Here is a 70,894-nt window from a genome sequence, read left to right as displayed (position 1 = left end):
ACATGGGGAAATCATGATCAGCACAGAAAATCGGCACAGAAAATCATGACCAGCTATCCTGTCAACCAAGCTGATGTTTTGCAACAGTCCCCAGCCTGAATAACCCAGAAAACCATGTCGTCACTAGTTGAGGTTGTTCTGGACTTTTCAGAGTTTGGGTTTAAGTTCTCTGTCTACACCCCAGATGCACAACCTGGGTGGTGATGAAGAATTCTCTTCCTCCCACTGCCATGAGTATTTTCCCTTTCCCCCTGCTTATGGAGAGAGAGTTAAGCCCTGATGTGAGCATGTTAAGATCAGGGACTGTCTTAAAAGTCCTCAAGCAGCCTGGCACAAGCCGCTCCGAGGCGTGGGCTAGCACAGGAGTTGAAGCAGCAGCAAACCAAATCCAAAGCCATCAGTGTGCGGCTTGCTGAAAACGGGAGTTTGTGAGCCCAGAGACACTCACATCAGTGTACTAGCAAACCGAGCAGCACCAAACTGATCCTACCACATAGTTATTGTCAGAGGAAGTCCATCAAATCTCCCCATTTTAAGAAATGGATGGATTGTCAAGGACTTTTCCACTCAAGGAGCGCAGATGGCAGGAACCTGGTGCAGAGCTGACAACCAGCTCGCCACAGCGCACAGCAACCTGCAGACACGATGCTAATAGCTGCTTATTGCGTCCTTCTCCAGGCTGGATGCAGAGACAGAGCCTCTTTCCCAGGAAAATGATCCACAGCACAGAGCATGCCAGGTTGTACTAACGGAAGAGCTGTAGCCTCCTTAATTCTCTCTAAGCATCTCTCCTTTCCCCCAGGAGAAATCCACCACCATTCCCTTCTGAAGATGGACAGAAGCGTGTTCCCTTCCATAGCAGCAACTAAAAATAACTAGCAAACGCGGTTGCTCCCCAGATGACCAGATTACCTGATAGTAATTACTGTCCTTGCACTGATGGAGCTTTTTAATCCCAGCAATGCTTCCTGCTCTCTGCACAGCCTTTTCCAGAGAAGCTTCCTGAGAAGGCTGCAGAGGGGGGTCCAGAGGCTGCAGTCCATGTTTGCTGCCCAGTGAGTAGGTGTCCTTGGAAAGCCTTTGCAATGGAGCGTATTTCATGCCCACTGGATGACAGCGGGTTGACCTTTCCTTTTAACACGGTGTGCACAGGCCACCATGGGCTGTCTGCGCCTCCCTGCAGAGCCCTGTTATCGTGTAGAGCTTCTGTGCCCTTGGTGGCCAAGCCATGACCAGGATGTCCCAGCACTTCACCCACATTACACGCTGCCGGAGGCCACTAATGCCCCCTGCCCTCTGCCACCCTTGGGGCTGGGGACTCCCTCTGAAGGACTGTGCTTTGTCCACCTGGGTGTTCTTGGCCTGAGAGAGATCTGGGGGAGGACACACTCAACCTGCATGATTTACAGCCAGCTTGGAACAAACCACTTTAAATGGAGAAGTTATTTGGTCAAAGAGAGTCTGGGGGCAGTGCTGGGTGACGTGGGATGGTATGGCTTGCTTCAGCAGGTTAAGGAAAGGAACTGGAGCAAAAGTTGTCTGGAGATCCAGGTTTCTGATTTACCTGCATCTGGGGACATGAGCAGCTCCTGCCACACCAGAGAGCCCTGGTGGCACAGGGGACAGTCAACTTACCAAGACAGAGGGCTCAGAGGCAGTCATGGGCTGTCAGCTTCCACAATTTACTTGTCATGTGTGCCTTGAGCTCACGGGGAGGGCTGGAGCATTAACTTATAGCGGCCCACAGTGAGGAGAGGAAAGGTACACACAGAGAGCTGACCTAGAAACCTGCTCAGCAACTTTGTCTCACGTCTTGTGTCTTCAAAATAGCTTTTAGCTGGAGACCAGGGGGCAAGCTGTTATGAATGCATTAGTGTGCCACTGTGGTGTTTGAACTGCGCATTTTAATACATACAACAGCTGTGGAGTCTATATGAGGGACACAACTACATGTACACGGAGAGTCTCAGATGTCAGGAGCAGCCACTGACTCTTCTGCCCGTGTGTGGGCTCTTCCCTGGGCTCCAGGGTAGTGATGGAGGCACACCGACACCCTAGCAGCATCATCAGTCCAGATGTTCATGATACCAAAAACTGAGGCGCTCAGGCTATGGCACTCTCAGCAACACCTACCCAGAACACACATGGTCCTCTCAGGAGACAAGCTCTGCTTTGTGCTGCCACCTCCACCACCAGGGACTAGGTCAGGCAGGAGACAAAGCAAGCTCTCTGCCCCCACCCACGGCCACCTGAAACACTTTTGCAACACCTTGGTGACACCGCGTGGTACTGAGGCATGTTTCTTGGTATTGCTGGAGTTTGGCAGTGTCATCTATCCCACCACTGCAAAGTCAACGCCACCGCTGAGGGTGTTACCACCAGCCAGGTGATCACAAATACCTGCCCATGCATGGGCGTTACCTGAGTCATGGTGGGGCAGTGCTGCATGAGGGATCCTGGTGTCTGGATGTGGGGTATGCGGTAGGACCATGGGGCACGTGGAAGGCACAGAGTCTGGTTCTTGGGCTGTATACATTTCAAATGTAGTTGTATTGTGTACAATTTTAGGTTGCCACTAACAAGACAGTCAATCCATGTTTCCTCCGAGCCCCAACTTCAGCATTCGTTTCTAGTCTGCCCACCAGTTGTGCCACCAGCGCAGTGCAAGGTAACCAGGACCATTGTACTTACTTGGAGGAAAAATAACCCACCTTTTTGCAAAGTCATCTTTCAGCTGTATCAGCAGTCTGGCTCAGCAGTCACAAAACTGCGCATGTCAGCACAGCACAGGTGCTAGCGTGGTGGGTGGGAAGGAAAGGGCAGGGAAAGGAGACGAGAGCAGTGGTGGACGGAGAACTGCCTCCACGTGAGGCTGTGGCTTTGCAGTGAGCAGCAGTGCAGCTCTGCCCCATCGCTCCTGCAGCTCATTCCTTTGCCCACCTGGTACCGTGTTACACCTTGGCTCTGGAGCGGCCATTCTGCAGCCATGTTGTGTGTGAACAGAGTCAGGACTCTTGGCATCACCTCCAAAAAACACCTGCAAAATATTTATTTTTAAACCAGATCAGTTTTTCAGTCACGATTCGCAGCACAGACATAGTTCCTGCACAATTCAATGGGTGGTATGACGTAGCATGGCCTGGAACAAGAGAAATGCAATTTGCAGCAGCTGCCGAGATGCTTCATACAGTAACACCATTGACCACTGTAAGTCAGGACCATCGTGGGACGTGTGTGCCCACAGAAGACTTCCCAACCTTAACTACGACATTCTTCAGCCCTCCCCTTCAAGCTTTGCCAGTGCAATTTGTGTTTAACTCCTAATGATGTAAGACTTCTTAAAGGAGTTGGGTCTCTTTTAAGATAGGTATGATAAAGACACAGGAAATTCCGTAGGAAGTTCCACCTAAACATGAGGAGGAACTTCTTTACCCTGAGGGTGGCAGAGCACTGGCACAGGCTGCCCAGAGAGGTGGTGGAGTCTCCATCTCTGGAGACATTCAAAACCTGCCTGGATGCGTTCCTGTGCAACCTGCTCTGGGTGACCCTGCTCTGGCAGGGGGGTTGGACTTGATGGTCTCCAGAGGTCCCTTCCAACCCTACCATTCTGTGATTCATTCCGTGAAGTATGCAATATACCTTGTCACACTTTCCTCTGTGATGAAGGCTGAAGAGATAAAGATGGAATACGAACTGGTTTTTATATTGTGGTCCATGACCTTTCTCTCCAAAATTAAGCTCTATAAATAAATTATAAAACAAGCGCTGTAAATGAAATCCTGAAAATGATCGCTTTAGTTATTTGAAGAACATAAAGAATACAGATATATTTTTAACCCCTGAGACTACAGGTCTTTGGAGCCTGAGCAGAGCTTTGAGTTCAGAGGAAAAGGGTGGGCCCCCAGGGAGGAGTGAGATGGGGGTGAACACCACGTACAGATGCTCAGGTTTGACTCAGCGTCTCGCACTGAGCCCAGGGGAGTCATTGCCACTTCGGGTGCACAGGGAACAGTGAGAGAATCAGAGAAGACCTGAAGCTCTTTCCTCAGTGGGCCTATCTGCTCACACTGCTGTGCCCTTTCAGTTGAGCAATAAATCACTTTCTCCATTACCAGGTGTACCAGGGTGATGAACTGCACCCCAGAGCCCCAGTTCCACCCGGGGAGCTCACTGCACTCTCCAGACAGCACAGTTCATACATCACCTTTGCTGCTGTCCTGAAGGACATGGGCAAGTCATGACTAAATCACGAAATGGCAGCTTGAATTAAAGTGTGATTCACTTTTTTACAGCCTGTTAATAGCCAACCAGCTCTAATTACAATAATTTGTGGTAATAAATGACGATTAATATCAGATTTGTCTGGGAGAAAGATATTTTGCTGTCTGAAATGAGGGACATGAAATGATTTCGTATGCAGGTGCTGCTCAAAGACATGATTTGAGTTGCACGTGGGGACCATCACAGAAGGTTAGACCAACACTATCTTTGGCCAGTACGGTTGCAGGAGACAAATAAAATACCCAGAGTTGCAACTGCTGTGGATGGAGGTTTGGGAATTTGCACCGACTACTGGAAAGCATGATTTAAAACCTGGATCAGGTTTCTTAGGGCCTTCTCCAGTCAGGGTCCGAAGCTCTGGAAGGACTGAGAATCCCTGGCTGCCTGGGAGAGCACCCTGCCTCCGTGGAGTGTCTTGGCACCACCCCTGGAGCTATATAAAAGACAGGTAGACATAGTGCTTAGAGATATGGTTTAGATTACTGATGGTTCTTGTCGGAATTAGGTTGATGGTTGGACTAAATGATCTGAAAGGTCCCTTCCAACCTAGGCAATTCTATGATTCATCCAAAGATTCGCCTCAGATGTTTCATTTCCTATTTGCTTGCATCTTACCTTCAGGTACAAAGAGGTCAGTTTGAGCTTTGCTTCACCCACCTTCATAAGTACTTTTTCTGCTGTGCACAAGAAACTTTGTGCTGTTAGTGTTGGGTTTTTTTCTTTTTTTTTTCCAAAAAGCTCAGGTCCCTCATGAAGGCTCTTCCAGAAATGGAGCTGTCATGAAGAATCCTCCTATGAGGATTAATAACTAATCTAAAGTGGTTAAAAGATGTGAAACAAAAGGTGGAAAAGACGAGGCAGTTTTTCACAATGAAGGAGATAACCACCGGGGAGCTGTGCTGGCCAACATTTTCATAAGTGATTTGGACAAGGGGTGAATAGTGAAGTGACAAAGTTTGCTGAAGTTGCAAAATTGTCAGGGAGTAACAATGACAACTGGCAACGAGGAGCTGCAGATGGATTTTATGCTGTGGAGTGACTTTGAGGATAAAATTTAAGATTGAATTCAGCGTTGATAAATGCTCAGTAATGTGCATGGGGGAAAACAATCCTAACTATGTGTGCTCGGTGATAGGCTCTAAATTAGCTATTATCACCAGGGAAGAGATCTTTGAATAGCTCTCTGAAATACCAGCTCGTTACTCAGTGGTGGTCAAGAAGGTAAATACGATGTCAGGAGTTATTAGGAAAAGAACGGAGAGCAAAAGAGAAAACACCATTATGCCATAGTATGGATGTACTCAGACCTTGAATACGGTGTACAGTTCTGGTCTCCCTACCTTAAAAGCATGTGCTAGAACTGACAAATGGCGAGATAAGCGTACTAAAAGTATGGAAGGGCTTTTATGGGAAGTGACCGCAAATATGAGGACACTGAAGTTTACAAAAAGAATGAATCAACGGGGGTAAGACAGTGAGATGTTAAATTATGAATGACATTAGGAAAACAAAAGATAATGGCTATTTGCTCTTTCTCAAAGAAGAATGGCCATTTGCTATTTCTCAAAGAAGAACAATAAGTTATTTCAAAAAAAACCAAAGTTTTACTTAAATTATGGAAAACGTTGTCACAAGACATGAGACACAGGCACAGTTCAGTTTTAAAAGGGATTAGATAGAAATAGCACAAGAAAAAAACCTGACTGCTATTACAAACAAATATGGCAATGCAACCTCTAGCTCAAGAAAATGGAAATAGGTGTTTCCACAAGTATATAAGCGGGAATGGATATATGAGGATAAACACATACACGAATGCACACAAACACAGCTATTCCTAAACCAGAAGGGTACACAGCAAGGATGCATCACTTTGCTTGCTGTTTGTACAACCATCTGCAAGCATCCATCGCTAGCCACTGCCAGGTGCCAGTCTCTCCTAAGACCCGTTCACGTCCCTGCCTTCCTTCTAGGGTCACTGTCGCGGATGCCAAGCGCTGTTGTCTGCCCTCAGGTCTCCGACTGGACGTGATACCCCACGCACAGCCAGTGCCCGGCACCGGGACACCGGCAGCTGGCTTGAGCCTCCAGAAAGGGAAGGTTCATCTGTACGTGACCATTTCTGTTCAAAGAACAGCGTCTGTGTGCAAATGAAAAAGGCACAGTAAAAAAAGTAGTCCACAGTTTACACCACTGATGACAACATCCTGAAATCTACTGTGACCTTACAGGCAAGAACATTGTTTTTCTGTCCTCATATCAAGATTGGGAATGTTGCATGACAAAATTAAGTTACTAAATACCGTATCGACAGAGGAGCTTGGACCATCAGAACTAGCAAACATCAGGAGGGTTCAAGTCTTGGACCTCCGAGGGCAGGATCGGCGCTTGCAATCAAATGTTTTAATGTATGCCACACTCCTTAGCCTGTGTTATAACCGAAGGGAGGGTCCCGATGCTGCCCTTTGCTTTTATGATACAAAATAAACCTTGTGACTGACAAGAGGCACAGGCTTGCAGGAAAAACACGTGAGACTCTGCTCTAATGACACTACACGTTCTTTGCTTTCTCCTGATTCAATGGACAGGTCTGGAAACGGTGAACGTATGAAAGGGCGCCACATTTCCAAATTGTTGAGAAATGAATAATGCATCGGGAAGCAAACATAAGCATTATTTCTCTTCTAATCAGTATCATGAAGCGTTTTACAAATTAACCACTTTCCCCAGACACTTGCTGTATGAAGTAGCACTAGGCTGAGCCCCTATCGGGGTGGACGGTGCCATCTGCATTTAGAAAATTGCCTATACATTTATTAAAGTGAAATTCCCCCATTAATTAATTCTGTCAGCGTTTTCCCTGGAAAGTCTCATTAGCACATTGAGCTAATTACTACAACTAGCAGCACTAGGAGGTGTGTGTATATGCAGGGTGGGGAGGAGGGAAGTTATTCTAACTTAATAATGGAAAGGATACCTCATTCTTACATTTACATTAAAATTAAATTGACAAAGTCAGAATAACCTCGGAATGAGATAAACCTGCCACTTTATTTCCCTTCCATTTGCTGCAGGAGGAAAAAAATATTCACAACATGACAGAAATCTTCTGAAGCTGATAAACAGGAATGAGACATCCTTCTAGTCAACCATTCCTGCGTAACTCTGATGTTAAGTGTATTTTGACCTAGGACGAGGAAACTGCATTTGTGAAGCAATAAGCAATACTACCGTGGTGGGTTGACCCCGGCTGGACACCAGGTGCCCACCAAAGCCACGCAGTCACCGGCCCTCCTCAGCTGGACACAGTAGAGAAAATATAACGAAGGGCTCCTGGGTAGAGATAAGGACAGGGAGACATTGTTCAATAATTACCATCACGGGCAAAACAGACTCGACTTGAGGAAAATTAATTTAATTTATTACGAATCCAATTTGAGTAGAGTAATAAGAAATAAAAACTAAATCTTAAAACACCTTCCCCCCGCCTCTCTTTTTCCCAGGCTGAACTTCACTCCCAATTTTCTCTACCTCCTCCTCCCAAGCAGCGCAGGGGGATTGGCAATGGAGGTTGTGGTCAGTTCATCACACATTGTCTCTGACACTCCTTCCTCCTCAGGGGGAGGACTCCTCACACTCCTCCCCTGCTCCAGCATGGGGTGCCTCCCACACGAGACAGTCCTCCATGAACTTCTCCAACATAAGTCCTTCCCATGGGATCTTCATGAACAGACTGCTCCAGTGTGGGTCCCCCGTGGCATCACAAGTCCTGCCAGCAAACCTGCTCCAGCATGAGATCTTCTCTCCGTGGGTCCACAGGTCCTACCAGGAGCCTGCTCCAGCACAGGCTGTCCATGGGGTCAGACCCTCCTTCAGGCATCCACCTGCTCCAGCGTGGGGTCCTCCACAGGCTTTCAGGTGGATATCTGCTCCACTGTGGACCTCCATGGGCTGCAGGAGGCCAGCCTGCCTCACCATGGTCTTCACCATGGGCTGCAGGGGGATCTCTGCCCTGGTGCCTGGAGCATCTCCTCCTGCCCCTTCGTGTCTGCAGAGTTGTTTCTCTCACATATTCTCACTCCTCTCTCCAGCTGCAGTTGCAGAGGGTTTTTCTCCCCCTTCTCAAATATATTATCCCTGAGATGCTGCCACCATTGCTGATGGGCTTGGCCCTGGCCAGTGGCACGTTCGTCTTGGAGTCAGCTGGTATTGGCTCTATTGGGCATGGGGGGAAGCTTCTGGCATCTTCTCACAGAGGCCACCCCTGTAGCCCTCCTGCTACCAAAACCTGGCCATGCAAACCCAATACAATTACTCCATTCCTTTTCTACAGCTCTCCTTGCTCAGGACAGTTTCCTACTTGCTGGTATGATGGCAGCACCTAGAGACCCTGGCTGGACAGGAGGACTCAGACGCACCACAGAGTTATCTTGACCTGCCTGGTTTCTTTGGTGAGGTGAGCCAAGGTGAATGTGGTAAGCTCTTGGCGTGTCGAAACCAAGCAACTACATTAACTTGGACATTTTTCATTGAGGTTAATGTTAAAAGACTTTCCTCCTGTGTCCCACAGGTTAGGAGTAGCGGTGCAGTCAGGGACTATGGCTCGGTTGATGGACAGCCCTTTTTTATGCCATGGTAACTGTATCCCCACGGTGAACGTCACAGTATGAACATCAAGTGAAACGCAGTGAAAACCCCTCGGGAAGCCTGCTGGCTAACCTGACAAGATAACAGGCGGGAGGGAAAATGGCAGCACAGAGAAGTGAAATGACTTTTAAAGGTCTTAGGGTAGAAGGAGGCAAATACTAAATCTAGGAATCTTAACTGCTTGTTGAGTCACCTTGCCAGCACACACAGTTGCCACACTAAGCATCTTACGTGTTTTTCACCATATGTTGCACGTTGATACAAAAGAAAAAGTGTTATTTTAACAGCTCTCCTCCTTTATCACACACATGTAGCATAAATGCAAATACAGCCATTACTGCAAATAACACCTACAACCTTTCTACGTGGGCAGTCATCCACCTGCAAAATGGGAGCAGCCTGGGAGGGGAATGGCAGTAGGCAGATCACACGCAGCAAAATACATCTGGCAGATGAGCACATTATCCAGCTGACAACACCGGGACACGCATGGTGTGAATACCGCAGCAACACCCACGCACGTGGGCTCTCCAGAGTCACACAGTGAAGAGGGGGGGATCCGTGAATACCGGGAATGTCTTAGAGACCCAACTGTCAGGATTGATGTGTGTGCTGAAAACTACACCAAGCTCCACAGGCCTGCATCATCAAGGGAGAGGAATCAGCCGCTGGACGTACTACTCCTATGCATATTACACAAATACCAAAATCGAGGGTCCTCTCTTCTCAAGCTACTGCAGAGCAGAGGACACCTTTGTAAGCGAGAGACTCAAAGTCATTGTAAAAAACATTCCACCCCAATTAAACATGATTTGCTCTTACTAATTCTACTGTAGTACAATTCTTGTAACTGTAATTATCTAAAGCTCTAAGCAAAGATATGCACAGGTACTTACCAATGAGCCCATCAGCGGTCCCAATTCTTAAGCACTCTCCTGCATACGTAACTTTTCTCAAGCCTTTTATCCCTTCAAAGTCAGTAGGACAGTTCCCACGTGTAAAGCAGCTCTTACACACACACGCCTTCAGAATCAGACCTTAAGTAATGCTTTGTAACCCCCAAAGCATTTTCTGTTTAATAAAGAAGAGCAAAAAGTGTTTCTTTTTCAAAAAGACAGAAAGACTTTTAATGAAATTAGGACCCTGACCTCAAATAGAGAGCTGGATTATTTCAACTTGCTAGGGTTTTTACTCAGCCTTTTTGTGATATCCTTCCTTGCCTTCTAATCCTGAGAGATTTCAGCTGTATTCCTCTAGCAACAAATGGGTTCTCCTGTGGCTAAAATAATTGTACAAATAGGGATGCTAATGTACTCCCTTTAGCTGATTAGTATCAAGTTGTAAAGACAGTGAGTTCAGCTTGTACTTGTATTATAATTTCTATTAACTTCTGCCCCCAATCTCTATGTAAAGATACTGTAGGTGAGAAACGGCATGAAATAAGCACAAGATGCAAAACAGTTCTGGTGTTGAAAAACGAGAAGAAGAAAAATTTAGGGCAGAACTTCATGTGTGTCATTCATGCCAGATGGCTGCTTATTTAAGTAATCAAGTTAAGCAAGATGCATCTAGGACTACCTTCTTTAATTTGATTATTTAAATGAATAAGCTACCTGTAAGGTAGCAGTTTTTGCAGGTATAACCGGGTCGTATTCAACTCTGGTTCATATTTGCTGATTTTGATATGGTTAGATCCAAAATGAATTAGTTCATCATTTCTCTATATAGCTAAATTGTTTGGCTTACAAGAGGAATGTTTTGGATCAGGTGAGAATTACCCTGATGCACCAACTGACATTATGTTAATGCCTAGCAGATTAATGGTCTAGCAAATTTGCATATAATGAACACGGACCGTAACCCTTTGCTGAAGTGCGCATCCCTGGGTGCCTGCCCCAGATAATGGGCCCTTTCCGTATCGACAGGGAACGGAGAAGGGAGGAGAAGCAGGTTCTGTAATTCCTCTTTTATGTATTCAATAAAACTACCGCTGTAGCTGCGGAGGTACTGAGTAGTTACTGGTACGGGAGTGATTATGCAAATGACATTATGCAATTTTAGCGACTGAACTAACACCACCCTAAGACTCTACATTTGTTCAGTCTCCAGCAGACGTTTCCAACCCAAAGAGAGACTTCAACAAAGATAAGTGCTTATATGGTCTATAAGCAATGTTCTGCCCTTTTTCCTGGTAAACTCTGGGAGTGGTTATTATTTAGGGCTTGTCCAAAAATTTTCTACTAAAACTGTTTTTATGGAAAACTTCAGTTTAAAACGGAGCAGCTTTTCATTTTTACTGCAAGAATGTCTTCCATCTGTGGAATATTCTGCCCCTTCTGTCCCGTTGAGCTATGTCCCAAACAAAGCGCATTTCGATGGGGACGTGCCAATCCGAACACTCAGAGGAACTCGAAGTGGGGATCCTTTGAAGGCTCAGCTTAACTGCTGAGGCACAGTTTACTAAAATTAGCAACTGGTGTACTTTATGAAATTTAATCCAGCTGGAAAACCCAGCCTAGAGAGGGCAATGAAGGTATGAAGCACCTCCGGGGATTTCCACATTAAAGCATTCGTGCCTATAACTTGATGAAATCTTTTTAGAAGTCGAGGAAAACATCAGTAGCTTTGTTCACTGTGCAAAAATATCTCGATTGCCAACCAAAAGCTAATGATTGAACTTCATTGCAAATATCCAAATTTGGAAATGTTGTATGCTTTTTTCTGTTAGTCCTGCAGTCAGTTTATAAATGGCTGAGGCGTTCTGCATGGGAATGGGGAAAACTAGGTTCACATAGCTAGCCTGGAGTGATGTCAGATGACAAATTTTGATATGGAGCTGATGCAGTGAAAACTTGAACCTGCCTTTCCCTCCTCTTGAGCCAGGATCCCAGAGCAAAGCCTTTGGCTTCAATTTTTCCAAAATTTACATGTATTGAAAATATACCAAAGGATTGACAATTAACACTTATAAAACAACAGAAGGAAACAGAGGAATAGCTTCTATCTATTTACTCAGACATTTGTTACAGTTGCTCTATGTAAATCACTTTGCTTGGCTCATGACTGGTTTTTAGACATAATTAGAAGGAACCATTTACCTTTTAGAGCATCAGTTAATTGTATTTCAAGCTCACAAAGTACAGTTGGTTTTCATTACCCACGTATGAAACTGTAAAAGCAAAGCAAATGTTACTGTTATAACACGACATGCCTCTCCAAAGTTTACAAAAGCAGGGTGAGCTAATGGAAAAAGAACCACTAAATAAAGCACCAACTGGCCCGATTTCTAGGCTGCTTTTAACTTTTTCCCTTTTCTGGCCATTTAAGAAAAGATACTGCAGTTTTTCCTACTTTATTTTTACCCAGACATGAAATGGCTAACAATAACTCTTACCTTTTTCAGTGGCACGTTGAAACATGTTGGTTGAGATGAGTAAGTATGAGGTTTGGGTGTTAAAAAAAAATAATTCCAGTTCTGTTGCTGTATTTCCTTGTAAACAAGCAGACAAACAAGAAACTTCAGTTCTTCTACATATCCTAATTCCCTTACTTGTAAGGACCAGGCATGAATTTTCTCCTACCTTGAACACAGGGAAACACTATAAAACCACAGATTAGTAAATTAAGATTTTTTTTTAAGATCCCGTTATGGTCAATAACACTTACAGAAGTTCTCATTAGTGCATTTTGCAAAATTATTTTCCTTTGACAAATTTAAATATAATGAATGCCTATGAGCCTTTACAGAATGAACAAATTCTGCTCAGTTCTTCTAACACCATCTATGTTTGTGAGTTACTTGATCTTAGCTGAATATGGGAATAATTCATTTGATTTCTCAGTACAGTTCTATGTGTTAATGCAGAGCTGGTTTCTGAATTTCTTATCAAAACAATTACCTCCTGCTGCTCTTTATAGAAAAATATATGATTCATTTCTTGTGGCTCCATCATCCATGCTTAGCTTATGTAAATAACTTATGGTCTGACACCATGTAAGTATCGCTGGCATATGAATCTAAACACATACATAAATTGCTTGGAATGTAAAGATGTCTCAGCACAATTAAAGTGCTTTAAAATTATTGACAAATAAATTCTCAACCTTCTACTCAAATACAGATTAGTTCTGGATTCAGCTTGTAGGACTGTAATTGCTTCTGAGAAAATGTATACATCAGGACCCCAGTCCTTCGTTAGAATGTAAAAGGGCAGAATCTGAAAATCACTTCAGTCCTGCAGATTCCTGAAGTGATTCACAGACAAATAAGGCTTTTTTTCACCCAAGTTGAGGTCATAATCCATTGGGGGTGTGCCCTTGGGATAGACGACCCCTTGAGGTCCCTTCCAACCAGAATTATCCTCTGATTCTACACTTCTATCACAAAGTAGTAAATTGTCTTAGACAACCATTCCTCCTGGAGCCACAAACTTTTTCCTATAACCTCCATGCAGAGGGAGGGGTGAAGGGAAGGAGGAGGGAGACTATTAGAATTAAACATGAGGTAGATCATGCACTGTGGGGTCTGGAAGTCAGCAATGTACAAAGTCTGGGATGAGACAATTTACACGGGAGCCTGAAAGCTGGCCTAGCTGTGAGAGGTTTGCTGTCAACGCTCTCTGAGAGCACATCTGATATAAAGACAAAAGACAGAGCACTGTAGGAAAAGGTTAAATGCAAAACTCTGGATGATGAGTTTTCCATATGTATCTCCTGGAAGAATCCAGTCTGAGTTCTTGTTGGAACAGAAGGAGCTGTGAGGGCAGGTATGGACTGGTATGAACGCTTTGTTCTTGAAGGATGTAGATTTTTTTTCCCCAAGTACATATTTTTTGAGATGATGACATCTTGGACCTGGTAGAGGAGCATCTGCAGGGGAGGCTGATTGCAGAGAACATACCCGGTTTTGTTGAGATCATAAAGCAGAACCAGTAATCCTGACAGTGGTCCCTGTCCTTGTGGGGATAAAATAGAGTAGATTTTGCGGGTACGGTGTGATTCTGGAGGAGGCTTTGTCCCTAATCTCAGACACATGAGCTGCACCTACAAAAAGGAACAAAGTTAAGGAAAAAATATCAAAATGAATACAATATATAGCAGCATGTTGGTTTATAATTCAGTTTGACAAAAATCAGGCACAGTGAAGTACTGAAGCTACCGCTGAGATTTCAGGAAGAAAAAATATGTTACAAATAATTCAGGAAGCATGAAATGCTATAAATCATTATTTTCTGACAACCCAGGTATCATAATGGATGTTTTTTCATGTTCAAGAAGCTACACAAAAAGCAAGAAATTGGGCAGTAGGAAGGAATGTTCAGTCTTTTGAAGGACTTCTATTTTATTAAGGTTATGGGTGAAGTCCTGAGATAACGGGAGAGTCCTGGTGGAGTGCTCAGTGCAGTATTTCTGTATTGTTCATTCAGATCGCAGCAGTGCCTAGTCTGAGAGCACGGCTCCATTGTGCTAGGCATGGTCCAGAGGTATAATTAAGAAGAGACCTTGCGAAGAAAAAGGGAAAGAGATTCTGTGTAAGTGGGTAAAAAGCTGCAAGGAGAAGCATGGAGATGGAGTGACTTACCCGAGGTCACAGGGCAGGTCAGTGGCAGCACTGCAGTCAAAACTCTCATCTGCCGACTCTCCAGCCAAGAGCCACCCAGCCAACACAAACGTGAGGAAAAAGATGTAGGTGAAATTTAGGTCGTATGAATCCAGGGCTCTTTGGGCAGCTCTAACTCTTCTCCGCTGCTCCATCATTAAAAGCAAGCCGTGATCACTGACTTGTAACAAACAAATAACCTTGCTTCGGCGTGTCTGCAGCCATCACCCACGCAACTTACTTTGAAATTCCCCTCTCCAAGCTTCCACTCAGCCTGGGCTGTTTGATGCCTGATGCCTTTATCAAGCTTTTGAAATTAATGCTTTAAAGCCTGTAAGAACAGCTCAGAAGGAAAAAGAAAAAAAAAAAAAGTCAGTTTTACATTTTTAAAAAGATGCTCTTATTCTCCTCACAGCTGAGTTTTGGTGGCAGCTTGTGAGCAGAATAGTAAATGGGATTTTTTGTAGTGTTTTTCCACACCAGTTTGTGTGGGTGGTGGAGCGCCATACTTTTTCTCACTTGTTTTTCGCTGCAGTTAGGCCATAGGAAGTCACCTCCCCAGCAGAGGTGGCCGCTGTGGGCGTGTGGATCAAAGAGAGAGGACACACAGCCCTCAGCCACTCGAGCTGCATCGTGCCATTTTCCCCATCTTTGGGGACAGAGAAGGCCCCGTATTTCTCCAGCTCCTTATTCCCCTTCTCTAGTCCTTTGCCAGTCATGTGTCTGTATGTGTCTATACAACATGCCAGGACAAATAGAATTGCCTACGTTCAAAGGGACCTTTCAGATCATCAAGTCCAACCATCAACCTAACTCTGACAAAAACCATCAGTAAACCATATCTGTAAGCACCATGTCTACCCATCTTTTAAATACCTCCAGGGATGGTGCCTCAACCACTTCCCTGGGCAGCTCGTTCCAATGCTTAATAACCCTTTCAGTGTAAAAATTTTTCCCCATATCCATCCTAAATCTCCCCTGGTGCAACTTGAGGCCGTTTCCTCTTGTGCCATCGCCTGTTCCTTGGGAGAAGAGACCGACACCCCCTGGTTACCCCCTCCTTTGAGGTAGTTGTAGAGAGCGATAAGGTCTCCCCTCAGCCTCCTTTTCTCCAGGCTGAACAACCCCAGCTCCCTCAGCCGCTCCTCCTAAGACTTGTTCTCCAGACCCCTCACCAGCTTCGTTGCCCTTCTCTGGACCCGCTCTGGCACCTCAATGTCTTTTTTATGGTGAGGGGCCCAAAACTGAACACAGTACTCAAGGTGGAAATACTTTTGTCTGTGAGCTGACCAGACTTTCTCCAGATCTGCTAGCCTCCTCGTAGGGAAGAGTTTAGTCTACACCAACAAAAAAGTTCATACTAACTGATTTCAGAAAGAATCCTCCCAGAACTGTCAAAGTGATGACCTGCGTCTCCAAGGGCTAATCTAGTTCTCTGGAGAGCAAAATCAGCACTCAGTGATACAGCTGGGAACCCAGCACAAGTCTGAGTGAACTCAACAGCAAGTTAGTTTGAGTTTTCAAACTTTTCAGTCTTTGCAGACTGCAAAGACACCACAGATCAGATAAAATTTCTCCAGTAAGCAAAAAAATTTTGTCCCAAGAGCAGTGAAATAACAGATACTCGGATGGCCAAGGTTTGTGTTTTCTCTCAGTTCCCATCGTAACCATTTCCGCTGTTCTGCCTGTCTCCTACAACAACCCTACAGTATGAAATACCAAAATTAAAGATATCAATATGCCCCCAGCACGTCCCCTGTGCCTCTCCCTTGCCCTCAAAATGTCCCAGTTCCTTCTCCCATCTCTGCATCCCTCACTGCAGCTCTCCCTCAGCCTTTCACATCCCCTGGGCAGCTGACGAGGCAAAAGGCACTACGTACCATGGCTGATCTGGTAACACCCGTGTGGTAACTGGGCAGTCCACACACACACCCCCACACACCCCCCCACACCCCCCCCCCCACAACACACACACACACCCCTCTGGCCAACTGGATGAGCCCTTTTGCCAGCACAAGACAGTAATTTGAGGGTCTCTCCTTTGTTCAGTCATCCATTTTCACAGAACCTGTTAGAAATACATAAATATTGAAAGTTATTATAAAGGTACAATATCTTTGAGGCCCCTCTTTGCCAAGTTGGGCTGAAGTGTCCAAGAGATTAAAACTGTGCTGAGAGAACTTGTGGAAAGGCAGATGGGTAGGAAGACAGTTTGATCACATAAGCTTTTTTTTTTTCTTGAGGGAAACATGTTAAAAAAAAAACCAAAACACTTCCAAAATGCATAGTGTGTACTTAAGAATTATTATCAGATGTAATTAAATTCTGTTTTCAGATCTGAGTTCTTTACTGTGTACCAGGGTAAAAAAAACCAAAACAAAACAAGCAGTAATTTTATGAATTGATTCTGAAGAAAAGATTGATTGTCAGAAGATGAGCTGTTGTGTATAAACACATGACACACCCTACTGGGCTTACTTTTTAAATTATTTTTCTTCAATAATTTTCATAAAGATATAAACTTTCCTCATCTTTGCATTCCAAGAAGCTGGGATTGGAGCTACTCACCAAGTGCATTTTGTAGTTTGTGCTTCTTCAGTAAATTGTGAGAAAAAAAAACAAAAAAAACCCCTAGCATCACGCGTTATATGCTAAAAGGTCTTGAAGAGAGATGATGAAGACTGTTGTTAAGGGCATTTGGCTTTGATCATCTTTAGAGGGAGATAAAAAAGAAAATAAGATTACCTTGGAAAAAAAAAACCATATGAAACCAGTCAGATTGTAAAGCCTCGGATAAAACACTACTCTTGGCAAGTTACACTGGGGGAAAAAAAAATACAAGGCAGCTCCTCTGTCTGTAACGTGTATTTTTTTTAACATTTACAAATTATTTTTGACTTAGCCACGCAGGGAGCCTACTTTCAACCCTCAATTTGAAAATCATGGAGGCTTTATAAAGTCTTCCACCTGCATCTCTTTTTTGCATCACAGTTCTTTATCCTCTAAAGGATGAAAACCCTGGCGTATAAAAACTTTGTTAAGCTGTCACTATCAATGGAGCAAAAAAAAAATAATGGGTGACAAAGAAGAAACAAATTGCATCTTCGAATACGTTTCCTTCATGCTCTCGTTAAAAGCTATAACCTCTGATGTTAACTAAATTTAACCCGTTCTGACCCTTGCGGTGGCCCTTAACCTCGTCTTTATTCTGCTTCCTGTGGTTGCTGAAGAAAACTGGCCCCGCCATTGGGAAAACGCTCTCTGTTGCACACAAAGCCCCAGCCTCGCTGCTGGGCTGTCAGGAGGGAGAGAATAGACGGGGAGGTCAGCACCTGTGCCGAGAAGCAGGTGACAGGGAACTGCTTGGACCATTCTGGGGCAAGTTGTAATAGTTTCTACCCTTTAAATATCGCACTGTAGTTTCGGGTATTCAAGGCAGCGAAGTTCACGTTTCCTTTGTGAATGCAGACTTTAAACAAATTAATCTATTGCTGTTCAACTGACTGTAAAATTAGTAGATTTACTGTTGCAAAAAAAAAAAAAAACATAGAAAAGGAGAGCTTTCACTTCCACTTTAATAAGGTCACGGATGTGTCCTAGGCTGCCAACAAAAGCAGCTTTTAAAATCTTCGCAGCTGAACCCAGCAACTTGCAAAGGCTGCAGAACAATGTCTTAGATGTACAGTGGAAACTCCTCTCCCTACAGTCAAGATGTAAAACTAGACAGTTAAAAAACTTTCTACACTGGGAAGCTGTAACTTTAATTGTGTGTCACTCCAGGGACCCACGGGTTTGCTTTATAAGTAACATTTTAATAAATTCAGTCAGCCTTACTTTTCAGGGAGCAAAATCAGTTCTTCGTCCCAAGCATTTTAACGTCAGAGCGTACGTCTTCAAAAGATTTGTTTTAATTCCTGTAAGAGGGGCAGATCTCAGAAACCAAACAAAACTTCAGCTGTTTCAACCGTATTCGTCTGTTCTGTGCAGGGCATCAGTTGGCAGTGACCGTTTACCACTCAACAGAATTTTTGGGTTTGCTTTAATTTTTTGCTGTCTCTTGTTAGAATAAAATAAGAGAAGTGAGCACAGGAAGCAACTTTGCAAAGCTGAGGATGGAGAAGGAGCAAGCGAGCTACTGCAGAACCCCGCAAACTGCACCTACCACACACCCAGGATTTCTGTCCCCTTTAAATACGTGTTTGCTCTGAGGTGTTCTCTGCCATATGGCAACGCTCAGCTCAGCACAAGGGAGTTTTTCATCTGAGGTATGTGCAGAAGTCTTTTATAAACATTAAAGGGGAAAATTAATACTACGGAGCGTGTAGGGGGGGCTCCGGCCCTTCTCTGAACCAGGGGTCTGCGGAACCCCAGGGCCATGGCTGTAACATCGCGGGGAGGTGGGGGCGAGCCGTGCCAGCTGCTGCTGAAGAGCAGGGCTGGGGAGCAGAAAAGACCCTGCAAGTTCTCCCCAAAGCTTCCCCGTCAAAACGCCCTGCAAAGGAGGGAATTACACATTAAAAAAGGAAAAGAGAGGTGCGCGGGGTAAGTAGCCCTCCAGACGCTCAGTGCTTTTGCAAGCATAACTGTGCGGGAGACTAATGGGCTCCGCGGTTCAAGGACAGGGAACGGCTGGAGAGGGTGCAGCAAAGGGCTACCAAGATGATTAGGGGACTGGAACACCTCTCTGATGAAGAAAGGCTGAGGGATTTGGGTCTTTCAGTCTGGAAAAAAGACGACTGAGGGGGGATCTTATCAACACTTATAAATACTTAAAGGGTGGGTGTCAGGAGGATGGGGCCAGGCTCTTTGCAGCGGTGCCCGAGGACAGTGCAAGAGGTAACGGGCACAAACTTGAGCATTGGAAGTTCCACCTAAACATGAGGAGGAACTTCTTTACCCTGAGGGTGGCAGAGCACTGGCACAGGCTGCCCAGAGAGGTGGTGGAGTCTCCAACTCTGGAGACATTCAGAACCCACCTGGACGCGTTCCTGTGCAACCTGCTCTGGGTGACCCTGCTCTGGCAGGGGGGTTGGACTGGATGATCTCCAGATGTCCCTTCCAACCCCTACCATTCTGTGATTCTGTAATCACAGCATCGGTAATAAGACTGGAAAAAACTGCTGTTCCACCTGCTGCTGATGGTCCATGACCAAGAGCCCTGGGCACTGCATACACCCAACAATATCAGTAATAAATTCCTGATGAACTTGTTTGGCACTTGAAATGTTTTGGACTAGATATGGAGAACCGCAGCTGCGGTTTAGAAAGCAGCAAGATGCTCACCACGGACCAAAGGAGGCCCTGTCCTCCATCCAGAGCCAGCAGGTAGGAGGTCCTTGCAGGTGTGGGTTACTTCAGCAGCTTGATTCCTCCTCCCACAAAACGCGTGACGGAGTTTGAATGAAAGTAAACTAGAGCCTTGGGTCTCCAGGAGAACACTTTGCCATCCAGCTCAGGGCATCCTCGCTCTCTGCTGGGCTTTACCAGCAGCTTAGTGTACCCAGAACAAATAGCGTCTGGGGGAGATCGACCCTGAAACACAGAAGGACTGGAACCAGTTTGCAACATCCCCAGTGGACAATCAAACCCTTTGTCCCTCACAGATCAGTTGTGAATGTGGAGGAAGCTTCCCGGTAGCCCACTGGGTCTCACAAGAGCACATTAATAACATCCAGACCGGCAGATCGCTGCTGTTCGTGTTGGAGGGTGAGAAATCTCTCCCTCCACCATCCTTTCTCCTTCTCATATATTTGCATTTTAAATTCTCTGGGGCACGAATTATCTATGCTTTGGCACAAGGCCTAGCAGAACAGGCCTTGATTTGGCACAAAAAAAATAATAAAGTGGAAACAACGACTTTGCTCAGGAAACGAAATGTCAAATGGAAAAAGAGACCGATGCAGATTTAGGAATTAGAAAACAAATAAATGACTGAGAATATTGTCGGGGTGGGTGAGGGATAATACGCATCAGGCAAAATAGAAGGGAGGAGGTTATTATTAACTGCATTTATTACGATAGCGTCTTTCAAATAATTAAGACTGCAGTCCCACTGTGACAGGCACATATAAAACCACAGCCCCTGGACAATTACAGTGTAAACAGACACGAGACAAAGGACAAGGAGAAAGAGTACAATGATCCCCCAGAAAGACTGTGTTAATTGAGGACAAACAGCACGAGAAGGCTGCGCTATTTCTTGGCACACTAAATTTAATTAGAAAAGCACGAAGTAAAACAAACATCAGGTTTAAACTTAACGGAATTAAATAAGGGGAAGGAAGAAGGAGTGCAAGTTGCACGCTCCAAAGTAGCTTACTTTCATGCAGGTAGTTTTTATCACAGTGAAGAGGATTATTAGCTTTATTGCTCCTACTAACACTGCTGAAAATTATCTGTCTTATGGGGATGGTTGTCAGCGAGGCACTAGTAGGTAACCGCGGGCTGGGGCGCTGACAAGCTCTCCTCTAATGCCTATTGCAGAGCTGAGAAGGAAAAAAATATCTCTCTCCAGGCTTCAGCTCTGCCAAAACTTCCCTTCGTGGTTGTTCAAATTCCACATTTGCTTTCCAGGCCATGAAAAAGAGCAGTAAAAAACATTTCTGTCTTGCCTTTTCTCATTGGGGAATATTTCACTCTCCACAATTGGATGCTGTAGAATTTCAGTAATTTATATTTCAAAAGCCTTAAACTGAGACCCGGTTTTCTTAGGCACTCTACTGACAGAATAGATGGCAATCCCTCTTCCCAAAGAGCTTACAACTGTAAAGGCATAAAGCCTGGGTGAAATCAAGACACAGACGAAAGGGCGGGATGGCAAAAACAGGCGCCGTTTGCACAGAGTAGGTGACACCACAGTTGTCAGCCAGGCTGTTAACACAACCCACCCTGCACTTCACTAATTCTGTTAATGGCATTTTTCCATATTCATTACTGCAGGCAAGGAGTTTTAATGAGAATAAGGTGATACGAATGAATTTCAGATTGTGAACTGGTTTAGTAAAGTTTTCTGGTTTCGCACAGTATTGCCATGCGATGTCTTCGGGGAGGATGGAGAGCACAAAGCAATGACAGACTTTTTTGCATGTGTGTACCAAAACAACCACACCAAAACAACCGGCACGTGGAATTAAAGCGTTCTAAGACTGCAGTTAAGAATAGAAAACTTTCAAACCAGAAAAGAATGAAGCTCTGATTTTCACTGCATTTCTGCTTCCCGGGTGGGAAGGTGGGGGGGAGGAGGGGAAAGAGGGGTCACTTAGTTGTGGCCCAAAGCAAATAAGCTAAAAAGTCCTGATTTTTTTTTTTAAAGCAGGAAAGACAGTGGGCAAGGCCTCTCCCTGCCCCCACAGCTGCGTCCTATGGCTTCATTTTGCACCAAATTCTAAACACGAGCGCGCTTTCAGCCCAAGCGTTGTCCTCAGCTCCAGCCCGGCTGGCCAAACAGCATCCCTCAATAAACACAAACACCTCGGCTCCTGAAAAGACTTTCCCGGCACAGACTGCTCCACACAGGCGCTGCCCCACCAGAACGACAGGAGAACAGCAAACTCTCATGCTCTTTAGTGTTTTACTCATTTAGTGTGTCACTGACAGCTGGGGGCCTGGGGTTTGTACATGTATTTCAGCTTCTCTTTCAAAGGCAACGCTTTCTATCTCCAAATTGGAAGAAGGAGCCTGCAAACCTCAGGCAGAGCAGCCTACCAAAGCAGGTAACAACATCCAACAAGGTTTCAGGCGGAATCATGCAATGCCACAAACACACACGCTGCTGACCCCTGCAGACACATCTCTACCATGCAACACACACAACACCTTGTACACACACACACACACACGCGCGCGCACACAGGGCTGACTCGACCCACAGTGCAACACGCAGCCCTGGCTCCTGGCAATCCTAACATGGAATCATAGACTGGTCTGGGCTTGAAGGGACCTTAAAGATCATCCAGTTCCAACCCCCTGCCACGGGCAGGGACACCTCCCACTAGACCAGGCTGCTCAAAGCCCCATCCAGCCTGGCCTTGAACACCTCCAGGAATGGGGCATCCACAGCTTCCCTGGGCAACCTGTTCCAGTGCCTCACCACCCTCACAGTGAAATTTTTTTTCCTGATCTGAAAAATTTTTCTGATCTGAATCTCCCCCCTTTCAGTTTAAAACCGTTACCCCTTGTCCCATCACTACACTCCTTGATAAGGAGTCCCTCCCCAGCTTTCCTGTATGCGCCCTTCAGATACTTGAAAGCTGCTACAAGGTCTCTCTGGAGCCTTCTCTTCTCCAGGCTGAACAACCCCAACTCTCTCAGCCTGTCCTCACAGGAGAGGTGCTCCAGCTCTCTCAACATGCTCATGGCCCTTCTCTGGACCTGCTCCAACAGGTCCATGTCCTTCTTGTGCTGAGGACTCCAGATCTGGACGCAGTACTCCAGGTGGGGTCTCATGAGAGCAGAGTAGAGGGGCAGACTCACTTCCCTCGACCTGCTGGCCATGCCTCTTGTGATACAGCCTGCGATGCAATTGGCTTTCTGGGCTGCGAGCACACATTGCTGATTCATGTTGAGCTTCTCATCCACCAAGACCCCCAAGTCCTTCTCCTCAGGGCTGCTGTCAATCCATTCTCCATCCAGCCTGTGTCTGTGCTTGGGATTGCTCTGACCCAGGTGCAGGACCTCATACTTGGCCTGGTTGAACTTCATGAGGTTCACATGAGACACAAGCCCACGCCACTACACCGTCTTGCAGGTGGAGTGAGATGGAGTGACGTATTACAGTACGCAGCCAGGTACTACGACAGCTTGGGCATACCACCTCAACACACAACACACTCAGAGAGCACTCGGCACCCACACACATCCCAATCACAGCCACAACCTACCACCTCCTAGCAGCAACCGTTAGCCCACACCCAACCGACTCCCCCAGTGCAGCACAGGCACACGGAGAACCCACAAAAAGACACAACTGCGCGGTGGCACACCCAGGAAAACAACATAACCAAGCAATTGCACACGCAGAACCGGGCAGACACACCACACGCGTGTGTGAGCACAGCAAGAGGAACAGGCAGATACAGATAAGTGCGTGCATCCATAGAGAGACTGAAATTCTCTACATACACACACACTGCCATATGCAAAAATACAGCTGTATATGCATTTTTATTATATTGGATATACTTATTTTATATATATATTATATATATATAAATAGATTTATTATATGTATATTTGAGGAGCAGCTGATGGAGCTGGGGTTGTTCAGCCTGGAGAAAAGGAGGCTGAGGGGAGACCTTATCGCTCTCTGCAACTACCCGAAAGGAGGGTGTGGAGAGGTGGGGGTCGGTCTCTTCTCCCAGGTGACAGGCGATAGAACGAGAGGAAACGGCCTGAAGTTGTGCCAGAGGAGGTTTAAGATGGATATTAGGAAAAATTTCTTCACTGAAAGGGTTATGAAGCATTGGAACGGGCTGCCCAGGGAAGTGGTTGAGGCACCATCCCTGGGGGTCTTTAAAAGACGGGCAGAAATGGTGCTGAGGGACCCGGTTTAGTGGTGGACTTGGCAGTGGCTGATGGTTGGACACACACGGGGACACACACACAGACGACACACGTACACGCGGACACACGGGGACACACACGGGGACACGCCTACACAGAGATACACAGGCACAGAGAGGGGCCGGCCCAACCGCAGCCCCGGCGCTCACCGACGGGGCGGGGGAAGGGGGCGGAGGAGGAAGCGGAAGAGGAGGAGGAGGAAGCGGAAGGGCAAGACGCGGCCCCGGCCGGTCTGCTGCAGCGGCCCGGCCCGGCCCGGCCCGGCCGGCAGGTAAGAGCCGCCCGGGGCGGGGGAGGCCGCTGCGGGCCGGGCCGCGGGAGGCCCGTCGGGCCGCGGGGACCCGGGGCCCACCGACACCCCGCCCGGGGCCGGGTCACAGACACGGTCACGCGTGGGTGTCCCCTGCCCGCCCACTGAAACCCCCAGCGGGGTGGGCGGTCCTTCTAATACACGGTGTGTGATGGCGGAGCCGCACGGAGCGAAATGCTCTTACGTGCCCTGTCAAAGGGAGAAAAATCCTTCCTCAGAAAGGGTCGTTTTCTTTCTCTTGTCAGACAGCTAAGGCAGCATTTCGGAAAATTTAAACAAGGAATGAAGGAGAATGAAGGTCAAACCATGTATTTAGCCGATGAGACTTACAATTCTTTAAAATAAGCTGTTATTTTCATTGCTGTGATACTGTTAGAGGCCAGTAGCTGACAAAGGTAAGCCAAGTTCGTGTGAATGACAGAGAAATTAAACTATAATATTTTATAATGCTCCTATGCTGATCCCGCACCTCCTCACCCGGTTTGTGTCAGCTTTGTCCCTGCTGCTAAAATCTGCAGTCTGTGCCAGACTCCAAAACATCCCCGTTTTCAGACTAAGTTTATTCACAGGCGGGTTATTTTGCTTGTTCCAGGGCCAATGCTGATTAGAATTAGAAATAGTTCCTTATCCTGCCAATTGCTTGCACCTTCTCCATGTATAAGTAGGCACATGGATACATGTTTACACAATGACATACATATATATATATATGTATGTATATGTGTATATATAGAGAGTGGAGTCACATTCCTTCCTAGGCAGAAGAAGTCATACTTGCCAACTCCTCTGTTGTGACACATTTTTGGTTTCCTGTATTGCCTTTGGCTTTTCCTGTACTTCCTGGAAATACTCGGCTCGCTATAAACAGGAATGTGCCACCCCAGTGTTAATGTTTGTGAAAAACTGGCACAGTCAGTCAATACTATAAATATCTGATAAAATAGGTTTAAAATTAAGGTGCTGTTTTCACTTTGAAGCATGACTGAATCTGTGGAACTTAAGCTTAAAAGACAGTGAAGACCATTTTATTTTATTTTATTTTATTTTTTTTAAGGTTACTGAAATAATATTAGTGCTTAATCCATAAAAGACCAAGTAGCCAGCTGGATTACTTCCACAAAATGACATTTGGAAAACTGAGAAAAATACAGAATTTGGGGTCGGTGCTATGAGAAGCAAGTTGCATGCTAGCTATGGAAGCGTTTTCAGCCCTGGGATAAACCACATTTTCAAGTACAGTAACGGTCACTTTGTCACGTTTTAATGCCAACGTGAAGATTTTGTCTGGCAGTCTTACTCTGTATGGCCCAGGCGTTGAAATTCCCAAACCTTACAAAACACAGAAGAGTCAGACTGTAGATGTTGGTATGGCTACTGACGGACATCGCACAAACCGCCACTTCATTCGCTGTGTGATTAGGGTGGTTCTGAATTAATGTGGCTTCAATGAAACACTTTCCAAAGAGTATCAGAACCAGGAGGAAAGTCCTAGTGTTAGATACTTCCTGAAAAAAAGCTGGACTGAAAATATTAAGTGTGACATGCCTGTTTATTTGACAACAAATTCTCCCTCTTAAACATTGGCTCCTCTCTATACACAAAAAAAGCTGTGGAAGAGTTAGATACTCTTGCAAGCAGAAATGAACGAGAAGTTTTGGATTCTTTAAAAGAGCTCAGGCTCAAATTTTAAAATACTGAAGAAACATCAAATCTTCATAAATTTTGTTCCTCTGTCAGATTTTCTCTCTGGGTTAAAGCCCTCTGTCACTGTGAAAATACCGTAGATTGTTCAGTCTGTATAGTAACACCAGGCATCTTTTTGAAAGAGTAGTTTTAAGGACTAGGGTTTACCGAACTGGAGTCAAATCTTTCTAATATAACTAGAAGAATCTGACTGAATGGGGGTAACTTGTTTTTTCTTCTTCACTGCTTCCTCAGAATGACTACCTTTTGTGTGATGAAACTTCTATGTCAAGCAATCAGAAATGAGAATAGATACACAAAAAGGTTCATTGGTACTCTTCTGACACAAACATCACAAAAAAGGGTCTTTTCTCCATTCTGGATGATGGTACCTGACCCTAGAAAGTCATCTGTGTTTGGACTTACTCAGCCATTTTGTACAGCTGAAAAATCTCACAGGGAACTGAAAACGAAAGCAGCATTTGGAAGTGTTGGGCGAAGAATTCCCTATCGGATTTTGCACGTGATCAACCAGGATGGAGAGAGCTTAGGAAATATGCACCGAGCAGAGGCACTCAAACTTATGGATCAGCATGACCTGAAACTAGTTCTCCTCCGTGAGAACGCAGAGCCTCCTGTATACAGACTAATGACGGGGCAGCAGATTCATGAAGAACAGCTTAGACGTGCAGAGAAAAAAAAAGCAAGTCCGAAAACAGGTACGTACATTATTGGCACTACAATGCTGAGCACTGTCAAAAATGCTGCATTAAAAGGTGTTTCGGCAGATGAAATCCTCTTACTCGCATTTGTGTAAATCCAAAGCAACGTCGCTGCAGTCTGCGCTATTAAGGATCTGCAGTGGTGAAAATAAAATTTTGGATTACTGTAGTCTTCCACAGAGAAGCCTTCTATTGCCTTCTTAGGATGTAATATTTTGGCATCTGCTGTCTTTTTTTTTAGATCTGTTTTTATTTAAGTGACTATAACTAGACTCTGGTTCCATGAAACTCATTAATTTCTGTTCTTTTGCTAAGGCGTAAAGTGACAGGCAGGTTTTCCAAACTGACCACCAGATACACCAACATAATTTTGTCACTAGTCACGAACCATTCTCTTCCTAGCTTGCTGCTAGGAAGACAAAGTCTGGTGCCATTTCTTGCACGTTTCTTTTTCAATATCAAATGATTTTCAGTCTTTTTTCTTAAGTCAGCCTGCTCCAGCAGTTTAACAAACTGAGTTTGGCAAAGAGGTTTTAGAAAAAGCACCTGACCTTGTATCGTCTTTTCTTCTCCTCAGGCTAACAAAGTATCGGTGCTTTGGGTAGAGTTCTAATTTTAGAGGAGACCACTATTGTGGTAGTGAGTTTTTCTGTTCAAGAAACTAAAGATTATGCAGATGGTAACTACTTTAGAGAGTCATTAAGAAGGAAGAGACCATAAATTGTTCACATATATCACAAGGCATCATCCTTCCAATTGAATATTGCACTTCACCATTTAAGAAAAGAGGCTCGAGCTAAAGAGCTATCTAACTTCCAGGTTTTTACATGTAGGAATTTGCAGATCTTGAATTCCGATGCATACCTGTTTATCTCTGTTAGACCCACATTGTGTGTAGTATGAACAAAATTGTAATTAAAATAAAAATACTTTCAAGACTCCCGACCCTGAAGAGACTTCCCTGTGTGCCTCCAACATGCGCTCACTCTCCCAATTACAGTGGTGAGTGTGAGATACCAAGGAGCCACCTTCTAAAGTGAGAGTGGTGCATGCTGAGATGATGAGATTGGGATGCTCTGTGTATGAGAAAGCAGCATGGGGGAAAGGAGATAAGCAGAAAAAGCACCATGTTGCTTCTAAGAGAGCAACTAATACATGTTTGTCAGCTGTTGAGCCAACACAGTTTTAGTTCTCTTTTAAACAGGGATGGTTCAGAAGGAGTTATCCTTTTCTTCAGCTATTGCCAAGAACGACCTAGAAACCAAGACTAAACAGATAGCGCAGTGGATTGAAAAGAAATACCATGTTAAAGTTACCATCCGGCAAGCTAAAGATAGCAATATGGACATGGTAAGTGGACTCCTGAAAGCTAGACCAATCAATTTCATGAAATAGGTGTACTTGTATTAATTTCCGCTATCCAATACTGACATGCTTTTTTTAGTGTATCATGTACTGCTAAAATAAGTGAAGGTCTAGGTCCCGTGAAAGTAACGGTTGCCCCACCTTCTAGAAATATGGTCCCATAGAGACAACTCAAATACTGTGCTTTCCTAAGAATGCAATTATAATACCGTCATTGACAGCAGAGTCTAAGCAGTTCCTACTCCTTTGCAGCACCAGCTTATTAAACTGGGCTAGTGAAATTTTCCTGTCCATGCCTTAAGCCAGCTCCCTCACTGAAAAGTTTAACAGTATGGTTAAAAAAATAAAAAATCTGCTGTATTTTAGCTAGATTATTTCAATAACCTAACTGTTCTCCTGTGGATAAGGTTAGTCTTTCACTGCTGCATGGAAAACTACTGGAATGATGTTCCAAGACTGGCAAGGTCTATAAATGTTTATAAAATCTATAAAGATGTGAGGGAGCTGGTGGCAGTTTACTATCAAAATTGCCTTGAGACTTGTCTTCATTGTCATTTGCACAAATATCTTTTTTGTAAAGATTCCATGTAAGATGATTTTTTTCTTTTAATGTGTGTAGTGAATTAGATTTCCTTAATTATTCTCTCTAATAAATTTCTGGAAAAAAATTGTGATATCACTTTTTATAGGAAGTTGCATTCACAGGGAAAGGACAGCAAGAGGAAGAACTGGATAGGGGAGGGAGCAGAACATTTCATGACACAGTCCAGATTTAGGCTGTCCTTAAGTTTAGAAGTTTAATTATAAGCTTAAGAGTTCAGCTTGTTATATGAACACACTGTATCATTCAGTTCAATACTACTGCATCCTACGAACATGAGAACAATACTGCCCCTTACTAATGTGCCCAAATCTCGTGGAAGAGGAGGGTGGGGGGGAGTCAGATGCAGTCATAATCACTGTTGTGGACACCTTTAAACAGTAAAACGGGATGAGTCGGGAAATCAACCTAAGTGTTAGGAAATGGCTTAATCCCTCTGGTGACTTTCCTAAACCTGCTTATGAGTAAAGAACAGACAGTTAGGAAAGGACAAGCTGAACTGCTCAAACCAGGACTAGCAACTAGCTTGTTTCAGCTAATAGCTAAAGCACAAGCAGGAGATAGTGTCATTACAGAACAGCCTGAAATATTTTTTACCTGTGTTTGTGCATTTAGTCCCTATTTTTCTCCTCCTTTTCAGTTTGTGCTTTTCGATCAGATTTTGGAGACTGTCTCTGAGAAAGCCACTTATCTTTCCAAGCCGAAAGTTACTAGAGAAGGAGTGAGTACCTGTATTTTGAGACACAAGTCTGACAAGGAGTTGAAAGCACAGAAGATGGAAAAGGAGAAACACAGTACAGTAAAGAAAGATGAAAATGAAGATCTGAAGTCAAGTGAGTTGCATCAGTGACTTTATGAAGAGGTGTAAACAACATTAATTTCTTATTTAAAAAAATAATACTATAAATTTAATAAAGTTATTGTTGAACTTTGCACTGGTCATTCCATGAAGAAAGTTGTCTCAGTTATCCTTTACTGCAGAGTCAGAATTTCAACAGTTGGTATTTCATTTTCCATGGGCTTATCCATTGTCTTGCTTTCTGTCACAACCACATCCTTTCCTGGCTGCGTTTTAGGAGGAATGTAGCCGCTCAGACGAGAGGCTAAGCTCCTCTTAGGACGAGAACGCTTTGCCTGGCAGAAATAAATCCAGAATTAGCAACTTAACATATCTATGGAGCAAAGACTACTAAGGTGGCGCAGGGGAGAAGAAACCAATGAATAGGCCAGCACTGCATTATTTAAATGAGCTTCAGAAATTAAGCATCTCCCAAATTAAGTAGATAGACGGACTGTTTTCCTGGTTGAAGTTACATTCTAAACGACGTAATGTTTACCCTCCTCTGAAGTCACAAGGTATGGTTAAGACGACATTTTCAAGAGTGTAACTTACTTTTGAGTTCAGTTTTCTCTTTTCAGGATCATGAACAACCGCGTGCCTTGCTAGGCTCTGCTACAGTTACAAAGAGAAAAAAAAAAAAAAAAAGGTTTATCATTTAAGATTGTGTGATTCAGATTAGAACAGTGTAAAAAATACATACCTTCATTGCAAATACTCTTCCACAGCCTGGATAATCACAAGAGAATGGTTTTTTCTCCTCATGAAAAGAGAGGATATGGCTTTGAAGGTTAAATACTGTTGTGTAAGTTCTCCCACATCCTTCTCTTGGGCATCGGCAGACATCCCTCTCCACTGCATGTATTTTTTGGTGCTGCTTGAGGTAATCTTTCCGTTTAAAAGTTTTGTAACACTCACTGCAAACTATCGGCTCTGAATGGGAGAGAGACAGACAGGGTATAAATTAACAGCTTCTTACAGGAGCTCAGAATCAAACCCTAGTAGTGCTCTAGAACAATGCTAAAATCCACATGAAATACAAGTAACTTAAAGACTGGAAGAGAATAACACAGTATGAACTATCCAGATCCCAAGAGTTATATTGTACAATTTCTCGTTGACTGGATCACAGAGCAAATTTAGTATACTGAGCAGCATTTTCATCAAAGGTCTAGCCAGTCACAACCATTTAACCAATGAAGCACTAGTAAACAAGTTTGTCTAGACACAACAAGTTGATGAAATGAGCTCAGCAAGGACTCCTCTTCAAATGAGCAGTTTGTTTCCTATTTGTTATCAAAAGTTAAGTTCTATTTACTAAAGCATTTGGAGTTTACCTGTATGACTTTCTTTATTATGTTTCAGAAGTTCTGTCCAAGTTTTTCCAGTAAATGAGCAGTTTTCTTTCTTGCATGTATAGCCTGTTGGACAGGACAGATGTTTACAGTCACTAAGATTCTGGCAAACACAGTCCAGTTTTACAAGGGGGAACTCCACTATTACAATTTTAAAATTAAAGGCCAGTATTCCTCCTCTCCTCCCATACTGCACAGTAATGGGACAAGAGACAACAGAAACTAATTAGAACATGAGAAAATCCTAACAGGTTTAACGAAGAAACCCTGTATCACTGACACAAGCTGTCCATAGAGCTGTGGAATCTCTGCCCCTGGAAACAGTCAAAACTTGACTGGACACAGACCTCAGCAACCTGGTCTCATTGACCCTGCCTCGAGCAGGGAGTTGGATCAGATGACCTCCAGAGGTCCTTTCCAACCAAATGACTTTAGGAAACTATGTGTCCTTGCTTCAGTAGAGCTACTTCCTCACCAGCCATACACTTTCACTCACACAGATGAAAATAACTGCAATAGTACCATTCCATCAAGCAGACAGATGTTTTTTAAACGAACCACAGAAAGTCAACACTCTTTAAACAACTATGAACAAGCCCCCATCTTAAGAAAGGAATGCATTACAAATCGCAGCTTTCTGGATACTCTCCCTAGTCTCTTGAATTTGTTGTTGGTTTTTTTTCTAGCACTGGAAAGCTGAAAGAACAGATAGGAGTGTAGCAAGATTAGCTAAAACATACCTGACCACCTTCTGATGATTTCACTTAAATACCTTTCACATAGGTACATTAATAACTTTAAAAATGCAGGCTTATACGGTTTTGCCAAGGCTTCATAGGAAATCTGTGGCAGAACTGGCAATTGATCCTAACCTCTGGAGGTCTAGACTAGTGCCTTAACCATTAGCCCATCTCCAGAAAAAGGATTATTGGCAAGGAAGCACATCAGGAGAATAAACCACAGCAGGAATCCTGACCTCTGCCACAAGTACATTGTAACTGAACCCTGCAATGCCTTGCAATTGTATCCCATTTGGCTATTCAAAACAGGTGTTCTTGTTCTTTTCTGTCTGGATGACTAGGCCCAGAACACTTTCATGTCTGTCATACATCCCTGCATACTCTCTGTACTGGAAGAAGTCCTTTTTCCTTTGCTAAAACATAACTGAAGCAAGAAGAAAAACTGTATTACCTTCGTGTGTCTTCTCGTGCCGCTTTAGTCGACTTGGAGTAGAAAAGTACTTTCCACATCCTTCACTATTACATCTAGGTATAAAATACACTGGTTTGATTTCTTTCACTGCGTCTGCATATTTTTTATTCTTTATGTCAAGAACAACTAAAGCGGACAAAATAACCCAAGTTTCCCCTTGCCTAGAGATCTGTTCTGTCCCTCCCCCGCCTTGTAAAAGTAAATTCCATAGTATGTTTTTAATAGAGGACTCTGATCCCCTGGAGAGTTAAAACTACAGTATGATTTCTACGTATACAGCAAGTTAAGCTTTGGCTAAAGAATCAAGCCTCCTATCATCCCTACACAGTAGGCTCTTAAAACATAAGAGAGAGAGAAAAAGCGGAGGGTTTAAGTGGCTTGTAGAGATCTAGCCATCAGAGCAGTAGCAGAGCACTAGCAGTATTTTTGCGCCTGTCACCCAGCCATACTAGTGCACTTCACTTAAGTGCAACACTCCTGTAAAGCGTGTTCCACCTGTAAGAAATGCAAGGCTGAACTTCGCTTTCATCAGATCTATACTAATGTGTCCTGTAAATAACGGAGTTGCAATGCACAGCTTCTCAGATTGGCATCCAAGCCTCTCACCTTTTTTAAGCTACTACTCACTTCAGTATTAGCCAAGTATCTGCTTTTTACTGGAAAACAGAAGTAGCTACATTTTTCATTACTGTGCAAGCTCTTATGCTTGTATTTCAGACTCTATGAACTCAAACTGTTTTGGGGTTTTGGTTTTGGGGTTTTTTTTATTATTCCTGTGAACCTGTAGTTAATCCTAAGAAAATGGCTGGAATGCTGAAGTTACAGAGCACCAAGACTGTTGCTCAAAACAGACTACTAGGCAAAGGACCAATATGAGAAATGTACTTGAAGCCATGACTGCAAATTCATGCCATTTTTTTTTTTTAAATGCTACATCAATTAAAAGGTTGAGAAAAGGCACCTGTTTTCATCAAGGGTGTTTAAATTGAATTGTTAAAGTTCATTATTAAAATTATCCACCTACTTGAAGGGAGGTTCATTGGTGTGGTGACACTGATGAACTTTAAGTTGCTGATGTTTCCTGAAAGACTTGTTACAGCCTTCAAAGTCGCACTATTTAGGAAATTGAGTAATCATTAGAGGCCAAAAAATGACAGCCCAGTCCACATGTGTTTGCTGAAATCCCAGTCGCAGTATTTGAACTCATACAAGTACCGCATAATAACAAGTTGAAATACTTCACTAGATACACAAAAAGGAGCTTGTTTAGCCTCCACTTTACAATATCAAAGGTAATTACTCACCACATATTGCTTTTGCTGATTTTGATGCTTGCGCTCAATGTGCTTCTTTAAGTTTGATTTTGTTCCAAATTTCTGATTGCATCCGTCAGCTGTGCACCTGAAAATGAACTGCATTTTTTATTATCCCTCTCAGTGATTTGGTTCCTAGGCAGATACAGAAATCATTGGATAAGACAAATACATGAAGAATAACCAAAACTCACAACCCAAACATAAAAATTTGCTTTAAAGACATGAAAAGCCAGAGGCTGTTACAATCAAAAGCCACAGGAAAACTTATCAGAAGAGATTCTTAATAAAACATGTAAGAATTCCTAGCTCCTACTCCATGACATGCAGCTATTAATGACTTAGTAACAGGAGATAACTGCCCTTCCTTCTTTTAATTCTGTATTCTAGGGAGAGATCTACCCATTTCTTTAAGCATCTATTACGGATCACTGCCAGATAGGGGGTTTTAGGCTAAGGAGATTCCCCACGTCTCACCCTGTGTGCACTGTGATGAGTGTTGTGAGTACTGTTGTGGCAGTACTCATGATACCAAAGCTAGGCAGGCATGCTCTGTACCAGCCACATACCAGTTTTAATTCCACTTCGTTTCCATAAAGACATGCATAATCCATTTTAAGAAATAAAAAACTTGGCCTTACTCAAAGGGCTTTTCCCCAGTGTGCGTAAGAAGGTGTCGAGCACGGTGGAAATCTCTGGTGAAACCTTTACCGCAGCCTTCATAATCGCAAACATATGGCCTCTGAAAGAGAGGGAGGGAGTTGTTCAGAGATGACACCCCGCACCTCTGGGTGCTTGGCTGTTTCCAAGAGGCTGCCTTCAGCAGGCTGCACTGGTGACAGTATTTCAGAATATTATGGTTTGAGGAACCCACAAAAATTTATTGTCATCTGATGACCCCTCCCCACCCAGGAAGGGGAATCAGGGAAAAAAAAACCAAACAAGGAAAGCTGAGGGTTGAAGTATAAACAGGTTCAACAGAATAAGTCTAAGCAGTTAACATTAGTAATACTAAAGAACCAATATTGATACTGATACCAATACAACATATACGAGGATTATCCTTGGCCCATTCTATCAGCAGGAAGCTGTGCGCTCCCAGCAGTGGACACCAAATGTTGGGGAAGGGAAGGGCTCAGGAGTCTGGCACTGGGGCAAGAAGTTCTCAGGATCGCAACCATCAAGGGAGAGAGAGAATTTTGCTGCAAATTTTCTAATTTATATTTAATGTGACGTTCATGGTATGAAATAACTCTGTTGCCCAGCTTGGGTCAAGCGCCCGGGTCTTGCTCCCCCTCATCCCTGCATCTGGTGAGCTCGAAAACACCGAGACCTTGAAATCCGCATATCATAGCTGGCTATAAAGTAAATATATTCACAAATTAAGACACTAGAGTCTTCTAAAATTACAGTTTTCCCAAGCATTAGAAGAGAAATGACTGAAAAGCAAAACTACCGAAAGATAAATCAGCCCCGTGTCGCTCAAACCAGGGCACAGCCACGACCCACGCAGCTCCCCCACGCTGTCCCGGGTACCCCGGGGGGTGAAGCGGGCTCCCCGACCCCCTGGGGATCAAGCCGCGCAGGCCGCCCGCCAGGCCCCTCACCTCAGGCGCCCCTCACCGCCGTCACCGCCGGTGGGGCGGCCCGAGCGGGAAACCCCCGTCGCTCCCTCAGGCCCGGCCCGGCCCGGCTCACCTCGCCCGTGTGCCGGCAGAGGTGGGCGTCCAGCCGCCAGGCCTTATTGAAGGTGGCGTCACAATCGGGGAAGGAGCAGATGAACGGGCGGGCAGCGAGCACAACCCCACCGCCGTCCTGCTGCCCGCTCCCCGCCGCCGGCTCCCCGGCCATGCCGGAAAGCACGTGACCGCCGCCGCGCGCGGCGGGTAGCCCCGCCCGCCTCCTCCCCTCCGCGTGCGGGCGCATGCGCGGTGCGGCGGGGCCATGGCGGGGGTGGTGGGTCTGCACGGCCCGCTGTCAGCTCGGGGGCTGCGGCAGGGCCCGAGGGCTTGATCCCGAGAGCAGCCTGGGTCCGCCGTCCCGTCTCCGTTACCTCATGCGCCAGGCACAACCCCCCTGTTGGTACCCCGTGTGGAGCCACCTCACACGGCTGAGGAGATCCGGCCATGAGCAGAGAAACATGGAGTTGCCTAGGTCAGAAGGGACCTTTAAGATCGAGTCCAACCGTTAAATGTAACACTGACAAAAAACAGTACTGAACCATGTCCCTCAGCACCACATCTACATGTCTTTTTAAAACCCCCAGGGATGGCAACTCAACCATTTCCCTGGGCAGCCTGCTCCAATGCTCGACAACCCTTTCGGTGAAGAAATTTTTCCTAATATCCATCCTAAACCTTCCCTGGTGCAACCTGAGGCTGTTTCCTCTTGCCTTACCGCCAGTTACCTGGGAGAACAGACCGACCCCCACCTCTCTACAGCCTCCCTTCAGGTAGTTGTAGAGAGCGGTAAGGTCTCCCCTCAGCCTCCTTTTCTCCAGGAAAAACGACCCCAGCTCTCACCCACTCCTCCTAAGACTTGTTCTCCAGACCCCTCACCAGCTCCATTGCCCTTCTCTGGACCCGCTCCAGCACCTCAATGTTTTTCTTGTGGTGAGGGGCCCAAAACTGGACACAGTACTGGAGGTGGGGCCTCACCAGTGCTGAGTATAGGGGGATGATCACTTCCCTACTCCTGATGGCCACACTATTCCTGATACAGGCCAGGATGCTGTTGGCCTTCTTGGCCACCTGAACACTCTGCTTCCTCATGTTCAGCCAGCTGTCCACCAACGCCCCCAGGTCCTTTTCTACAAGGCAGCTCTCCAGCCACTCTTCCCCAAGCCTGTAGCGCTGCATGGGGTTGTTGTGACCCAAGTGCAGGACCCGGCACTTGGCCTTGTTGAACCTCATCCAGTTGGCCTCGGCCCATCCATCCAGCCAGCCTGTCCAGGTCCCTCTGTAGAGCCTTCCTACCCTCAAGCAGATCAGCACTCCCACCCAACTCGGTGTCATCTGCAAACTTACTGAGGGTGCACTCGATCCCCTCATCCAGATCATTGATCATTGCACCATCTGCTCTGCTTTACACTATTTGAGTTGTCACATGAGCTTTATTTTAGGAGATATTCCCCACCTGCTTCAATTCCCCCCCACAGAGTGAGCGTGTAGGACAGAGGGAGAAAGCTGGAACAGGACAGCAGCAAGGGAACCATCCCAGGGAATAAAACTACCATCCCTTCTTCTGTGTCCTGAGAGCTGAGAAAGCCTAAGCAGATGGCAGTGCTTGGAGCAGTCTAGGGAAATGGGGGAGGAAAGATGGGGAGAATCAGGAGCAGGAATGAAGCCTATGGGGGCTGGAAAGGAGAAGGGACTCATGAAATGAGATGTCAGGATTGCCAAAGGATGAGCACAGCATGCGGAGGGGAGAGAAGCTGCTGGGCAGAGCAAGGAGTTCGTGCCAGAAGCAGACCCCTGTGGCACTGGGGGATGTCTCTTACCTTGCTCATCTGTAGCAGGATTAAGGGGAGGGCTGAATCAGTCAGACCCTCACAAAGCAATGGCAAGAAATCACCTTATTTTCAGAAGGGAAGTCAGCCTGAAAAATTTTCAGCTTTTAACAAATACTAACCAAAACACTTAGAAGAAAACATTGCTATGTTTTTTGTGTGTCTCGGAATTGCAATAAAAAGCAAACCTGAAATTTGAAATTTAAAAAAGAAGTTACAAATCTTTTTTTTGAGACTTTGCCTGTGAAAACATGATATTGCCTCAGGTCGCTAGCACAGGTAAGGAAATAACATGCAAGGGAAAAAAATTTGGAAAATGTTGCTACGGGCTACAACCGAGAATAAATATTCATCATATAGGATTTTGCTCTATGCAATGCCAGTTATAGATTTCAGCAGAGTTCTCTGGGAATTTTAATCCAATTTTGGAAATACATAAATAGAGGATAACTCCAGGCCTGAGGGATTCTCATTGTGTTGTGCTGTTGACGTCTTCTGAGGTGACTACAGAGGGAGGATTTTGAAGACTTCTATCAGAGCTGGAAAGAGCAGTGGGTTACGTTTCAGATTTGATCTTTGTATTTTGCACTGTGGGAGGTGGAAGGTAAACATTCTGAGAGGTAGTTCATTCCCTCAAGAAAAAAACTTACACAACTCCCTCACGCGCCCTACCCCCACAGGGTAGTAAATCCCTCAGACTTTGATTAAAACTACTCCTTTAAGCTGGCAGGATCTACCCAGAGTCAAATATCAATCCAGGAAAGACTTCACATAGTGCCGTGGATACTTATTTCCGTCCAAAGAACTGCTGGGTGAATGGGCCTTGTATCTTTGTCTACCAAAGGCTGTTTCATTTTCCCACCCCATTGTTCTGCTCTAGGCAAAGTTGTATTTACTTCATTTTCAAGAACAGCATTTCTCTTTAGGCAGCACCATTGAATCCAAAGATCTTATGTTTATGAACGTTACACAGAAATTATTTCAATGTTTACTAATATGCACATAAATATGGTTTAAATGTACTTACAGAATAGCTGTGGAATTGCAGGAGCAATTCCCCCGCATGAGAAAGTTTGCAAACTGAAAGATGACTTTTTCCTATAGACTTATTGCAAGCTAAATATTGGCTGTTTAAAGCACCATATCTAAGATCTCTTGGCCTGGTCCATTGGAGGTGGGATGCAGAGTGGCTGTGACTTAAGAATGACGCTAACTACTATTTATGTGTTTTTAGCTGGTCCCTGCAAGTTTTGAGACCACAATTGCAATTGCAGTGTCAACAATCCCACAACAAGTCCAGACAGATGTCTTAAAAAAAAAAAAAAAAAAAGCTTTTGGCTTTCCAGAGTAAGTGGAGAAATGGTGTTGAGCAGCTCAATAAAGTTGGCAATAGCTGTCAAGGAAATTTCCTGCAGTTTGTGGATAAGTTCCTCGGCTATGCATGGGGAACTGTCACACCAGGTAGGATGGAAGTGAAATAAAGCAGAGAAGTAATTCTAGCATTTCTTATAAATCTGAAACTTTGAGCTTTTTATTAGCAGAAATGTGAAAATATCGCTGTGGCAGATGTGCTGGAAATCTATGCTAATATGATCCATAATCATTCCAATGGATCACATGATTGTGTAAGACAATTAATCTGTGTATGACAGCAACAGATAGATCCTCTCTCACGGACAAAGCAAACATGTAGCTGAAAAAGACCTTTTCCCCTCTCGGCAATATATACCTTAAAGCATGAAAACAACAAAGGTTTTTTGGTAGTTGTTCATTTTTACACAGTTGAAAAGGACATAAACTATTGTCTGATTATTTCCAAGGCTGTGAGGAAGCTCCGGTAGCAATATTTGAAAAGATAAAAATAATGTACCGCAGTCAAATGTTTTGGCTTTGATACTTGCAATGGGTGATGCTAACATGAACTCAAGACATCATTTTCTCTAGAAGCTCATGGGAAATCAGAGTAAGTATGTCCTTACAGATATTTGCTCCACCCATATACAGCATACTGTAGGAAAAGACATTGGAGATAATTCGTTATTTGTCTATAAAGGCTGTGAAAGAAGTTCTCAATCATTTTTCCTCGTCAGGATTCAGGATTGCAGATAATACTCCATTTTGGCAATGTTGAATATGTAGGAGTGTTGAGGCATATCCCCACAGGATGATTATTTCCATAATTTTCAGTTGAAAGGATGTCAAAATACTACCCAGATGTCGGCACTCCTGCAAGACATTTAGTGTGAATGCGTTCTTGGAGCTGCTATGTCCTTTGAGGCTGGCAAAGGGACACATCTCCTCAATTTTATGCCAATGCATTAATTGAAAGGTAGCTTACAGGAAATGTAACCATTCTCAAAGGTTTCAGACTTGACGGAAGGGGATATGGATAAAAAGAATCTGTAATAAAGGCATATGGATAATAAGAAGGAGGAATACTGTACAGTAAGCGGTCAGTAAAGCTCTTGCTTCAGGAGCCTGGCATTAGGAAATTATCTACACCCCAACCTAAATTCTAGTCCCTGAAATTTCTTAAAAATTGTGGAATGAACTACTTTTGTCTGCCCAAAATGCAGCAGTGAAAGTAACATTTGTTTGGGTAAGCAGCTTTGAGAAGATTGAACTTACTAAATGTTATGTTAACCTGAACTATCAATTGAAGTTATGTTCAATTTTACAAATACAAAAATTGTTATTTGATTAAAATGCATTACAAGGCATCCAAGTTTCTTAGTACCTTTTTAATTAGTAAATTTTAAAATGTTCTAACTGAATTATGCATTTGTGTACCACAGAAATGTACCACAAAGGATGGGGGGGGGAGGAAAGCATGCTACATGGTGGAAAACACATATTTCCTTAACACAATCCTTAAAATGACGTTGCATCTGTTTGCCCAGTAATCATCCCTTATTCCCACCAAGAAGGCAGCCTCGATCGTACTGTTCTGCATAGAATCATAGAATCATAGAATGGTTCGGGTTGGAAGGGCCCTTAAAGATCATCTAGTTCCAACCCCCTGCCATGGGCAGGGACACCTCCCACTAGACCAGGCTGCTCAAAGCCCCATCCAGCCTGGCCTTGAACGCTTCCAGGGATGGGGCATCCACAGCTTCCCTGGGCAACCTCTTCCAGTGCCTCACTACCCTCACAGGAAAGAATTTCTTCCTAATATCTAATCTAAATCTACCCTCTTTCAGTTTAAAACCATTACTCCTCATCCTATCACTACATTCCCTGACAAAGAGTCCCTCCCCATCCTTCCTGTAGGCCCCCTTTAGGTACTGGAAGGCTGCTATAAGGTCTCCCTGGAGCCTTCTCTTCTCCAGGCTGAACAGCCCCTACTTTCTCAGCCTTTCCTCACAGGAGAGGTGCTCCAGCCCTCTCATCATCTTCGTGGGCCTCCACTGGACCTGTTCCAACAGGTCCATGTCCTTCTTGTGCTGAGGACTCCAGAGCTGGATGCAGTACTCCAGGTGGGGCCTCACCAGAGGAGAGGCGGGAGAGGGGCAGAATCACTTCCCTTGACCTGCTGGCTATACTTCTTTTGATTCAGCCCAGGATGCGGTTGTTTTTTTGGGCTGCAAGCATGCATTGCTGGCTCGTGTTGAGCTTCTTGTCTGCCAGCACCCCCAAGTCCTTCTCCTCAGGGCTGCTCTCAAGCCATTCTCTGCCAGCCTGTATCTGTGACTGGGATTGCCGTGGCCCAGGTGCAGGTCTTTGCACTTGGCCTGGTTGAACTTCATGAGGTTCATGCATGCCAGACACAAAATTGTTACTTGGTACCAGACTTGAGCCCTAGAGCACTTGCCAAGACCAGCCCAGGTTGTAAGTGACCTCAAAAGATCATCTGGTCCAACCTTTTGTTGCAAAGGGAGCCTAGCTGAGATTATCTACCATGTTGTCCAGTTGTGTCTTGACAAAAGTTGATGCAGCAGAGGGGATAGAAAAGGCTGTTCCTCTTAAGGGTTTGCATCCCGTGGGATTACTATAAACAGAAATGCAAGAAGTCCAAAACGTGAAAAGCAATCAAGAGAAAGCCCCAGAAAGCCGGCTGCTTTCCATGTTAGGACGAATGTGGATGAGAAGAGCTGGGAGTGGGAGAAGGGCCATCGGGCTGGTTCGCATCGAGGAGGATCAGCCCAGCCACGCTGTCTGCTGTATGACTGCTCTAATCTTCCCTGCCATTTTCCCCAGCTCCAGCCTACTTGCAAGGTTATATGGACCCCAGCCCTCTTTTCCTCCTCATGACAGTAATGGCTTTACTCTCTCCTTCATCAGAGCACGGGCCATTCCTCTTTCCCTAAATGACAAGCTTGTCCCATATCTAAAGGCAAGTAGATGAAGCACGCGTGAATTATGCAAACAGGATGCCAGAGGTAAACCACGGTTGGGATGTTTCCTTGATCTCTCTGTTTCCAGAATTATAGCTAGCTTGTAATTGTGCCAGTGTCCTCAGGAGCCCTTTCTAGGGATTTCTGGGAACCACAACAACATGTTAGGAAGAGGATGGAGTTAATCAGTTGGGCTTTCCTGCTGCTATATTCAGCCTAGCAAGCTGCCTCCGACAGATGTTTCTGCTTTTAGACCACAAGGAACTTTATTGACTGGCTTTCCCTGTGTTCAAAAAGCATGTAAAGCTATCAAAGACTTGTTTTGCATAAGAGCATTTGCTTATCAGGTGATGTTTTTCTATCTCTGGCATAGCAGATTTTAGTGAATCTCTCAATAGACTGATCCCCCAAGAAAAGAAATAGGGAAATCTGCATTACCTGATTTTCTCTTCTGCCTGCGGGAGATATAGGCTGTAAGCGATGGCAAAGTTACACGGCAGAGCTGTGTGGGGCAGTGCCCAGAGCCCTCTGCTCCCCAGCAGTCCTCCCACCAGCTATCCTGACCTGCCTACTATGAATAAAATTTCCTGCATGTCATACAAACCAAATTCGAGCCAGCTCCCAGGTGTTCCTTACACAATTGAGGCCAGTCAGTTAATATTGCTGTGGGGTCTTGTATCTCTACCCCTCTCCCATGGCTTGCAAGACAAGATGGGAAGCTCGACTCTGTGAGCACCTGTATGAGCTGGCTCCCTGCAAGCTCTTTTGCAGGGGAAAGGAGGGCTTGGGCACAGCTCCTCTGTGGGCTGTGTGGTGATGAAGGACCCCTCTCCTGGAAAACACCTCCTCCCTCCACTCCTGCCCCTACCTCGCTGCGTTCGCCCGGAAGGATTTACCTACTGGAGCATTCAGCTCACCTGGCTGTTAGACAGGATCAGACAAGACCAGGTTAAAGCGAAGTGGCCCCGATTCTCTATTTCACCATCGTTGTCCCCTGAAGTGAACGAAGTTACTCCTCAGTCCCCCAGCACCACGCCAGGAAGGAGCTGCCTGCCCAAAGGACCTCGATGGGGTTATCAGTCCTCCCTGGCTCAGGGCACAGCCAATTTGCAGGAGGGACATAACACCCAGCATTGTGTCTGCCCTACAAATGGTGCCTTTCCTGATCAGGAAGGCACAACTACTTGCGCTCGCAGCATTGGCCTCTGAAGGCATTGCATTACGTGGGTCAATAAGGACAGCAGTTACCTATCTCACCAAAACTGCAGGTGCAAAATTATGCCTGCAGCCATCTGAGGCCATAAAAACAAGGCATCCTCCAAAGGCAGGTTGCAACAGAAGCTGCCCCACAGTAGCTGTACAAGTCCTTCCTCTCCCGGCCGAGCCCTGCGGGGCGCTTCTCCGGCACGTAGCCTCTTCATCTGGAAGAAGGAGAAACACAATTCCACCCGTCCTCTCCTGGCAGCAGTGGCTAGGAGGGATGGTTATTTTAGTGGACCATAACATTATTGTAATAATTGCTGCTTCAGCAGGCAGAATTATTAGCCTGTCAGTAATGCGTTAGACAGCAACACTTGTCTCAAATGCCTGTTAATTATCTAAATAAGCAAATTTGCTTCCTTTCCCACCGTGGTCACTGGTCTCTTGTATCATTCGTGCAGCCAAAGCTGTGATCTTGCAAATACCCCTGCATGCAGTTGTTATTACAGGAGTTGTCTCGTCAAAGCGCAGAGAGGCTGCTGATGCGAGGAAGAGATGCCGGACTAGTTCCCTGGGGCCTGATTCAAATCCTTTTGCTATCAGCAGGGAGATGCTCCCAGTCTTTCATGGCTTTGAATTATATCCTCAGATAGTAACTTTTTCCAGGCAGGAATTTTGCTTCAAACATCTCTTGAATACACTTGAGAGATCTGGCAGCTGATAAAATACTCAGCCTTAAGCCAATACAGCCAGTGGAGCCCCTGAATGTATTGTATTTTTTTATAAAATAGAGTTTTTCTCCCAGGGAAAGCAACAATCTGATATGCTTTCTTGTCTAGAGTCAGACCTGCAGTAGCTTTTTAGTTACTCTGAGACATCCGAAACCTGAAATTGTGGCTTCCAGTGTAGGGTTTTGAGGCTGCAGATATCCACAGGGCTTCAGTGCATGCCCTCTGCCAGGGTTTGCCCTCCCCTCCACCTCCCCTGCACTCCCCTTGCACCTGTCCGTGTACCACCATCACCTCCTTTAAACGCCGATGGACTCTGCTCCAGCGGGCAGGGCTGCCCACCTGCTCTACCTCATGCAAGCCAAAATCCCAGAAGAGTGTCTCTCCTGCCATCATCGGTCAAACAATGGGATGGCTTGCCTGCAAAACCCCTGTCCCCCAGTGTCCCCATCACCCCAGACTTTCCCTGGGCTGCTGTGCATGGGCTGTGACAGTGAGGTCCCCGTCTTCAGAAGAGCATCTTCAGAAGGTACATTGGTGCCTCAAGGCTGCAGACCCCAAGAAGATGCATCACAGAAGCAAATCCCACGAGGCGAACATGGGACACGATGGCAGCTGCTGGCGTGGGTACAGCATCCCTTGAGCAGGGGCCAGGTGACCCCAGGTGTGGCTGGTGGTGCACAAGGAGCCTGGAAAACATTGTCCTACCAATTTGAGTCATCTCAGCAGTGTGCTGGGAGCCAGCCCCTCTTTGCCTCCCACCTAATGAAGGACAGAGAAAAGGAAGTTCATGGCTCTCCATCAGCCTGCACCCAAGTTAAATGCCAGGTAGCCATTCAAATTACTCCCTTTTTGGTTCAGGTCTGCATGGAGGCTGGAATGCAATGGCTGCTCGAGGAGTCTGAGACAAGGAAAACCCAGAACTTGTCCACAGGGGGACCGTTTTATACAAATCTCAAAACATGAGGTTTCTCACAACAGTATTAATTTTATTCAGGGATGTTAGCAAGAGCATAACAAAAAACATCATCAAAATCCAGGTAAATTTTGCCATCTAAAAAGGATATTTACCTTCCCAGCTGTGGCTGGTGACCCCACAAGTGCAGAGCTGTAGGGCTGCTGCTCATTTGGGGCCGTAAAAAGAAAACCCTGTGTGTTTAGTGAAAGCAAATAGAGCCATCTAGTGACAAGAGCAATGCATTCTTCATTTCATGCTGTGAAAGATCTTCACAAGCCCCCCAAAGCCTGTGTTGGCCACCAGGACAACAAGGCATGGGCATGGGCAGCCCCTCTCCCAGGTGTGCACATGGCTGACTCTCACGAGGTTCACACCACTGGAGCTTTGCGTGGTCCTCAGAAAAGCTTTTGGGAGTGGGGACAGCAGCGCCAAGCAGAAAAGGCCGCTTTGGTCATCGACAAGGTCTGGGTTGGGGAAGAGCCTGTGGTGCCTTGTAGGCAGATGGGGGGGCCAGGCGCAGGCAGAGCTTGGCCCCGGCCACACAGCAGGCAGATGGTGCTCTCATGTTTGTTGGGAGAAGGAGCGTCACCAAGCTGATTTTGAGCTGCTTTAGCCAAATGAGGAAAAATTCAGGACAGAAGAGATGCTTCTTAGAAAAGAAAAAAAAATATCAAAATGCTTTGTTTCAAAAGATGCACGAATTTTATTTAGAAAAATAATTAAAGGATTCTAGAAATTGTATCCTTTTTAAATGAGGAAATATTTGAGAATGGCATTGCCAGTGACCAAAATAAAACTCTTCCATAATTTTTTATCACTAACATTTTGAAAAATGCTGAATTCTTGGCAGGGGAAGCATTTTTTTTTCTTCTTCCTTTTCCTCCTCTCTTTGTCTAGCACATTCCTCTTGTCCTCTCAAGAATTCACACAGCTCAGCTCCTTATCAGTCTAGCTAATTACATTACTGCACTTCCCAGCAAATTAAGATCCAAAGCCTGCCGTTTTACAGTAAACTCTCCAAAGAAAGGGATAATGAGGTTACTTAGCAGGTTTTGTTCCTCAGGTAATTTCCATACACTTCTTAGTTTATAAAGTGGGAGATAAGGTAGCCACCATAGCTTTTATGTTAGCCTTCCCAAGCATCGTCCAGGTCTCCTGGCATTTCTGGGAAGGAAGGGATTCTCCTGCTGGAGACCCAGAGGTGAGACCATTTGCCACAGGTTAGAGAGAGACCAAAACCAGCTCTGGCCCTGTCTCTGCTGCAAGCAAAGCAGAGTCACAGACCAGCTGGGTGCCTTAGGCTGTATCCACACAGCTCAGTGATGGACCCCCAGGGCAAGGTGGTTGTGTCCCAACCACAGAGCCCTCAAGCCTAGTTCTTCTCCTTACCCCATGAGGCTTCCCCATGGCCAAAAGACAGGATTGTCACCTTGTCCCAGGAACAGAAACCTCTTCAAAGCACGCGAAATGGGTGCGAGCTGCACAGCAGCCCATCAGAGCAGTGCTTTCATAGGACAAGGTTGGAACTACCTGCAGGAGTGTGGCATGAGGCTGTCTGAAGATGCGGGGCTGGGACCACCACGTCAGCTGTGCAGTGAGTGGGCTGGTCGCCACCAGCATCACCCTGGCTCAGGGCAGGCGGAGACAGACTGAACCACACCAAGCTGTGCTGGGAGGGGGGAGGACCTGAACTCTAGTTTTGCAGAGAAATTCCAGCTATAAAGCTTGAGTTGACTCAGAATGGAAATAAACCCAGCACCATCTGCAGCACAAAAGACCCCAAAGCAAAACAATTTGTTTGAGGTCAACCTACATGTTTGGATTAGCCTCTGGTTTCTGCTTTACTTTTGAAAAGAAGAGGGCAAAATTTTGCTTTTGTTGTTCCCACAGAAAGGTTTTCTTTCCATCGGATGACACAGGTCTTTGGACTTTTTCTACTTAATGATTTGTTCATACCTGCAGTCCCAGCCAGGAACTCAGCACTAGCATTCTGGTTGTTTTGCACATGTCTAATTAAGCCAAGGTGAAATGCGTAGAAGTAATGAGCTACCAGAGTGAAGGGTGTGGAAGGACAAGAAGGGCAGTGTGGTCATCAAGGGAGCAAAAATGCTTTTGTACAGGTTTTAATTTCTAAAAATAATTCCCTTCTGATGAGTGATTCCTTGCCACTATTACCTGATTATCGTCAATCTCTGCCACACTTACCTTTGTTAGTCTAGTTATGCATTCCTCTTCCCAGACCCTCTCAGCTCCCTTTGTCCATTTGTGGGTGAAAAATTCACCCACATTTTGTATCTCTTCATAAATCTGCATACTAAAATCTACAGCAAGAGGCTGTGCTACGTGCTCGCCCAGCACTTAGCACAGTAGGGTTTCCAGTCTCTCACTGGGCTGTTATAAATAGAGCGCAAGTGCCTTAACGGCGCATGGTTCTCCCTTACCCTCTCATCTGAAGGTGTTACTCCGGTCACGGTTAATCGGGTATGAACCTGGGAGCGACAAGTTGGTTCACTTGTTTAATCACTTAAGTTTAATCACTTTAGAGTCGTGTCCAAAGCCTGTAGCTGGCCCACAGTGCTGGCTGTGATACATAGCCAGGGTCAACCTTTCATTTAAAGGCCTAATTCTGAATGTATTTGAACAGAAGGCTCTCTGTGAAGACCTGTTCCACCAGACCCTCCAAGTGCTGGAAGGTGGACAAACATACGCTGTGCTTTCTGCAAAGGACTCCAAGCAAAACAGTTTTTTCCCTTAGCAGGACATGGCTTTTCCCTACTGTAAAAGATCTGGAGGGGGGTGGGGGGGTGGGGAGGACTATAGAGCTGAGTCATTTAACTTTGTCTCTTAAGATAGGTCTCCTTTCCTCCTAAAGAGAACTAACTCTCTTTATAGTTTTTAATTGTAATTAGTATGTCTGGACCACATTCCTTTCTCTCTTGCATCTCTCCTTTTGGCCATGCTGCTCCTCGGTCCTGCTCACTGCCATTGCTTGTGCCATCCGAAAACGCACGCCTCTGTGCCACTTGGGTGCCCATCAGAACAGACCGATGCTCTCTGCAGCTCCAACCTGAAGTGTCAAACACCCGACGAGCCGCTGCCGAGGAGTGGCAGGGAGGGATGGCATCCGGACAGGGATGTTAGCGTGGGGAGCTGCAATCGGCTCAAGGAGGGTCTGCAGACAGAAGAAGAGATAGCATCAATTAGCTAATGATACACAGGGGGGTCAGTTCAGGTGTGCTCACCCCCCATTTCTTTATGAATCATTCGATGAAGAATTCATTTAGAGGCACATTTACATATTTGCCATACTCTGAAGATGCCATGCCGCTGAACGTGTGCACGGAGACAAGTTGCGACTGTTTGCAATTGCCCTCGCAAAACTGCCTGTTAATTGAGTTCATCTATTTCTTTTCTGTATTTCAATACATTGGCTGGCCAGCGGCTTTCAGCTTTACCTTGCGTTTGAAACAGTCCTGCTAAATAGGTGCCCGGTCCCTAATTATAGGGACAAAAGAGCAACGTTTCAGAGCCCAGCACAAACACCTTTATTCAAAATTCTCTTAGTCGAGTCCTCTGTTTTCAAGGAAGAAAATCACGATTAATTGATTCCTGGGATCCAACTCGCTGACCGTCCCACTGAGCCCAGTAAAGCCGTACCAGTACAAGCCAGTTTAAGCAAAAGAGTCTCTATAGGCTCCAACAATGGACTCTCAACGTATACCCCCTCCCCCACGCAACTTCTGAAGCTTGTAGATGGTTTCACTGAAGTTTTATGACAACAACTAGGGAAAACAACTTTGGGAACTAACATTGCCCAGCAAGACACAGCCTGCGGCATGTTTTTTATGGCCAAGAACTCGCAGCGTTCCTGGCTTCATTTCCTCACCGCTCGCAGCAGTCCCCTTTTATGGCAGGGCTGTCCCCCCCGTCCCCTGCCCCCCGATGCTCAGGGGAGCATCACGGGCTCAGATGTGGTGAAGCCAATGACTGGGGCAGCAGAGAGATGGGATTTGAAAACCTACATGAATTAAAACAAGGATAATCTGGGGGAGGTAACAACAACTAGCTTGCTCTTGCAGCCAGCATCATTGAGGCACATCCCTATTGCCCAGGCAGGGCACTTTGAGGGGTGGGAAGGGCTCCATCAGCACAGGGCTGGGACCGTGGGCAAACACGGAGAAGCACCATGGACTTATGGCTTCCAGTGTCTGAGCTAAAATGCTAAGAACCGGCTTGATCATCTCTGCCCAGCACTGCCCTGTGTGGTCCTCTCCTTGGGGCCATGGCAAAAGTCACAGTCTGCAGATGCATGAAAAGCTGCTGTCACTGCTATCACTAATACCAAGTTTCTTGGGCTGGTAGCCAGGGTTTTTTCCTTTTCAGCAGGTACTTTATAATGTAACAGTCCCGTTCACAACAACAAAAAAAAGGAAATACAGGAATACATTCTCAAAGAAAAGGATTTGTTCCTAAAAAGTCAGTGAGGTTGGTAGAGGACCAAAGGGCAGGATCTGGCCTGCAAAGCCTGTGGTGAGAGCCATTGGTAATGAAAATGCAGCATTTTGGTGGACAAGGCAAGACCTTATGGTTCTGAGAATAATGCGAGAACCTCAGAAACCAGAAACACACGTCAGAGCTTATTTTCTCCCAAGGTGGTTGAACATTAACAAAGCCTACATCAGCAGCAGCGCTGTGTTGCTGGCAGGAGGGGGTTTGACGCTCGCTGCAAGGGGCCTTCCCCTTCTTCCAGGCTTCTCTGGTGTGTCACTTCAGCGTGATGTGTCAGGCAGGCCGCAAACCTCTGCTCTTGCCCTCAGTAGCTGGGATGGTTAGGTAAATCCCAGGCCAGCCAAAATCTGGAGGGAGCACACCTGAGCTCTCCTGAGAGAGGAGATGGCTGTGGCTGAGCTCACCTTCCCCTGAGCAGGGATTTCTGTGAGTCGTAACATTTTTTTGACTCCAGCCTTTACTAAATTTGGCTGTTCCCCAGTCATTTTAGCCCAGATTTTTCTAGCAAGTAGGGCTTGGCATTTACAGACATGCTGTCTATCCCATGAGAATTTTACCTTCCTCATTTGCCAGAAAAGAAAGTATCATTTGTTGTATGAGTCTGGGAGACAAGCAGCAGCTTGTAGTTTCATTATTAATTATTTACCATAGAAAGCAAATTTCCCCATCTAGGAACATTTTATTTTCTTCGTGGACAGGAGATGATAGGGTAGTGAATGGCCACTCATGACAGGAGAATGCAGGAGTGACGCTGCCATCCCCGATGGTTAGGCAAAGATGCATCCATTGATAAAAAATCATTAGAAATCACTTGTCCGCGCAGGGAACCCTTTTTGTGATGTTCCCATGCAGGAAGACAGCCTGGCAGTTAGAGCCACCCTGATGGCACTGCCCATGTAATGGTATGCTCTTTAGCATAACAAGCTTGACTCAATCCAGACATGTGAAAATTATCCATCTACTCCCAACTTAAGCCTGCCCTGCCTGAGTTTTAAGTTCATAGATAACTTGGCAAAAGCGTGAGTCAGTCCCGATGAAACCATCCTTAGCTCTGTTACACTGTAAAACCCCAGGCCAGCTGGAAATATTTGTGTTTGAGCTCACAGGGAGGTGCAAAAGCTCCTTGATGATCTCATGCTGCCCGTCTTTCCCCTTTCTTTTGTGTGTGCCAAGGCAGGAAGACTTTGTCCTCGGTCAGTGTTAGTTTTGATCCCTTGGATGACAGTGGGAGGATGGTGGGTGCAGCTGGGACAAGCTGCATTTCTCTGCGGGCATCTCAGTGCACAGCTGCTTTTTGCACAACATTTTTGGTGTAAGAAATCCTGGGAAATGGTTTTGCTTCTGTCACAGGGGCATGGAGGGACCAGAGTTGATGGCTTTGGCCAGATCTTCCACCACTGTAAATAGTCACAAGCTCATTTCACCACCTGAGATACATATTTCCTCCTGTACGCTCACTTTAAACCTCTTGTCACACAGCGGGAGCTCTCATTAGAGAGCAACACCAGCCAGCCCCAGGCAGAAGCATCATGTAGCCAAGCATCCGCTGGCTGCTGTTAGAATAACATAGTAATTTACCACCTTCCTTCTCTTCTCTTAACCTGTAATTATGCTTTAGTCACTGGTCATCTGTTCCCTTCAGACCTATAATCCAGCAACCTTTCTGGTCCTGTCACCTACAAGTACTTATTTGTTTGCATAGTTAGGAAGACTTAAACTTCTTTTTCTGCTCATTTGGGAAGACAGAAACTGCAAGGAATTTATCTGGCAACGTAACACCAATAATGTGCCTTGCTTGGAAAAAAACCCTATAGGTTCTTTAAGTGTTAACCATATGGGCATCACAGTAAAAATGCTCTGAAAGCTTCAGGAAATGTTAAATGAAATCAGAGCTGTGGTGGGGAAGGCAGCAAGGCAGCCATGACTTCGGTGCAGGCAGAGATTCCCCTTCATGTTGTACATGCAGCCATGTCCATCTCCAACATATCTAACAAGATATAAAGTTGTAGTGTCCTGTATGGTCACTAAATTGTCTTCAGTAAGTGACTATGCGTATTTGACTTTGGCACCTTTCTAGCAGTGTGGAAAGCATTTGTAAGGAACCATAAAAAGTCATTACATATGCAGAACAATTGAACCTCCTCAGCATCTGTGGTAGGAAACACATCTGTCTTCTGTCCCTTTCTTTCCTAAATGTCTCCCTGAATCAACTTTTATGGGAGGGTCGTAAATATCCCTTTCTATTCGAATCCAGGAGTTAACAATACCCCCTGTGACCATAAACACAAGATGTTTCATTGAGGAAAGAGGTGCACTCAAGTAAGCAGAGATCTTTGTGACAGTTGCTGCCAGTATGGTCCCCATGCACCGCTAATCACATTAGTGGGAGAGCACGGAGGTGGCCAGCAGACAGCAAAAGAAAGAGGGAGAGAAAAGCAAGACTAATCTTGTTAAAAGGGAAGCAAAGATAGACGCTACTTTTACACAGAAGCTTATAACGTCCCCATTTTCCCAGGGCTGGAATCACCTGGATGCTCTTGGAGCGGCACGGACACTGCTGTCGTGGAAGCAAACAGCCCCACATCTCGCTTGTGTTTACTGAGGGCTGGTTTTTCTTACAGCTCCTTGCCTGCCATGTGCTTGATCTCTGCACAAGCAGCCTCAAATCCCTCCTGAAGTAGAGGTTTACTTGCCTCCAGATGACTTTAAAAGCAGTAGGATTGTTTTTAATTCCCTGTGTGTGATCCTTTTCCAGCCCACAATTTTTAACAGATGAAACAAGTGCCTAATCTAAAATATCCCTGTATTTCATCATTCTCCCCCGAGGTGGCAATATCAGGTGTTTGAAGGCACCTCATCCCTGAATTAAGTCTTTTGCTCTGTGTGAGGATGATGCTCAGATTCCACCCATGCGGCTGCATCACGCTTTTCTTACTCGGGGAGTCCCAAAGCACCCGCCAAGCTGGGAGCTAAGGATTAGCCAAGCAGTCACTACACAGCCCCTGACAATCCCCACGGTCGGGTTTCATCTTCTAGTGAGGGCACACAACCTTGCCAGGGTGTGAGCGATGGTACTGAGGTGTTGTCCCAGGGATGAGGTCCTCTCTGCCTTCTCCCTCTTCCTGCATTTGCTGGAGATGGGGCAAGGGAAGAGGGTGCAGGAGGAGAGGTGCTCCTCACCAGATGCTCACTGAAGTGTAGGCACCAACACGTGCACCAGCCCACACCCACAGTCCAAGATGCTCTTGTTTAGTGCTGAGGCTCTCCAGCCAGCTGGGAACCCGGGGCAGGAGATACCCAAACCAGTGAGCTTCCAGTTCAACTAGGCGAGACGTGAGTTTGGGGAAAATCTTTCCCTTTTGAGGAACCGGAGCCTGGAGAGGCAGTGCCACATGCCCAGGATGACCCTCCAAGCCAACGCTGGAGAGCTGATGGACACAGCCTTTCCGAGTACTTCTCCAGCACCTTGAGAGCAAGATGGTCCCTCCTCCCACCACCAGTCGCTGTGAACCTCCCAGAGTGGTGTTAGTGGGCCCCCTCCCATGGGGTTTAATATGGGAAGGGAAAACAGCATCTTGTTATCTGAAAGGAGCCTTAACCCGTTTTTATACCCATGCCTGTTTAATCAGTATCATACCACACTGCTGAGGATGGAAAAACAAAGCTCTTGTGTAAGTAGATGGGGTGTCTGCCGCCGCATGTGCCGGTGCCTTGCCAATTAATCAAATGGGGAAGGGGAGAGAGGACCCGACGGACAGGCAGGAGAAATCCCTGATGGAAAATCTCACTTGCTTTTGCATGTGGTGGTGGAGTTGGGGTGGGGAGGAAAGGAAGAAGCAGCTGGAAATCTGTGACTGAGGACAGTGGTGATGGCTTCATAGCTGGGAGTCCAAGCCCAATCAGATGGGGAGGGGATCAGTCATTTGTTCCCTTGGCATTTCATCAAGCTCTTAAATACAAAATGCAATAACTCAGACTCTCTTGGCATTAAAATGATGATTTCAGTATGCAGTGGTGGTGGCTAAGCGAGCTGGGAAGTGGCTATTATCAGTGTCTTGGGGCACTTGTGCTCCCCTTGCCATAAGGGCTGAGGCTTTCCAGGAGGGGCAGCAGCACCGGGCAGGAGCGGATGGACTGGCAGCAAGAAGAGGAGAGTCTATGAAGGAAAAGCTCTAGGGATGCTTTCAATGATGTTTTGGAAAGGCTGCTGGGCTGAGGACATCACCCTGGGGAGCAGAAGCTGTGCCAGGCAGAGACCCCAGGATGAAGAGTAGGCCAGGTAGACCTGATGTTTCTGTGCACCAGTGGGCAGAGCCACTTGGTAGCCAGCTAACCAAGAGGCAAACCTGAAATTCATGTTTCGCTCTTCCAAGCAATTAATGTTTTTTTTCCCAGTCCCAGGAGTTGATCGGTGAGACCAGGACTCTTCAGCCCTGCTGCTCCACTCTTCTTTCTGCCCCCTTCTCTCCCTGCAGGGACAACCCTACACCCCAAACTGGGTGGCATCAGGGGTACCTTCCCTGGTGCCTGCAGCCTCTCACACCTCAAATGATCCTGGAATTGTCTATTTAATCACGGATGGGATTAGTGGCTGTTGAGGGAGGGCCTGGGACCCACCCAGGGCAGGGAGCCAGGAGCTGCGAGGGGAAGGAAAGGCAGCAAGGGGGATAAAGGGAAGGGGGCTACAGACACCAGGGAACAGGGAAAAGGGGGGCCTGAAAGGAGGAGAAAGAAAAGCCAGAAGCAGCTGACGGGGGAGCCTGTTTTCTCACTGACGATGCCTCTGATGAGAGGGTAACAGATGAAGGAATGAGGAATTTGGGAACTGCAGAAAGTCAGCATTTTTGCCTGTGCAAGCCCTTTGCAGGCCGAAGGGGACATTCCCGGTGTGGGGGTCTCTGTACCCATGCTGCATTTCAATTCCAAAGGCAACAGGCAGCCCAAGTCCTCATCCTGCTTGCCTCTTCTGTATGTACACAGTCTGGATTACTACTGTCATCGTTGTTATTATTATTATTACCATTATTACTAGTTGTAGTAGTAGTACTGCTATTAATATTATTACTATTATTATTATTTCCTGATTTTCCCATGAATCTGGACCTTTGTCTCATACAGGCAAAAAAAATCATCTGTGGTTTCTCTTAAAGACAGAAAACACCTTTCTTTTTCTCTTGATATCTATGTGTCCCTCAGATATAATTTGTTCATCTCCTCAGCTCAGCCAACATATTGATCCTTCCTCTGGGCTCTGACCCCTCCATGCCTTCTCTGTTTACAGAGTTATCTTTAGCATTCCTGCCTCCTCACCGCTGCTCGGGGGCAGCAAACAGTTCAGATAAAATTGATCCGGTGGATATGAGAAAAGACGTCATGAAGAAACCCGGGGCACGAGGCCATTCACAGTCTCTCTGCCATCACGTAAGCCGGCTGAGGGTTGGTTCAGCATTAACTGGCTCCCGAGGTGGGTTCTCATAACAAGCAATGCTGAGCAGCTCTGAGCATCACTCATTAAGTGCAAAAACTGGGGTGTTATTACAATTATAATCATCGTTGCTTTTGTGCAATGTATTGGACCAACCCTAATTCCACCTTTCTCCTTAGGAACACTCACGGGTTTTGAAGGCTAGGCAAATGATGCAGCCCACCCAGCCTGACCTGTGCAGTACAGCCCAGAGCCTCTTGGCCTTAGTTACAGCTCCAGTCCCATGGTTTTGCACAAGTGCACGAGTGTCTGAAAGTAGAGCAGGAGTCTTCTCAGTGTACGTCAAGACCTCCGTCAGGGCTGCCTCCAGCTTTGCAAAGGCTGCTCAGAACAAGTGACCTCGTCTTGGGGATGTGCTGTATCCTCTCCATTTTTTAACTGTAGATAGGCTACACAAAGGTTATATTAACGTAGCTATTGCAGGCCCAGTCCCTCTCCCTTGTTCCCCTGTCCTGCAGATCATTTTCAGAGGATTACGGATCCATGGAAGCCACACCATAAACTCTCTGCTTCTCTCAGGGAAATGACTTCACCCCTGGGCTACAATGTCAGGCTCCTACCCAGGTGCCCTGCTTGTCCTCCTGAAATGTCACTTTTTCTTCTGCAGAGTGGCCTGAACTCAACCACAGGGGTGAGGTGGTAGTGCATGACTTCCCTCTGCAAAGGAAGGGCAGTGTTTAACCTTCAGGCACCACCGTGTTTAGTACAGTGGTGACCGATTCCCAGCATGACTCCTTTGCCTGCCCTTCCCCAAGGTGCATGGGATCATAACTCCAGCTGTGCTGTGCTCAGTGGGGAGCGTGGGAGGGGGAAGGACCCACAGTGCACCCCACAGATTACAGGCAACAGCCTCTGTCCCCTTGCAAACAGATAAGCCTGCCGGAACACTATGAACCTGTAAATTGGTAAACACTAAGTATAAAAAAACCACCGCCTCCAGAACTCATGTTTGTTTGCCACTCTAGGTGAGGGTAGCTTCAAGCATGATTAAGTGAGGACTCCATTTCCAGCAGCTGTGGACACCTATTTACTCTCCAGGTCTTAATCAGCACAGGCACTCAAGTGGCACACAGCTGCAGCAGGCAGGCTGACGGCAAAGCTGCTGACCAGGACGAGGTCCACTGGAGCAACTCAAGGGCTGTTTGCTTGCTCATTGTTCTGGGCAAGCTCAACCACCCCACTTTCTCTTCTGCAAAGAATAAAATTCATCTAAAGAAGTTGGATGTATAGGAGCTTTTCCTTCACACTAGTTCTATGTGCTTTATATATGTCTCTTTTTATGTACAGTAATGACTGTTTTCTACATCAGCCTGCATCAGAGGAAACCTGATTTCTAAGGCGTGTTGGAAAGCCTGCAAATGGTGGTTGTGAGTTGTCCCTAGGAAAGGCCAAAGCAGCTTAAAAAGTGTCTTGGTGGGGCCAACTTGACTTGATGTAGCCCACAGCAACCTCCAGCTCTTGATTACCTTTGGAGCCCTGATACTGAAAAGGACAGGAGCATCGTTACTGGGGGGAGTGGGGAGTGGTAAGGGTGATGCTCTGGCTCGTATGGGGACCCATCCAGATCAGTATGACTGGAAATATATGTGATTGGGTATTATTTAATCAACGTATCAAACCAAAGTACACTGTATGATAGGTTGGCTCCAAAGCTTCATGTTCCCTAATGATGTGATGTCCCTGAGCGTACAGGTAGAGCGTACATGCTTGTCCATGACCTCTCAGGTGAGCACATCAAATGCAACCTGAAATACGTTGCCACTTCTGGCCCAAGCAGCTGGTGCTCATGCTGCCACATTGACTAACTTCAGCAAGTCTCCATTTTATCCTGCCTAACTGGGCAGATCAAAATATTCCAAGTGTCCCACGATATACTCCAAGTGTCACACTCCAGTCTGAAATACCCCGGGCCTTTTGACTTGAATGGCTTTGCATGGTTTGGGGCTAATACGAAAATGAATCGAGAAGGGCTCGGTGCTTCTTTGAGGCAACGGTATTTACCCCTGTGCTGCTGTAAGCTGTTCTAGGGTAACAACGTGTGTCTGCATGGTCTGCTCCATGGCTAGAGACGGAGGCCTGCAGCATGCTGGGTTCAGCAACAGCTCTCCTGGGCTCTGCTCTGGTCTCCAGAAGTCTGACATTGCAGACATCCGCTGAATTTACTGATAAACTGTTTCAGTTGCTGAACCACAAGAAAACAGCTTCATGTTTAGAGCCCTTATAGCCATGACCAGTGAGAGCTAGGGCAGTTTGGTTGGGCCAAAGGGGCTGATGGGCTGGACACCGTGAGACACCAGAGATGCCGTGCTGTACTCCAGCACGGAGAACGTCGGTGGGAGAGGATGGGGTACCGAAAAGGTCTTTAGTCTCCAGGCTCGTGAGCACAATTGCCTCACAATATAAAGGCTTCACTCTGCATTGCTGCAATCCAGGAAACTTTTGGGAGCTATCTTCAAGGGCTGCGGGATGGGACCCAGATTCCGTCAGCAGGGGAGCCTCAGCTTGCAGCCAGGAGGTGGATGCGCAGGAGGGACGGAGCAAACCACAGAGCTGTTGGCTGTATTATTTTCAACTGGGAAACTTGGCACTCACGCAAGAGCAGAGCTCATGTAACTTCCCGCTGCAGTCTGCAGATGAGGTGTGTCTGTATTTTCCCCGTGGGTTTGATTCACTCACTGCGTTACCCCAGAGTGACGCCAGCATTACTCAGCGAAAGTGATACTGCAGGGAAAGGGAGCAGTGAATGGGACAGGCTGCGATTATTTTCTCCTTTGCGTGATCCATGATGAGCCACTTTTGGAGTTGCTACAACAATGCATTTGAGAGGAAGAAAAAGGAAGAATCAATACATTTCAAGAGACCGTTGCACACTGAATCATATGGCACTTCCCAAATTGTCCATGGCACGTTAGCTGGGGAACAGTTTAGACTGTGATCTTCCTGCAGTCTTACAGTAGTCGAATATTTGAAGTTTAATTCACAATGTTCAGTTTATTGCTGTCTTTAAGCCAATATTTACCGATGTTTATTAGTTGTCTGAAATAAAATTAAATGCATGAAAGGCATGCTAGTTTTTCAGAACCCAATGTGCCTTGGGCAAGTGACTTATCTCTTTTATGATCCCCCAATGGATCAGGCATCTGACACAGTGAACAGGGAAAAAAGCCATCGCATTTCAGAGGCAAAGCTCGCCATGGACCCAGCTCTTTGGGCAGCCATGTGCCTTCACTTCCCAGAGAAGATGTTTGATGCTCTGTGAAAGACACTCAGACCATGTCAGGAGGTCCCATTTCTGCAGTATCTGGAAGTAAGAGCCTGATTTCAAACTTAACTGTAAATCCATGGGCTGACATGTACTTCACCAACTGGGAGAGATTTGAAAAACCTGAGCACATCACTTCCAGGGCTGAAGTAAAAATGAGAAAAATTAGAATAAGAAAAATACAAGAAAAGTAAAGAGATATTTGAAGTGGTTTGAATCACAAGCAAAGGCATGATGAGGAAAAAGGAATCTTTTCTATATTTTCAGCTCCAGTTGACTCAGTGATCTGTGTGTGTCATTATATGGTGTGAAAATGAGACTGTAACAGTCCTCAGTCCAGGAGAGGAGTGGTGTTCTCTCCCACAAAGCGTAGTCCTTTCTCTGCATTGCCCCTGGTTGTCATCGGCACATACACCAGGGAAAAGCCATCAGCCGTGGAACTGTTTGTGGTGACTATGGCATGGATATGTGGAAGGGTGCTCTATCTGACACATCAGCCACATGCAGACCTACGCCTCTGTGCTGGTTTTGGCTGGGATAGAGTTAGTTTTCCTCATAGTAGGTAGTATGGGGCTCTGTTTTGGATTTGTGCTGAAAACAACGTTGAGAACACAGGGATGTTTTAGTTACTGCTGAGCAATGCTTACATAGAGTCAAGGCCTTTTCTGCTCCTCACACCGCCCCATCAGCGAGTGGGCTGGGGGGACACAAGAAGTTGGGAGGGGACACAGCCAGGACAGTTGGCCCCAACTGACCAAAGGGATATCCCGTGCCATAGAAGTCATGCTCAGCATATAAAGCTGGGGGAAGAAGAAGGAAGAGGGCACATTCAGAGTTATGGTGTTTGTCTTCCCAAGAAACTATTATGCGCGATGGAGCCCTGCTTTCCTGGGGATGGCTGGACACCTGCCTGCCTATGGGAAGTGGTGAATGAATTCCTTGTTTTGCTTCACTTGCATGCACAGCTTTTGTTTTACTTATTAAACTTTTTTAATCTCAACCCATGATCTTTCTCACTTTTACTCTTCTGATTCTCTCCCCCATCCCACCAGGGGAAAGTGAGTGAGCAGCTACATGGTGCTTAGTTGCCAGCTGGGGTTAAACCATGACAGTCCTTTTTGGTGCCCAATGTGGGGCTCAAAGGGTTCGAGATAACAAGAGATTTGATTGGAATGTGCTAGATTGAATTTATAGCTGTTATTGCTGTTTAGCCGCAGGGCTTGCTTGCCCGTTCCGGTCACCCAAGGTCCTTCCCTGTGAGCTGGACCTGAAGCTGAGGGTGTCTCCTGTGAAAATCACACAGTGTATGACCCCTTCTTTGTGTTTTGGGGCAGGCTTCAACTGCCACCCACCATGTGTCAGAGCTCCCTTTCCCATGTTGCGGGGTTGGTTTTACACCAGGGAAGTCTCGACTACCAGGACCAAAGGTGGGTTCCCAGCACACTCTGACTCGCTCTTAGAGGAACCCAGGCTTGCAAGCAGGGAGGGAAGTCAAGCCCCCTGCGCATCTGGGGCTGTCCCTTGCAATGTGACCTGCTCAGCCCCGCTCGTAGCTTATGGCCTGGGTGAAGCAACTCTGCTTGTGCCACCAGATGAACCCTCCTCTGCTCTGCTGGGGACACAGGGCCAGGAAAGAGGGCTTTCCCTACAGCTCCCTTGGGCGGACAGATTGCCACGTGCCTAGGAACAGGTACACAAACACTGCTGAATGCCTGGTGTATCATCTGAGCTGGATTTTTAAATGGTACAGGAAGGCACTGTGTTTGATTCCAGGGTGTCTAATGGGTCTCAGTGGAGGGAAATCAATGCCATTAATACAGGAGCACCGGTCTGTTTTTTCACTGCCTCTCAGCACCGATCAATCACTGCAGGCTGCCACCTCCTCATTCACCGTCCAGATGGCAATATCCAGTGCCTGCGTTTTTTAAGCTCTTGTATAAAAGAGAGAAAATCAGGCTCTTCCCAGCCGTAAACAACAGATCTGCTTGCTAGCAGCCATGCACAAATAGCTTGGTGTCCCATCATTTAGCTCCCTCTCTTACGAAGCATCTTCCTAGACTGTCTACAGAAGATCACCTGAGCGCTACTTTATTTCTTCTGTTACACAGGAAAATGAATAGACACAGTCCTGTATTTAGAAGGGCTTTTATGCCTCTTCTTCCATTCAGATTGGTGTTTTTCTCTTTAAAGCAGCAGATCTGAGAATGATGCAGTTTGTTACGTGGATATGTCAGATTTTGGAAGGAGGGGGCTGTTAAATGTTAAGTTTCTTGATTTTTGACCTTAGTTAGTCCTAAAGACTCAAAGCTCTCAGTTGTGTCTTTGCCTCATTTTGGTACCGATCATAAGTTTTTAGGTGAGGATGCTTGATAAACAGTGAGATTGGACAAATCTATGCATAGCAATAGCAACTACCATTCTTCACCTACTGAAAACCTGGGAAAGCTTTTCCCAGTTTCAGAAAGCTACATAGCAAAAACGTAACCACACTTGTTCACTGCTACAGATCAACAGATGAGCTTATGTACCATCTTTGTGGCGTTTCTGAAACATCCTTTGGTAGACGTTTCCTCTAAATGGCATTACTTGAAAAAAACCAAGAAAATAATCAAAAGTAGTAAAAATTCTGATACTTTCTGTGTTTACACTAATGTGATAAAAATTAGCTAGCATTTCTGTAGACATCAAAGTGCTTTACTGGGCTTAAATTATGCTGTGTTAATATTCACAATCCAGAACTACCAAACTTCCATTCCTTAGAAAAGAAGAAATCTTTCTTTTTCAAAAATCAGTGAAAAAGATTCCTTTCCTTTCCATTATAGAGGTGAGTCCTATTCTTTTTTAAATTGAAAGCTTGTACTACACATTTTACACTTTTTGCAGTTATGGTGTAAATTAACACCAATGTTGTACAGTTTCCTTATATTCTTTTGAATGCGGTCTACATCCTTGTGGACAGCAAGCTTAAAACTTTGCTGATTGCTGTTGTGAAGGCATGAAGACATCATCTTCCCTTGTTTTTATGCTTGTGATTATTACTATAAAATTATTGTCATTTATATTTATGTGTCATTTTTCCAACTGCTGTTCAGACACATAATAAGAGACGTGCCCTGCTCATGTACATTAGATAACCAAGATCACTCAGTAAATATAATTCTCCTAAAGATTATGGAATGAGTTTGTGTTCCACGTTGCACATCCCTAGTTCTTCATTCTCCTTTTTTTCATTGGTTCATTTTAACGCCTTTCTAGGCTAATGTGACCATCCCCATGTTCCCCCACCTTTCTTCGCCATTGACTATTGTGATGAACTGAGTTGTTGCATCAAAAGCAAATCCCAGCCTGATAAGAAGCGATAGCATGCTGAGCAAGTTTTGTTCCTCTTTCATAGATTGCTTGATTCATCTGATATAGCCTTAAATTATGATTGGCTCAGTTTCCCTGGCGTGGTCATTTGGGTGTAATGTCTCTCTGGTGCTCTGTCAACTTAACAGGCCTGAGTAGTCAGAAGGCAGTGATAATAAAGATGGACAGCAGTCTCTCTTAGTACCACATTCAAACTTCCTTGAAAAGGCACCAACATGTGTTGAAAATAAGCCTACACCTAGTGGAATGTTTTCTCTATTGCACAGAAGTATATCCATTGGAAATGCACCAAGTCAGAGTTCTCCAGCTGAGATAACCTTTCAGCGGAGCAAGAGATGCCACATGACCTTTATGAAATCTCAGTGTGCTGCTTCTAAAACGTCCTTTGTTGGCAGATTTAGATATGTGAACCAGAATAAGTCCTTGCTAAAATGCTCCAGCCCTGAGGGGGTCCCAGGTAAGCTTGAGCTACAAGCTGCAAGCCTCTACAAGTAATCGACCTGTGTTGAGAACCAGCTGGATCACCTGCAGATGTTAGCTGTGGTGGTAGACACTTGCCCAAAGGGAGCTGGACTGAAGTTACTCAGCTTTCATCAGATAGCAAAAATTATCCCTCTCTATTGACCCCAGTTGCTTTGAACTGTGACTGTCCAATGAGAAATGGCTCTGGATTCCAGCTCCAGCTCCATACGACCTACCTAGCTCAGCCACTCCATTTAACAGGGGCAAAATCACCGTGGTTTCTTCCTGGCATTGGATGATCAGTGCAGAAAAAAGCCTTTATCATTCTGCCCTCAGCACTCATACTCTTGGACTCAGCTCGACTCTTAGCACAGCACCGCAGACCACAGCCCTTACCAGAGAACCGTCTGCATCCAGGTTTGTAATAAACTCCACATCCTCAACTCTCAATGGATCATGGTCAGAGGAGGCCTCTGAGATAACCTTGGCCAGTTAAAAACAGTCCAAATTAATACTCTTGGACCTGGAAATGACTGGAGTTAGCTGAGGGCACGAATCACTAATGTTGCAGTTTTGCTCCTGACTGCTATCAAGGAGATGGAGATGTGTCCCCTGACCAGGATGGGCCAGGGACAACAGCTCAAGCCATTGGAGATAAAGTCAAATACCATTACTGCATTGTCTTTTAGTGTGTGATTGATGTATGACATTCTTTACTCATGCAATATCTGCTTAAATGGCTTCAGATTGTATCAAGCCAGCTCACAGGGTGGGGTTGCTGCAGGCACTTTCTGGGAAGAGAACCATGTCTTGCCTTCATCCCCTCTCAAGTTTAAAGGCAGCTACAGCCAGCCTTCTCCAGCTGAAAGGCAGTGGAGATCTCCTGTGACAGAAAACTCACAGCGAGGAAATTAAGATGTTCTGGGAAGATTCACTGGGTTCTGACTGTACAGGATGGCAGACCTCTCACATCTCCCTGAAATCTGGACCTGCCATTGAAAATCTCCCCCGAGCACTCATCTACCAGGGTATCTGCTTTTGCTTCTGAGGAACCTGGGGCCAGATGAATTAGTTGCAACAGGCCTGAAACCGTGGACACTGTAATAAACTGCATTCTTATTTTGGGCAACAGCTTGACTTTGATGAAGACTAAGTTTTTAAATACATTTCAAAGAAACATTGTGAGCTGGCCTGAGCATCTGGCAGCTCCGGTTGGGGTCAGAAGAGCACAGGTGTGTATGTTTGTAGGTGTACCTGCTCCTGAGAGCAGAAGAAGCAGTAAGTGTGGACTTCCTCAGGACTAGGAAGATGAGAACCAGATCCACAGCTGTGGCCAGCTGGGGTAGGCTGGCCACAGTCAGTAGATTCACTTGGTCTAGCTGCATGAGGAAGGTGTCCCTCCTCAATACTGTCAAACCAGGGTCCTTCATGAGTAGCACGCTGTGATGGGGCCTTCAGTTAAACCGTGTATTGTGCTGGTCACGCGGTCAGTCCCAGAACACACCTCAGGCACCTGGATCCCTGAGCCCCCGGTGCAGCACGTTAGTGAAACTGTGCGACAGGACTGTATTAGTCATCTGCCAGTCATGTCTCACCTCCTCTCTCACGCGGTTTCATTCACATAGCTCAGTCATCAGACACAACTATTTGTGAGGAATGAGTCTTCGGGTTAAGGCATGGAGTGGGGACTTCAGAGATGAAAGCGCAGTTGCTGGCTCTGCTCCAGATTCTCTCTGACACTTTGGGCAGGTCCTTTACAGCTGTGCTTGCCACCTACTCTGCTGTGTGAACGCACGAGAGTGGTGGGTGAGCCAGACCACCGACTCTGCAGAGCTGCAAGATTCCCTGCAGTCAGTGTAGGCACAAAGAGGTAATGGCATCTTTAGTAAGCAGTCTGAAGAAACTTTAACTTCTTTCTCTGGATGGTGATTATTGCTTGGATTAACCCCTCTCAGAGAGACCTATTCCCTAAGACTTGTAGGAAAGAGATACCAACAGATGCTCTGAACTTCAGGTTAATGGGACGCCCACAATAGATGGCATGAAGCTCTGCTTGGTATTTGCTCTTTGTCCACCTCCAAAACCAAAATATTCTATAGCATAATTGAGAGGCGGATTGAGAAATAGAGGAAACCAGTGGTTGGACAGTTTACTTGTTGGCAAACTCAATAGTGGTTCTTCCCACAGGCGTCCAGAACAGCAGTTCTTGAACTTGGGGTTGAAGGGAGGAGAAGGCCTTCTCTAGGCCCCCCAGCTTGTGTCTCAGGGACATATGTCAGATGGTGGAAAATGGAGGTGAAAAGCCCCTGGTGGTTGTCTTTGACCTGTTCACTTTTCTGTATCTTCCTCCCCACACACACCCCTCCACAAAATTCTTTTCTCTTCAGGACTTGTATGAAGAAGACAATGCTTGTCTGAAGCCAGTGACGCCCTTTGGTGACTCATCCCTTCTCTTGCCATCAGATCCAAGTAATCAATACATCCCTCAAAGGCTGAATCTCAGGCTGAAGTCCTGGCAGACGGGAATGAGACTGGAAAGGCAGTTTTGGAGTCAGGACCACAGGCTCCTGGGTGTGCAGGAAGAAGCGTGGGAGCAATGAGGACCCCAGTACACACCAACATGTCGCCATTTCCATACCTCCTATGGTGACACTGACGCCTCCATATGAACGATCTGTGCTTAAAGTGGTTTCTCCTGGACACCAGAGCTCTGACTCCCCCAGAGCCTGGTCTCCAACTTCCAGCTCTGCAACAGATGTCCACAAGCACAGGAAGCCGCCAAGTCCCCAGTCTGTCACGGACAGCCCTGGTTCAGCAGAACCCAGGAGTCCAGGCTGCCTCACTGCCTGCAAGACAAGCTGTCAGCATGTCACCGTCATGTCTGACGGACACATGCCCACGCATCGTTGAAATGAGTGTATTTTTCAGAATATTCTGACTCCCGCAGGTTCATGTTCAAGCCTGGAAAGCCCTGTCCTTGCAGGGCTCCCAGCCAGCCCTTGCTCTGCCCTCAGCCCTGCTCACTGGGGATAGGGAACCCCCCTGCATGGGTCCCTTTGCCTCCACTGTGACAGCAGGCACCACTGCCTTGGTGTTTTCCACAGTCTGTGATTCCACCTGAGTCACAGCAAATGCTGTCATCCATTTGGGGAGCCAGGGCAGGGGAGACATTTTCTGTTGAGTCCTGACTTGGGAGCTGTTAACCTTCATGTTTGTGCCAGTGGGGGTACGTAGTGGGTGTTAGCAAGGTGTGATCAAAGAGCTTTCACAGAAGGAAGAATTAATAACGTCTGCTTCTTTCTTTCACACTTCTGCAAGACACGGTCAACCTTAGCGCCATGATTGATGGTATGAGCAAAGCCTTGTTGGCGCCGTCTGGAAGGCAGGTGCCTATTATTGAAACGAAAAGACAAGGATGAAGGTGTCTTGCAGGGCTTACAACTCCCCTATCAGTGCTGGAAAGTCGAAGTGAGTGGCTTTTGCAGGGGGGGGTGTATTTGCTGACAAAAGTCTGTGCAAACAAGGACCTTGCGAGAACGTACAGGGAACAGCTGCTCTGTATCTGGGAAAGGTAAATGCAGTTTGCAGAGCAAACTCACTCTAATTCAGGCAAATACTGTTACAAGCAGTGTAGCTGAAAAGAAAACACGTTTACTGGGATGTTAACATGGCTTGTATCAAGTGCAGGGAAAGGGGGAAAATGCCCGTGTCTGTGAGCCTGCTGCCTGAAGCAAAACCTGCTAAGAAAACCTGTTTGCGTGAAGCATCTTGCCTTGACCGAACATCCTCAGTACCTGGGGTGGAAAAGTGCTGGGTACATGGCAGGACTTGGCCTCCACAGACCCAGTCCAAGCACCAGCTCCGTGCTTTTGGTTGCAAAAATGTGCTTCAGGCTTCGGGTGCTGCTTTGAGCTGCTCCCAGGGCTGCGCTACAGAGGCATTTGCAGGGAATTGGCACCTTTTGGGAGGCTGAGACTAAGCATCCCCACACTGAGCATCCCCAGTCACCGGCACATCAAAATTTCATGGAATCATAGAATCGTTTTGGTTGGAAGAGACATATAAAGGTCTTCCAACCTTCTTTGGTTGGAAGAGAAAGACCTGTCATCCCCATGTTTCTCCCTTCCCACCTCCAGAACGACTGCGATCAGCGCGCCAGAGGGAGAAGGTGGAGGTGCCTTCAAGAGAGCAGGAAGACCTGCAAAATTTGTGGACAGAGCCCCACCTCGTGGATGCAATCTCAGGCCCTGTTCACCGAGGCCTTCGTGGGGTGGCTTGTGAGCCCTAGCACAATCTTGTGCCCCGCATCGTACCTGCTGCCACACCAATTAGTCTAATGAGAGGTTTTATCTCAGTGACAGTGACAGAACAATGTCGTCCCCGCAGGCACACAGCACAGGCGTGGTGCAGTGCCTGGGTCTTCCACTTCCACAGCTCAAGGCAATCTGTGCAGTGCATGTGAACAATAGTAATATTTGTGTTACCATTGAGAAGAAAAAAAAGTTTTATTCATTACAGCAGGTTTATGATTTACAGCCGGAGAGCTGGTTGAAGGCCAGACCAAGCATCTTTCATTGAAGCAAAGCGCAATTAAATGGCCTTTTATGTGGCCTATGTGATCAGACCGGGCAGCAGCAGGAAGGCATCAGGCAGAGCAGACCTGAGGACCAAGGGATTACCCACAGCTGGGTCAGCCATCACGGGAGCGCTGGCTGGGGGAGCTGCTCAGCAAGCATGGACATGGCCGAGGAGAGGCTGCAAGTCAGCATCTCTCTGAAGCCAGGTATCTGCTGTGTTTCTGTGTAGAGAAATGGACCTTTTCTCTTTTTCCCACCTGTACTCAAGAGAAGATGTCTACCCACTTCATTCAAAAAAAGTAGGATGGTAACAACAGACCGTTCTCCTCCTCCTGCTGGAAACCTTCCTGGAACCTGAGGCACCAAACCAAGCCAGGCAACACCAGAGCAGAAGGGTAAGCAGCTCTGAAATCATTATCCAGTGGCTCCCACCGAAAGCACCACCAGTCAGGAGCTCCTGTGCGAGGAGATGCAGGACTGAATCTGCTCCATCGGGTTCATTTGATTTCTGTTGACTGCATCTTGTTCCTGTCAGGAAAACAAAGTGAACTCATCCCCTTCCAAAGCTTCTGATTTGGGAAATGAAGTCTAAGTCTGCCGTATGGCTCAGAAAAGCAATGCTTCATTTTTTCCAATCCCTGTTATTCTCTCTAAAAAAAAAATAATATATATATTTAGCAGTCTATGGCTGCTACCCTCGTGTAACTGTGGCTGCTGCCCTCAACATGTGGGATCAGGGATCCTGGAGGGATTACTTATCTAGAGTCAATGTGGTAGAAAATCTTTCCATTTGGTTGATAGGCAAAAATCTCTACAAACATCAGTGATGTTTTCAAACTGAAAGAGGGTAGATTTAGATTAGATAATAGGAAAAAATTCTTTACTGTGAGGGTGGTGAGGCACTGGAACAGGTTTCCCAGAGAAGCTGTGGATGCCCCATCCCTGGAAGTGTTCAAGGCCAGGCTGGATGGGGCTTTGAGCAACCTGGTCTAGTGGGAGGTGTCCCTGCCCATGGCAGGGGGTTGGAACTAGGTGATCTTTAAGGTCCCTTCCAACACGAACCATTCTATGACTCTATGTTCTTTGATCCATTTGATACAATCAGGGATGATCACATCCCACACTGCTAGGCTGATTTTTTTTTTGTTTTAATATAGGTTTTTCTACCCTATATTTCAATGCCTAAATCCCTGTAAACCACAGAGGTAGCTCAAAAAGCATGTGTTTTTGCACACCAGAGCACAGGGCTCCATGGAGGCTGTGGGGAGCTTCTGCTCAGCACTCAAGAGCTCTCAGTAGGAAACCCAAAGTGACAGCCAAAGCCACTGGTTTATCCAACTGATGTTGTTTCCATGTCTTTAGGCTGGAAGTTCCCAATGTTTTGCTCAGGAATTACCATTAGTACATAAAACGAGAGCAGTGGTTAGATGGCAAAGTTCCTCTCTAGCACCAGGTGCTGGTCTGAGGCGGGTGGTGCTCAGCCAAAGCAGTTGCCTTCTGCTAGACTACAGCAGCAGCAAAACCCTGGCCAAGCCCCAGTGACCTCGTGACAAGCACAGCAGTGCGTAAGCCTGGCTATTTCTAAACCTCTTGCGGTAAAAATGCAGGGGTTGAGCAGTGTGTTTGTGTCTGGGATTAATGAGACTCTTGGGGATGGGCTTTGGGGGGGATTGCGGGGTTTTGGTTTTAAATGTTTTATGGAAACGTTGAACAAACACCATTAGCCAGCTCAGCACTTATTAATAATTAAGCTGGATAGCACCAAGCTGCTTTCAATTGATTTTTAGAGGGGGAAAAACAAGCTGGAAGTTTTATTTCCATGAGACACGTGTAAAGAGGCACGACAAGGGACTAGCAGTCTCTCTGAGGAGCACGAGTTCTTCAGCTCCCAGGGCTGCCAAGGGTGACACTCTGCTGGAGACATCCCTGTCCCCACTGCCCCCATCGGTGGCAGGGACAGAAGATGGGGTGATGGGGGAGACGAGCTCCTCTGGGCACTTGCACCCAGCTCGGGGCTGGTCTCCCTGTGCCTGGCAGAGATGACAGCGACACCTCCTCCTTTTTGGGCTCACTCCTTGCACAGGAACCAGCAGTGGAGACAGAAGTTTGGGTGCTGTCCCTACGTCCAACGTGGGTGACAGGAGTTTTCCCCACTCAGGACACCCCCAGCTTGCCTGGGCAGGCGCACAGGGGCTGCCAGGGCCACCATGCATGGCCACCACAGCTGGGCACCCTCTGAACATCCCCACGCCATCCATGGGCTGGTTTTGAGGTAAACCTTCCTCTCAAGCCTCCCTGCCCAGCCTTGGCTCTTGCCTGCAGCAGGAAGGTGGCTTTTCGGGTGGCTCTGGGGGTGAGATTTGCACACTTGGTGCCTGGTGCATGGGTGACATCTACCGACCATGTCTTCAGTTTCATTTTATGCTTTTACGACCTTAAGCAAAACTGTGCCAAGAAAATGATACCTGAGCTTGTATGTTGTTATAACTGCTTGTTTACCTGTCCCGGGGTAAAAGCCATTAAATTATTTTTACAACTGCGGTGAGGCTGCGTGGCCCACGTCAGGCTTTGACAAAAGGCCAAAGACTTGCTTTTCAAACGGAGCAGGGCAAAGCTGTAGGAAATCTTTAAACATGAATGGAGGTTATTCCCCTGTAATTTATTCCCCTAAGATTTATTCCCCTGTAATTGAGATTAGATTTTGGATCTGTGTCTTTAATGGAAAATGCACAACCAGCCCAGAGCAAAACCGAACATGTGAAGTAAAAACAGTGAAGTTTTCTCTACAGAAAAATACTGACACTGGTCCGAGGATTTATTTAAAAATGGCAAACTAATGGTCATTTCTCTAATGTTTTTTACCTTTTGAAGAGTAGAAGGTACTATTAACAAAAAACAAATGCCTAACTGCCTCCAAAAACCAGAATAGTAATTAATCCAACAAATATTTGCAAAATGCCTGGATTCTTTTTAAAAAAGTAATTCCAAGCTCGTGGCTTCTGGTGTGATGCAATATTATATTTAAGCTCCAGGTAGTAACACTTGGATCCATCCTCAACAAATTGCCCTGGCTGGATATAACTGGCCAAGTGCCTGGCCATAGGCAGAGACGGGCCAGAGGGCTGTGTCTGGAGCAGTATTGCTTCAGGTCTTGGCTCTTGCATGAGAGTGAAGCTCGCTTCGCTTGCTTACAAATGCTCACCCATGCAGCCACAAAGAAAAAAAGTTGTAAATACAGCAAGTAAAGGCTCATATTCAAAGGTGAAGAGAAAGTGAACACCACTTGTTCTTTCAAATATTGAGATTTTTAAGCCTTTTGTTATTTCGGCAGCCGGCATATGGTTTGTAAGTGTTTAGGCGTATAGTTTGTGAGGCCAGCCTTATAGTTTGGCAGCCAGCGTATAGTTTGTGAGGCGGCTGTAGAGACTGTACGAGCAGTACTTTGGCATTCACACGGTGTAATAGCTACTGCAATATCTGCAATGCCATAAATGTTAATCCAGCTCATCCTCTTTCCCCATGTTATCTCTTCACACCTATAGACAGCTGCTAAAGCACAAGGCTGGGAGACGAGGAGTCCTACTGGAGGACGAGCTAGAATAGTGTGCCCAGCTGTGATACAGGCTCACAAGAGAGCTGGGAATGGGAGAGCTGGTGAAGGCTGGGGGTAGGCAGCTTCAAGATCAAACCTAAACATGAACATCTCTCTTTCGCCCGTGTCACCCATTCCTGAAAGATGAGCACTCAATTACTGTGAATTTCTTAGCATCTCTTCCCAGGACTGTGACTTCCCATTCAATACAGTTGAGCACCATCTCACTGCTGCTCGTCCAGTCTCCAAGGCCGCCAGTTCTGCCCCTACAATGCCCCGATCCTCCTGTGCACTGACTGAGCATCTCTGGATACCAACCCAGGGGGCTGCCATCTGCCTTGGCCTCCGAGGAAATTCTGTCCAAGACCAGTCCCTGAAGAACGCTGCAAGTTGTGTTTTGCCACCCCAAAGCCTGGCCTTACATATGTGCTGCGCCGTTTTCTACAAGCTGCCTGATAATTTGTCCTGGAGCATCTAATGAGATGCTTTTCGGATACCCACAGAGATTAAATACTGCTTTTCCCCTATGAGAAAAGGTGGCAGGTTTATCTGGTGTGACCTGTCTTTAGTAGATCCATGTGCTTTTTTTATTCCTGTTTTATGACTGCTTCCTTGGCTTTCATTATTCAGCTTTTCATGGCCATGCAAACTAATGGGCCCACAGTTTCTCCAGTCTCCCATACTCCTGAGTAACCTCAGCTCAGTCCTCCTTGATTATATATCTGCTGCAGATTTATAGGTCTCAACTGCTGCTGCTAAGCCCAGTTAAATTGCTTTTATTACTTCTTTTATATTTTTTCCAATCTAAATGTCTCTAGATCACTTCTACCTGATCTCCAAAAAAGCTTCCCTACGCTCCAAAGCAGAGTGTTAGTTCACCCATTAATCACTGCTTCACCCATAGTTAACAGTTGGTGCTAAAAATTGGAACACTGTAAGCAAGCACAGTGTATTTTACATGCGATACGAATGAGTAAGGTTAGGCTTCATCTTGTGAATTATGAAATAAGATCCTTCTGGAGATAGAAGAACGGAAATCATGCAGAAAATTACTTGTTCAGATTGTCAACCATGTGGGTGAAGAGTGTTTAGCGGATTTAATGTCTGATCTCAAATGCTAGACTGGCTGAAATTTAATGCAGCTTATTTTGTGGTGCTCTTTTGGATAAGATCCTAGGGATAAAGAAAGCTCCTATAAGGAAACTCTTGCATTTTAAGGTCCTGTACTTTATTTCTTTTTTTTTAATGACATTTAGCTCAGGCATCCTTTGGCAAAATTCTCACTTTTCGCATTAGGTGTTCTGCTCACCTACCCCCAGATGACTTCTTCTAGCACAGAGGCAATTTAATGGTGCCTTATAATTATTGCTTTTAAAGCCCTTTGGAATTTACAGCTGTATAAATGTCAGTGGTATTCTGTAAA

At 45.9% G+C, this 70,894-nt stretch overlaps 2 protein-coding genes across 5 annotated transcripts; one reads left to right on the top strand and one right to left on the bottom strand.

Annotated features, from left to right (window-relative positions):
* Positions 1-24,286: 24,286 nt before the first annotated feature.
* On the top strand, positions 24,287-29,711 carry MTIF3 (mitochondrial translational initiation factor 3). 3 transcript variants are annotated; one of them, XM_063331770.1, is made up of 5 exons: positions 24,287-24,359; positions 24,644-24,793; positions 26,337-26,800; positions 28,008-28,153; positions 29,410-29,711. In XM_063331770.1, the coding sequence occupies exons 3-5, from the start codon at positions 26,338-26,340 to the stop codon at positions 29,617-29,619; spliced, it is 819 nt and encodes a 272-aa protein (XP_063187840.1). In that variant the 5' UTR covers positions 24,287-24,359; positions 24,644-24,793; position 26,337; the 3' UTR covers positions 29,620-29,711. The 3 variants fall into 3 exon arrangements, with proteins under 3 accessions (XP_063187840.1, XP_063187847.1, XP_063187832.1); XM_063331777.1 differs by lacking the exon at positions 24,644-24,793 and having other exon boundaries at positions 24,293-24,359; XM_063331762.1 differs by lacking the exon at positions 24,287-24,359 and having other exon boundaries at positions 24,380-24,793.
* Positions 29,610-35,378, bottom strand: GTF3A (general transcription factor IIIA). 2 transcript variants are annotated; one of them, XM_063331739.1, is made up of 9 exons: positions 35,186-35,378; positions 34,129-34,229; positions 33,479-33,575; positions 33,199-33,287; positions 32,154-32,227; positions 30,945-31,028; positions 30,311-30,540; positions 30,163-30,222; positions 29,610-29,903 (listed from the first exon to the last, which is right to left on the bottom strand). In XM_063331739.1, exons 1-9 carry the CDS (start codon positions 35,336-35,338, stop codon positions 29,742-29,744), a joined length of 1,050 nt encoding a protein of 349 aa, XP_063187809.1. In that variant the 5' UTR covers positions 35,339-35,378; the 3' UTR covers positions 29,610-29,741. The 2 variants fall into 2 exon arrangements, with proteins under 2 accessions (XP_063187809.1, XP_063187820.1); XM_063331750.1 differs by having other exon boundaries at positions 30,163-30,219.
* Positions 35,379-70,894: the final 35,516 nt, after the last annotated feature.

The sequence above is a fragment of the Chroicocephalus ridibundus genome, chromosome 1, assembly GCF_963924245.1.
Source record: "Chroicocephalus ridibundus chromosome 1, bChrRid1.1, whole genome shotgun sequence".
NCBI lineage: Eukaryota > Metazoa > Chordata > Aves > Charadriiformes > Laridae > Chroicocephalus > Chroicocephalus ridibundus.
This window is presented reverse-complemented; position numbering and strand designations above follow the sequence as displayed.

What these genes read in the sequence shown, in the direction of transcription:
- MTIF3 (XM_063331770.1), top strand. Translation starts at nt 26,338, where the DNA reads ATGACTACCTTTTGTGTGATGAAACTTCTATGTCAAGCAATCAGAAAT. An exon ending in AAAAGCAAGTCCGAAAACAG is followed by an intron (nt 26,801 to 28,007) that starts GTACGTACATTA and finishes TCTTTTAAACAG; the next exon opens with GGATGGTTCAGAAGGAGTTA. An exon ending in AAGATAGCAATATGGACATG is followed by an intron (nt 28,154 to 29,409) that starts GTAAGTGGACTC and finishes CCTCCTTTTCAG; the next exon opens with TTTGTGCTTTTCGATCAGAT.
- GTF3A (XM_063331739.1), bottom strand. Translation starts at nt 35,338, where the DNA reads ATGGCCGGGGAGCCGGCGGCGGGGAGCGGGCAGCAGGACGGCGGTGGG. An exon ending in TAATAAAGAAAGTCATACAG is followed by an intron (nt 30,541 to 30,944) that starts GTAAACTCCAAA and finishes TCTCCCATTCAG; the next exon opens with AGCCGATAGTTTGCAGTGAG. An exon ending in AGAGAAAACTGAACTCAAAA is followed by an intron (nt 29,904 to 30,162) that starts GTAAGTTACACT and finishes TATTTCTGCCAG; the next exon opens with GCAAAGCGTTCTCGTCCTAA.